Here is a 72,089-nt window from a genome sequence, read left to right as displayed (position 1 = left end):
ATACACACACACATATATATATATATATATATATATATATATATATATATATACAAATCTCTTTCTGTAAAAAAATTATATTTACTTCCATTTTATTATGTTTCTTTTATATTATTTTGTTTCCCTGTCATTCTATTAATTAATGAATTTATTAATTAATTTTTATTTTCTATTTTTACTTTTATTTAATTTTACTACTATTATGTTTCTTACCTATATACAAAGAAATCCCCCTTAGCCCCTGTACACACGGTCGGAGATTCTGCCAACCAAATCCGTCGGATTTTGTCCGTCAGATTTAGTCTGACGGATTGTGTCCAAAACTGTTGCACACACACGGTCGGACTAAGTTGTCGAAAAATCCGATCTTTCAGAACGTGATGACGTAATTTCGTTACGATGGGACTACATTCAGGCTAGTAACCAATAGCTTTGATGTAGGAATTTGATCTGAGCATGCGTGGCACTTGGTCCGATCAAAATTCGCTACACATGATCGGAGTATGTCCGATCGAACCAGTTGGTCGGGAAATATTTCCAACATGTTGGAAAATTGGGTCCGACGGATATTCGGACGGAATCAGTCCGATGCATACTACACACAATCGGATTATCCGACGACACAGTCTGATAGGACACATTCCGATGGATTCTCCGACCATGTGTACAAGGCTTTAGTCTCCCACTTACTCTATTTAGTAATACAATCCTTATCCTGATTGCTTTGTTTATTGTTTTTATTTATGCTTGTTTTCTGTGTGGCCATTTCCTTAACAATCCATAACCCAGTGTCTAGCACATGCCATAGTAATTTTTGCTTAACAGAAGCATAATATTGCACCTTTTAAATACAGTATTGGTCTGCTGAACTTTGTAGTCCAAGGCGTCGCCCCTTCCCCTCCCATCTCTCCATATGAATCTTGCCGAGGATGGCCGAATCCCCTGCCTGATGAAGGAGTACGTATGCTCCAAATGTGAGCCCATAAGCCATGCCCACTGTTCTCCAGCATCTGACATATCCTGCTGATGTGCCCAGCTGACGTGCCTGCCTGTGGTACCTTCAGCCTCGGAGCTATGGACGCCACTGCAGCGGCCGGGGACTGTTCCATCACTGCTGCCCAGCCAGGAAACTGAATTAATACCCAGTACAGTTAAAGAAGAACAAAACCTTTTACCTAAATGCCTGACTAACACTGCCTGAATGTGAGTGTATTTTAAGCTTAATGAAGCTCTCTCGCCCCCCCCCCCCCCTCTTTTCCTGCGGCCTGCCAGGTTGCATGCTCAGATAAGGGCCTGGTATGGATTTTTGGGGGACCCCCACGCCATTTTTTTTTAAATTTTGGCACAGGGTTCCCCTTAAAATCCATACCAGACCTGTAGGGTCCGGTATGGATTTTGAGGGTGACCCCTACACCAAAAAATATGGTGCAGGGTTCCCCTTAATATTCATACCAGACCCAGGGACATTTTTTTTTCAATGACTTGTATCTGTATTGCCAGGACCAACAATTCAGTATAGCCGCGAGTAGCTTTAAATTACTTTTTATCCTTTAGAAATGTCATTTTGTGCAGGAACTGTTCTAAACATGGGAAAATGTGCCAATTTACAGGCATATTATAGACACCCCCCAGGTATGAAATTTAAAGGAATATTTTACTTTTATTGATTCACTTTAAGCATTATTAACTGCACTGCTCCCGAAAAAAAAGGGCGGTTTTTAAAACTTTTTTTTGCATTGATCCCTTGGGGAAGGACCCAGGTCCCCAAACACTTTTTATGAATATAACTTGCATATTATCCCTTAAAATTAGCACGTTTGACTTTTCACGTTCGTGTTCCATAGGCTTTAACAGTGTTCGTGTGTTTGAATTCATTTTTTGCTCTTTGGCATGTTCTGCTGCAAACCGAACTAGGGGGTTGTTCGGCTCATCCCTACTGGCTACAGTTCACACCAGTCTCACTTTTCCTTTGGTGACATAATTCTTGTGCTCAGGTCCATGCTCATCCTGAGAAACCTTGTGACCACTGCTTTGTCCCAGAGAGTCTACCATGCTCCAGACTTATTATTCTCTCAAGGCTCCTGGACACCCTGGGAAGAATCAACTCTTTTGGGCCATTTCCCAACAATTCTGATGGCCTAGTCTATGTGCTGATGTAACCGTCGTTGTAGCTGCCTGTTCCGTGTGTGCTCAGAGTAAGAATCCACAACACCTTCCAGTGGGTCTTGAGAGAGGCCTTGGACCCACTTGTCTATGAATTTCATTATGAAGTTACCCAACTCCCAGGGCAACACAGTAATCCTTATGGTAGTTGACTGGTTCTCGAAAAGGTCTCATTGTATTCCACTTGAGAAGTTGCCCACTTCTAAGAAACTGGTTTCCATTTTTGTTCGGGAGATCTTTCGCTTACATGGATTACCCAAGGTGATTATCTAGGATAGGGGTAGTCAGTTTTTGTCCTGGTTCTGGCGAGCCTTTTGTGCACAGTTGGGGATTCAGCTTTCTTTCTCCTCTGCGCATCACCTGCAGTCTAATGGGGCCGTAAAATGAGCCAATAAGTCCTTGGAGCAATACCTACATTACTACATTTCTGACCATCATAGCAACTGGTCAGACCTCTTACCGTGGATAGAGTTTGCTCACAATAGTGTCTTGAATTCTGCTTCCCAATTGTCCCTATTTATTGCAAACTATGGTTTCCAACCTTCCATGTTGCCTTACTCTTTTGATCCACAGAGTATTCCTGCATCAGAGGAGCATCTCCGTGGTCTTTGTTCCACTTGGGCACAAGTCCAGAGGCTTTGCAACATGCTAATGATAAGTACAGACTCCATGCTGACCGCAGACTCCTGCCTGCACCTTCCTACCAGGTTAGGAACAAGGTCTGGCTGTCATCTCGCAACCTCCGACTTCATGTTCCTGCTCTAAAGTTTGCACCTCGGTTTATTGAGCCTTTCCGTATTTTTAGCAGGATTAACCCAGTGGCTTACACATTAGACCTTCCTTCTAATATGCTTATCTCAAATGTATTTCATATCTCTTTATTAAAACCTTTGGTCTGCAACCGCTTTACCCACCTCGATGCCACATCCTCACCCTGTTCAGGTTTAAAACTATGAGGAGTATGAAGTACAGTCCATTGTTGACTCCCATAGGTTCCATGGGTGCATACAGTGCCTAGTGCATTGGAAAGGTTACGGTCCAGAGAAACGCTCTTGGGTCCCATCCTCGGACGTACATGCCCCTGTCCTCCTTCATGATTTCCATAGATATTTTCCGCTCAAGCCTGGTGGTCCTCTGAGGGGGAGGGGTCATTGAGGAGGGGGTACTGTCAGGGCTGGGCCCAGCCCTTACTTCTCTGAGCTGGCCGCTCAGCTGTCGGCTAATTGCCAGCTCCTATCCCTCCACAGTGACTCATGCATTGATGATCCTTTTCGTTACTACACTGACTTCATTATTCACTCTCAACTGTATTATATATTCTACACCGACTGACTGCACACTACACTATCTGCCTAATCTCCATTCATTCACTATATACGGCCTCAGTGTAAGCAGCAGCCTTATAATGTGGGACATGATTTTAGCCCCTGAGTTGGCCAATCATGGCTCTCACAGCACAAAACATGGCCAAAGAATACAGGTCAGGTGCATGCTTTTGCCAATCAGCAGGTGTCAATTCACTGTGATCTCGCAGTACATTATAGGGCGTTCCGCGGTGGGCAAAGTCCCGCTGGTGCCCCATATGTTTGTTTGTTCTTGGAACAAAGGAACACCCAATATTTAAGTCGAACTCACATTCGACTCCCACATCGGGACCATCCCTAGTCATGATAAGCCCAAATACGATGGAGAAAACCAGGTCACCTGACACAGTAAGCCGCCTGGGGGCTCTTTCCTTCCCTCTGAGGAGTTCAGGGAAGGCACACTCCTCTCCTGTACATACTGCCCAACTGGCATACCCTCCACACTCCTCTCCTGTACATACTGCCCACTGGCATACCCTCCACACTCTTCCCCTATACATAGTGTCCACTGTCATACCCTCCACACTTCTCTCCTATACATAGTGCCCACTGTCATACCCTCCACACTGCTCTCCTGTACATACTGCTCACTGTCATACCCTCCACACTCCTCTCCTGTACATACTGCTCACTGTCATACCCTCCACATTCCTCTCCTGTACTTACTGCTTACTGTCATACCCTTCACACCCCTCTCCTGTATATACTGCCCACAGTCATACCATCCACACTCCTCTCCTGTACATACTGCCCACTGTCATACCCTCTACACTGCTCTCCTGTACATACTGCTCACTGTCATACCCTCTACACTCCTCTCCTGTGCATACTGCTCACTGTCATACCCTCCACATTCCTCTCCTGTACTTACTGCTTACTGCCATACCCTTCACACTCCTCTCCTGTACATACTGCCCACAGTCATACCCTCCACACTCCTCTCCTGTACATACTGCTCACTGTCATACCCTCCACATTCCTCTCCTGTACTTACTGCTTACTGTCATACCCTTCACACTCCTCTCCTGTACCTAGTGCCCACAGTTATACCCTTCACACTCCTCTCCTATATATACTGCCCACTGGCATACCCTTCACACTCCTCTTCTGTACATACTTCCCACTTTTATATGATCCATACTCCTCCCCTATGTCTCTTACACACAAAAACAGTTCTTAAAAAATATATTGAATAGCCTCAATGTTACCAGCTCTAAAATGGCCACACTTTTGTTTCATCTTCACCCTGTCTTCCTTCTGGGTTCTGTGCCTTCAGTCACTTGCCTTGGCTGTGTTGCTGTCACTTTGCTCGTTCGCATCCTCGCTCTCTCTAATCCCCCTCTCTCTCTCTCATCCTCCCTCCCTTACCCCTCATCCCTCTCTCATCCCCTTTCTCTCTCTCTCTCTCTATTTAATTTCATATAACAAAAACATGTTTGCTATTTGAATTTTTATTTATTTATATTTTTTATAAAAAGCCCCACCATAACCCTCAGCAACAGGCCTACAATGTTCTTAATCGGCCCTGCTCTTCATGACCAGTCTATTTTAGAACTGCTCTACTTTAACTGGTAATTGTGTGGTCATGGAACGCTGTACACAAACAAAATTTATATACATTTTTTTCTCACAAATAGAGCTTCTTTTTAGTGGTATTTACACACCACTGCATTTTTTCATTTTTAATTATATAAATGAAAAAATACCAACATTTTTGAAAAAAAAAAACAATAGTTTTTACTTTCTGCTACAAAACATATTCAATAAAAAGATTTAAAAAATGTATTCTGCCACATGTCTTTGCTAAAAAAAAAAGTGCATATTAAGTGGTTTGTGTGAAAGCTATAGAATCTACTAAACAATGGAATATATACTGAGTTTTTTGTTTAAATAATAGCAATGGAGCGATCAGCAACTTAAAGTGGGACTGTGATAGTGACACTAATGGACACTTTTTTTGGAACTGAATAACTACCACTGACATCACCAGTGACACCAATACAGTGATCAGTGCTAATAATATGCACTGTCACTGTACTAATGACTATGGCTGGGAAGTGGGTAACATCAGAGGCGTTAAAAGGGGTTAATTGTGTGCCTAACTATTTGTAATGTGTGTACAGTGTGCTGATTTTTAACAAAGATTGATTTATTTGCCCTGCTTTGTAGGGAGAAGAAACAAAGCAATCATGTCCTCTTTACAGAGCCCTCTGTGGGCTGTGATTGGACACAGCTGATCAGCAGGTCCTGGCCATGAATCATTGGCTGGGACCCGCTGACAGATTCTCATTGTGTACAATCACAGGGGAGTTGGTAGAGGACATGCGCCTGAAACAGGTAGCGATGTATAGGTACACTGCAGTTACTGTAGCTGCCCCGTCGCAGTATATGTATGCAAACTCATGTACTTGACCCCTCCAGGAAGCTGACACTGCAAAGCGCTAATCACAGGCAATGAGACATTTCCCAATCTGTGCAGCCGTATATTGGGAAATGTCTCACTGCCTGAGATTAGCGCTGCACAGTGTCAGCGTCCTGGCGGGATCAGACATGTAGGGTTTTGAACACGCCCATGCTCATCTCTAGGGGTTAATTACCAATGGTATCAGTAATATGCAGAATGAAGGGGGTTAATGTGTTGCCACTGGTTACTAATGCATTAATGATCAGTGTCAGTTAATTAACCCCTTTGTGCTGCATTCATGGCACAAGTATCAGTGCTTTGTTGCAGCATAAAGGGGTTAATGAACAGTGATACTTGTGCCACTAATGTAGCACAAAGGGGTTAACTTAGAGTGGTACGTATTGCATTCATGGCAACACATTAACCCCCTTCATGCTGCACATTACTGATGCCATTGGTAATTAATCTCACCTCCCCTCTCCCCCCAAAGTTAGCCAGTTCATATGTACATGTTTATCTGCTTACTATTGATGCCCTGTCTGGTTGGTTCCACCTCTGGGCAGGGCCGTCTTTAATATTGATTGGACCCTGGGCAAAACATTTCTTGGGGCCCCCCCCCATGCAATTTTGCTCTCCCCCTGCTCTGAGACATACAATAGATAGCAGCTAAACTTAAAATCAGTTTACTGTATCAGATCAGGCAGCAATTGCGATTGGTTGACAGTGGTTACAGCATATCATTACTGCTTAATGACTGGTTGCTAGAGGTTACAGCACACATTACGGCTCACTAATTAGTTGCTAGAGGTTACAGCAAATGATTTCTGCTTGTTAATTGGTTGCTAGAGATTACAGTAAAGTAATACTGCTCACTGATTGGTTGCTAGAGGTTACAGTACATCATCTCCTAACTGCAGGGGAGCATGATATACATATAATTGCCCCCTTTATTTGCATATCAATGCTGCCAGCCGCATCTATTTACTTAGTAATGCCGCTACTATTTACATATGAATGCCGGTTATTTACATGTAAACACAGGGCCTGCAGCTGAGTCATCTCTACACAGCATTAGTACCATCACTTCACACTGAGATAACGGGACACAGAACAGGACTAAAACTTCAAGGGACAAGGGAATTTACACTGGGATAGTTGGCAAATATGAGGCAGCTGCTTTGGGCCCCACAACTATGACAGGGCCCAGGGCAGCTTCCCCTTTTGCCCTGCCTTAAAGACGACCCTGCCTCTGGGTCACACTCACTGGGGTGTCGGTTGCTCTGTATGGTCCTCTCTCTCCCTTTCTGCCTCCCAGTGACATCATGTCGGGACACGGAAGCGCCTGTTGGGTAGAGATCACTCCGTCTGACAGGGAAGGGAAGACCGGGTCGTATTCTTGTGCCGGGTGCAGGAGCACACTCGACACATCCTTGCAGGCAACAAGTATACTTGTTGCCCAAAACATTTTTAATAGCACACTGCCAGCACTGCGTCCCCCTTCCCATGGTAGATTTTTCTGCTGAGGGCACACGACCCTTCTGCCCCCCCCACCCCCCCCCCCAAGGGATTGGAGCTGGGCAGCAGAGGTAAGTATAGCATGTTTGTTATTTTAATAGGAAAAAAACAAGACTTTACAATCACTTTAAGAGGAATGAGATGTTCTATTTATTTGACCTATGTATTTAGATTTTTTTCATTTAGTAAGTCATTTTTTATAACAATTGATATAATATTTGTTTTATCATGTAGATAGATATTTGGTCTTTATGTATTCAAATACTTTCTTGTGATTACATATTCTCATGTGAGTGTATATAGGTGATCTTCATATACAGTTTACATACTGATTCACATAGACCTAAAGAATATTTTGCAATAGTTCATGCCTTTTTCAGAATAAGAGGACACCCAGCTGTGCTTTTGGGTCGTTTCTGGTTCTTTGAGTGCTGGGCTCAGTGAAGGAGAGTTACTCAAACTACTGCATACAGAATCTGGTGCAGCCTTGCATAGAAACTAGGAATGAGTCAAACACCCCCCGGTTCAGTTTGCACTATAACATCCAACCAGGCAAAAAGTTTGAGCGAACATGTGTGGTGGAGATTTTGAAATCCATATTTATATCTTCAAGGGAACCATTGTGAGGACTTTCTAATTAGATTACTATTCCCCTATATTATATGTTTTATAGGAACACCTGTATTCGAATGTGGGCCTAGTTACTGTTTTTGGTATCTCAAACATCCCAACATGTTGGTCTGCTGTCTGCATAGTAACTAAGGTACCCTATTGTTTGTAGAGAGGGCCATTTCAGACATAGTGGCTCTGATCCTGATCACAAGGGGGGGGGGGTGTAGAATCTGGATTGGTAGGAATAGGGGCATATGGGGTCTCTTCCTCTCGGTGTGCCCCCCCCCATCTTGCAAACATGGTAACATAAGGGCTGTTTAGGTAACGTATCTGTAATATCTCTATGTCTCTTTTCTTCTCTTAACTATTTCTATCCTAGGAGTTGCCTTACCTTGATAGCATGTGTATGTCAATTATAACCATATCTCCTTTTTGCATTAACTATCTAACTATCTATGTAGACTGGCATCACTGGATGTATAACATCACTAGAGATATTTGGTAATTTCTAACCATTCTAACGTTTATTTTCTATATAAATAAATGCTTGAGGTGATTGTAGCTGTATTAGTGCAATTGTGACAGAGAAAAATGAGTACTGTCCGTGATACTTTTTTTTATTTGCACTAACATACAATTTTTCAGAAAAAGGTTTCGGGGTATGTGCCTGTCTTCAAGGTCCAAGCAGTACTGATTCACAAATTTTTAAGCAAACACATACAAATCAATGGTAATAAAGATAGTAGCAGGGTTAGTGATATAAGACAGAGGGAGAGCTATAGAATGGAGGGGGGATGCTAGTCACAGAGGGGGCACCAAATACACTTCTAGTCACTATGGATGTAGAATGTCTGTACAGTAACATCCCTCATGAGGATGGATTGGCGGCATGTCACAGATTCTTATCATCCTCACCAAACCACAAATATACTGCTGAGGATGGAAACAGCTCATCAAATTCATTCTTACACACAACTACTTCACTTTCAATAATGACATCTATCTCCTGTGTATGGGTGCTACTATTGGAAGCAAAATGACACCCCAGTATGCAAACTTATTTATGGCTGACCCAGAGGACAAATTCCTGAACAGCATACAACAAAAGCCATACAGATATTATCACTATATTGATGATATCTTCATGATAAGGACTGAAGGTGAAGAAAATCTAAACCAATTCTTCTTATTGATCAACACTTTACACCCATCTATCAAACTAAAAATGGATTATTCAAAACACACATGTCAACTTCCTAGACACTACAGTATACATTAGTGATGACAAGCTTCACCCGTCGATATACAGAAAACTGACTGACCGATTCAGCTATCTTCCAAGTTCCAGTTTTCACCCCCAATACACTAAACGAGCCATCATACACAGCCAGGCCATCAGATACCATAGAATTTGTTCAGACCCAGAAGACAGAGATAAACATCTCAGAACACTGACAGACTCCTTCCATAAGAAAGGTTACAAAGACAAAACCATCAACAACAGCATAATTATAGCCTTGAAATCCCGAAGAGAAAATCCCCTCCAATACACAGAGAAAAAAAAACAAATAACTCGGTACCTCTGGTCATCACATACAACCCAGCACTTGAAAGGATCAAAAAGATAATCAAAGATTTACAACCCATTATAACAGAGGATGAAACTCTGAAAGGAATATTCCAACAACCCCCCATTATTGGCTTTCAGACAACCACCCAACCTCAGACACAACCTAATCAGCAGGAAAATTCACTCTAATTATAAAGTCACAAATAATGGAAGCAAACCCTGCAATAAAAAACGCTGCAAACTGTGCAACCACATCAATCTATCCAAAAGTGTTGCACACACAAATAGGACCTTCAATATCATGGGATCTTACAACTGTACCTCCAGTAATGTGGTGTACCTCATCCAATGCAAAAGGTGCAGCAAAGGATCTTATGTTGGTGAAACAGGACAGAAGTTACAAGCGAAGATGAATTTGCACAGACATACCATCAAGGAAAATAAGAAGACAGTTTATGCACACCTGTGGGACATCACATCTCACAACCGGACCACACTATAGAAGACCTTTAGTTCTTAACCACTTGCCGCCACACCAAATAACGGTGGGGCGGTGTAGCGCTTGTTCTGGGCCGCCGTCATAGGACAGCGGCACAGAATGGCCGATCGTGCGTGTGTGGGGAGTGTGCCATCGCAGCTGCACCGTGTTGCTAGGACATGATGTGACCCTGATCTGTGTAAAGAGCCGCATCCACGGCTCTTTAATCATGTAATCGGCTGTGTCGAATCACAGCCGGTCACACGTGTCACGTACCTTACAGCGGAGTCTGAAATGCTGAGGATGGCCTCTTCCACGGTTCTGGTCCCAACACCCCTGGTAGTGAGGACAGGCAGTGCAGGGGCAACACAAGGGTGCAGGTGCCTGCAGGCTGAAGGCTGGAGCTCGGAGATACAGGATCCTTTCAGAGGAAGGTGTGAAGACTGATCACCAGAACTGTTCAGCGGAAGCAAGGCAGGTAAGTATGGATTCAGGAACAATTGCAACATCAGGAACAGGCAACAAGGTACATAAACGGAAGGCAAGTTCATAGTCAAGGACAGGCAGAGGTTGGCAACGGGCTGGCAGCGAGTTCTCTGACACATGTAAACACAGAGGTGCCGGTAATCGGCTCTCCTCGCTTCACACTGACAGAGTGTGAGGAGAGGAGAGCCGATCAGCGGCATCTTCTCACAGGGGGACAGCTAGGGAAGTAATCAGGGCACTGATCATCAGTGCCCTGATTACAATATATGAAGTGTAAATATACCATGCCCACCAATGCCAGCATACAGTGCCCACCAATGCCAGTGATCAGAGCCCACCAGTGGCAGCAATCAGTGCCAACACTGCCCACAAGTGCCACAAATCAGTGCCCATTAGCCATGCCAGTCAGTGCTGACAATTAGTGCCACCTATCAGGGCTGCCCATCACTGCTGTTCATCAATGCTCAATGTCGCCCATCAGTGCCAGTCACCCATCAATGCCCATCAGTGCCCATCTGTATCGCCTATCCATGCCGCCTATGCATGCCCACCAGTGCCGCCTATCAGTGCCCGCCACTGCCGCTTATCAGTGCTCATCAGTGCCACAAATCAGTGCCACCTGTCAGTGTCCATAAGTGCGGCATATTAGTGCCTCCTCATCAGTGACACCTCATCAGTGCCCATACGTTCCACCTCATCAGTCCCCATAAGTGCCGCCTCATCAATGTCCATTAGTTCAGCCTAATAGTGCCCATCAGTGCCGCCTCATCAGCGCACATCAGTGAAGGCGAAAAATTACTTACAAAAAGTTACAAAATTTACTGACAGAAAAAAATAAAACAACTTTATTTTTATTTTTTTATGTTTGGTCTCTTTTTTTTGGGGGAAAAAAAAAACAGTAGTGATTACATACCAGCAAAATAAAGCTCTATTTGTGTGAAGAAAATAATAAAAAAAATGTTTGGATACAGTGTCGTATGACCACGCAATTGTTATTCAAAGTGTGACAGTGCTGAATGCTGAAAAATGGCTTGGGCAGGAAGGGGGTGTTTGTGCCTGGTAGGCAAGTGGTTAAAGGGAATTTCAGAACTATCTAGTAAAGGAAAATGTTTGAACTAAGAATGATAATTCTTTTTGACACAAAAAAGAATGTCCTAAATTTAGATATTGGTTTCCTCAGGCCGCGTACACACGCGGGGACTGTTCGCTCAACTTTGTCCGCTGAACAGTGTTTCAGCGGACAGTCCGCCCGTGTGTGGGCTTTCAGCGGACAGTTTCAGCGAACAGTCTGCTGAACAAGGTTTTTCGGAATTTCCGAAAAACTGTCCGCTGAAACCTTGTTTCAGCGAACAGTCCCCTCGTGTGTAGGCTTGTTCGTCAAACTAAGTTCCGCGCATACTCAGAAAGAATTTACAGGGCGGAAGCGCTCGGTCTTGTAAAACTAGTGTTCGTATTGAAGCTAGCATATTCGTCATGCTGCTAATTTTGTGGTTTTTTAATATAGCCCGTTCTTTTCTTCTTCGTAATGCAAGAAAAGTGAAGTAGCTTTGCTGCTTATATTCACACAGAGTTATACTACATGTTTTTATTCATCCTCATCCTATGATTAATCTTCCAATTATAGAAAAAATATATTCCAAATGAAAAAAAAAAAAATAAAAAATATATATATATATTATATATATATATATATATATATATATATATATATATATATATATATATATATATTTATTTATTTCAGAAAAAAAAAAAAAGAATTTATCTATTACTATATATTTTTGGAACTACTATTGTCATTTTTTTTTTTTGGTGGGGGTTTTGAAACAAGATGGACTTGCATTTTTTTGGGCCAAGCAGGACTATGCAAGTAGAGATAGATAGATAGATAGATAGATAGATAGATAGATACCCAAACCAGCATTTTAGCCTACACATGATTGCATGTTCAAAATCAGCAGAGCTTCCCCTCATTTCAAATGTTAAGCCTCAAATTTACAGCGACTGCACTTCCAAGTGCACTTGCAGTGCTTTAAAAATTGCACTTGAAGTTAGCATATTTATATTAACATGAACGTGTGTTTTGTAAATAACCCCCAGAGTCTTTTGACATGTATCTGCCTACTCACAAATAAAGTTTGTTTTTTAACCCAAAATTATACAAAAATATTGATAAAAAAAAAACATACAAGATTTTTTGGAGATAATAAATTTTTATTTTTCCTCAGAACCAAAATAAATCAAGAGGGAGGCAACACTGGAGACAATTTTGACGTTTGTGAAGCCTTTTGTCCCCCAGGCACACATCAAGTGAGTGGACACCAAAATTCCGAACCTGCGTAGCATGTACATAGGGAGCACAACCAGGTCCTAGAATCCCAAAGACCAGGAACAGCAGCAGATGAGATCTATGTCCCCAGACTGTGGTACTACAACAGCCTGCGTCTTCTTTCAGAGCAGACTAAAGCCAGGCAGTCACTTGCGACTCTTCTGTCTAGCCTTCCCTCCACGCGCCGCTGGAGGCTGTGCCTCTGGTGGGGGAGTTGTGGTAGGAGGAGGAGGAGGAGGAGGAGGAGCAGTAGGGTCTGTGTTGTAAAGCCTAGTGGTGGGTGTGAGCTCACCCTTCAGACCCCGTTGTATGGCATCAAAAAAGATTGCCTCACACAAGTTTCTTTGTGGTTTGTCCATTTCTTGGAGCTTGCTAGCCAGATAAGTGGCATAGGCCTCCTCCGGATTGGGGGGTTTGGACAAAATCTGTGTGGCTTGCTGGATCAGCACCAAGGACTCCTCCTCTGTACGGCCCATCCTCCTGGGCCTTTTGCTGGCTAGGCGGAGGGGAGGGACCTGGCTCTCAGTCTGACTCCTGCTGGGCCCAGCTAGCTCTTGTGTGTGGCTGGTCCCGGCCTCCTCCTCCATACCACTGGTCCCGGCCTCCTCCTGGGTGAGCTCATCCTGTGTAAAAAAACAAAGCAATCAATAACTAAAATATGTCTATATTTAGAAATCATCAATCACTAACAATTTTACAGTTCTCACTTGCAAATACATTTGTCTTGAAATACAAAAGGCTATCATTTTGACACCATCATTTTTCCATCAGTTCACCAAGATTTGAGCCACATTTGTGTAAACTACTGTATCCTTCTATCTAATTTAATTTGTGATGAAATCCTAGATTTGGAAGCAATTCAAACATTGAACTTGACATCATTAATATTTGAGCAATCCAAACGTTAGAAACTAAAATATACCTGGCTCCAGCTGGGCGCATCAACTTCGTCCAGCAAGGAAGGGTCTGGATCTTCCAGGGATGGCTCACCTGAGGCGGAGGGAAGGGTGGAGGGACGGGTAGACGGAAGAGTCGAAAGTGACGGCCTGGCTTCTGACGTGTCATCCAGAAAACGCTGCCTGTCATAATACCACAGCTTAGGTACATAGACCTGACCTGCTGCTGCTCCTGATGTTTGGGACTGTAGGATCTTTCTTTGCTCCCGCCTATACACACTACGCAGGTTCTTAATTTTGGCGTTCACAAACTCAGTGTCTGCCTGGGGGACTCGGGTTTTCACAAACGCCAAAACTGTCTCCAGTGTCTTCTTCCGGGCAGCATGGCTTGGATATTGGGGGTGTTTTGTATCCCACAGATTGCTGTGCGACTCCACTAAATCTAGAAAGGTTGAGAGGAAGGCCTCCTCCTTAAAGGGGTCTGCAGTATACCTTTTCATTTTCTGAAAAAAAAAAAAAAAAAAGTCAGACCAAATGCACACTATATTGTGACAATGTAGGCGAGACACACACTACTACACACGCTACCCCACACACACACACACACTACCCCCCCCCCCCCCACACACACACACACACACACACACACACACACACACAGTACCCCCCCCCACACACACACTACCCCTCCCACACACACACTACCCCTCCCACACACACAAACACTCCCCCCCCACACACACACACACTCTACACACACTACTGCCCCATACACACACACACACACACACACACACACACACATACACACACACACTACCCCCTCACACACACACACACACACACACACACACACTACCCCTCCCACACACACACACTACCCCTCCCACACACACACACACACACACACACACACACACACACACACACTAGCCCCACCCCCCTATACACCCACCCCCACACTACCACACAAAACACCAAGCCCACTCAACCACCAACCCACATAGAAATCAAGTAAACATCAATAAGAATAAAATTCAATATGCACATCCCTAACGCAGGCTTTAAATTAACCGAAAATAAAATGATAACTATCTTACCGTCGCGTGTAGCACTCGCTGCTTCCGTTCGGACAAGCGTACGGCCTCGTGGTAACGCTTTATATACAGCGCATGCGCTCAGGCTCTGCCTGCGTCGCCCGCCCCTGACGTTCCTTGCGACCGTGTTTCCCCGCCCCTTTTACCCTCCTTCCGCTGTGGGTGTATGAGAGTAGAAAATGGCGGACGCAAATTCGAGGAGCAGCGTGAGCAGCGCGGAGGAAAGCCATGGGCCCCATGCTTCAGGAGCAAGGAGGAGATATAAGGCCACCAATATGGCCTTCGAAGAGATGGTGGAGATGGTGGCTATCTTAAAAAGGGAGGATTATGATGGGGAACATGGCCCTTACCCAAAACCTAATGTCCGGAAAAGCGCCATCTTGGACGAGGTAGTCACAGCCTTGGAGACAAAATTTGGGGTACGAAGAGGAAAGGACCAGCTGCGGAAACGATGGTCGGACATCAAGTCCAGGGAGCCGGACCAATATTACCGCATCAAAAAGGTCCTGAAAAAAAGTGAGTAAACTCCGCGTTTCTCATGACTGTCGGACATAATCGTTTGATGTGATCGTAATCGTTCGTGTAGATAGTGTATGTAAATCTGGCGGATTTGATCGTAATTGTTTGTGTAGATAGTGTATGTAAAACTGGCGGATTTGATCGTAATCGTTCGTGTAGATAGTGTATGTAAATCTGGCGGATTTGATCGTAATTGTTCGTGTAGATAGTGTATGTAAAACTGGTGGATTTGATCGTAATCGTTCGTGTAGATAGTGTATGTAAATCTGGCGGATTTGATCGTAATTGTTCGTGTAGATAGTGTATGTAAAACTGGCGGATTTGATCGTAATCGTTCGTGTAGATAGTGTATGTAAATCTGGCGGATTTGATCGTAATTGTTCGTGTAGATAGTGTATGTAAAACTGGCGGATTTGATCGTAATCGTTCGTGTAGATAGTGTATGTAAATCTGGCGGATTTGATCGTAATTGTTCGTGTAGATAGTGTATGTAAAACTGGCGGATTTGATCGTAATAGTTCGTGTAGATAGTGTATGTAAATCTGGCGGATTTGATCGTAATTGTTCGTGTAGATAGTGTATGTAAAACTGGCGGATTTGATCGTAATCGTTCGTGTAGATAGTGAATGTAAATCTGGCGGATTTTATATTAATCGTTCGTGTAGGCGGTGTATGTAAATCTGGCGGATTAGATCGTAATCGTTCGTGTAGGTAGTTTATGAAAATATGGCGCATATGGTTGTTCGTATATGTGGGCGTAAATAGCATGAATTTGTGTATGGTGTAAATTTATCTGGTGTTGGATTAGATTTTAATTAGTTATTATTTTTTTTGTATTGTTCATGATAAACTGAATTGTCACGCTCAGTTTATAGGATATAAATTTTTACTAAAGTTTCATAAATTTATTCAGTGCAATGTAGACTCAATTAAAAAAATGAGATAGATAGATAAAATGCTGGTTCAACATCTGGACTAGGAAACTTTTATAAGTGTAGTTTGGGCCTTCATAGAACATTTTTGACATAATCACACACAGGTACTCCTGGCATTGATTCGAGTGTGTCCGTTTGTGAAACTTGGACAAAAGATATACAGTATCACAGTTTGGTTAAAGGCTAGGTTCACATTGCTGCAATGTACGAGATCAAATGTGATTTGCACCGCACTGCAGTGCAAATCACATGTGATCTCTGTGTGATGCGATTTCAGCCATGCATATAGTATGGCTGAATTTGCATCACATCCGGACCAAACTTGTACATGGCCCTTTTTTTAGTCCACAGCCGAATCGGATCACATGGGTGTTCACACCATGTGGTCCGATTCCTGTCCGAGTTTAAAGATTGCGATGTGAAATGAGAACTAATTTGGAGGTGTCAATCAAACTTTACACTGATACTCCCAGCAGGTCACATAGGGCAGTGCGAACGGCGCATGCGATGCGTGAAACCACAGTAGATTTGCAGCGTTCGCACATCGCAGCAGTCTGAACACAGCCTAACAAAAAAAAAGTCATTTTAAGGATGTATTAAACTAGGAGCTTGTAATAACCAGCTAATAATTGTACACCACTTCAAACCAATGTTTCATATTCAAATTTCGGAACTCAAATATCACCATGCTTACAAGTATTATTTTTTTTTTTTTTTTTTCATTTTCATAGGGGAACAACAACTCAGACAAGAGGCGGAGCAGCCCAGGACCCACCGACCTCGCCAGCCTGATTGGGCAATTAGCCCCAGCCCCAGCCCCGCGTCGCTATTGGAGCTGCCCAGCCCAGTGTCGGAGAGGGAGCAGCCAAGCTCGGTATCCTCCGCTGGACCAAGCTCCGTAGCTCCACTGGATGAGCCCAGCCCAGGGCTAGATGTGGAGGAGGAAGAACAGGTGGAGTTACACACCCCACAAAGTGAAAGTGAGTGTCTGACAACCCAGCTTAAGGTAAACAATTAATGGCTGTATATTTTAACCAATTTTTTATCTACACATGTTTTTAGGTGATGATCTGGTGGTGGTAGGAGAAGCTGCGGAGCCATTTTCAGCGGACAGTGCCCACAGGCTGATAGGGCAGATCATGGCCTGGAATGCCAGGATCGACTTAATGGAGAGCAACATCCAGGCCATGCAACAACAAATCCTGGCCACGCAACAACAAATCCTGGCCATTCAACAACAGCTGGTCCCTATGAGGCAAGAAATGAAGGACATGATCGATGTTTTAGGGAGAATATAAGCCCCTTTTCCCCTAAAACACAATCGATCATGTTCTTCATTTCCTTGCCAAAAAGTTTTTTAATGTTTTTACTTGATTTTTAGAGGCCAAATTTTGAAGATGCACACGGTGTGTCAACATGTGCTATGTGCCATCAGAGGATCGCAATGGACGCATTTGGTGTTTGAAAACTCTTCCTCTAACTAGTATGTGAGAGGAAGGGATTGCACACACCAAACACGTCCATTGATCACTCATGATGGTACATAGCACATGTTGACATTACCAATTTTTGGTGTGCATCTTCAAAATTTGGCTTTACCCCTTGTTTTATGTAAATAGTTCAAAATCGGATTTTATTTTTTTATTGTTGTGATAATTGCATTTTTTATCTATCTATATATTTCTATGTTTACCAAAAAAGAAAAAAAAAGAAAAAAAAACAAAAAAAAGAATTTATAAAAAAAATATATATATATAAATTTTTTTTTTTTAAAAACCCAATTTCCCCAAAAAAAAAAAAAAAAAAAGGAATTTATATAAAAAAAAAAAAAAAAAGACACAAAAAACAAAAAAAATCTAAATAAGAGGCACTGGTTTGAATGTGCACTATTAAAAAATCATTAAAAAAAAGCTGTGTGTGTGTGTGTCTACTTCTTTCAATGCACAATACCAGTTTGTGAAGTCATTTTGTGTTTTCTGTCACAAAGGGCCTTATTTCCTATTGTCAAAAAACACTTTGCTATACAAATGCACTAGCACAGGAATATGCAATTAGTGGAAATCCAGCTGTTGCAGAACTACAAGTCCCATGAAGCATAGCAAGACTGACAGCCACAAGCATGAGACCCAGAGGCATGATTGACTTGTAGTTTTGCACCAGCCGGAGGTTGGCCAATTGCATATCCCTGAATTAGGAGAATGTAGGATACAAGCAACGTGAAAAGCAAACAAGAACCAAACTTCAAAATTTGAACAGACAAGACATATTTCAAGAAAAAGATTTTTTTATTGGTCAGCTGGCATTGGAATAGCCCCCCTACCATTAAAATAGCTGACATAGCGGTCACGCACCTCACGTGCTGTTTGGGGGGCTAAGCCAGGAAGGGCATGATCCAGCCCTGTCAGTTCTGGAAGCCTGAGTCCGGCCTCAGGCCCAATAGGCTGCAGGTACTGGTTACCGGAAAATTTCCTTAGAAAATTGTGAAGAATGCAGCAGCACAGAATAACATAGTTGAGTTTATATTCTGCCAGGTTGATGGCTGTCAGTAACAGACGGAACCGGCTGGCCATAATCCAAAGGCACTCTCCACAACCCTTCTTGCTCTGGCCAGCCGGTAATTAAAAATCCTCCTCTCCGGGGTGAGGGTCCTTTGGGGGAAGGGTCTCATGAGATGTTCACTCAGACCGAACGCTTCATCAGCCAGAAAAACAAACGGGAGCCCCTCCACATTTTCGGCATCTGGTGGCAAGTCCAGGCCACCAGTGGTAAGACGGTGGCAGAACTCGGTCTGCCTAAAGACTCCTCCGTCAGACATCCGGCCGTTCTTCCCCACATCCACATAAAGAAAGTCACATTGTGCCGACACCACCGCCATTAGCACCACACTATGGAACCCCTTATAATTCCAATAGTAGGACCCCGAATGGGGTGGGGGCACAATCCTCACATGTTTCCCGTCGATGGCCCCTCCGCAGTTGGGGAAGTCCCAACGGGCAGCGAACTGGGAAGCCACAGTCTGCCATTCCTGTGGCTTTGAAGGAAGCTGGGGAGTCAAACACATGAAACAAAAAAAAAAATTAGTCATTAAATAAAAACAATTCATAACAAATAAAATTCAAAAACATTTTGGAACAACAGTTAAACAGAAATCTTGCAAATTTGTTTTCTGCCAAAAAAAAAAAAGTAGGCGGACCAATTCACAGATTAATCAGCCCTCTGATGGACCAGGGGACATAAATTAGGTGGGTAAGTGGGGTGGGGGGGGGACTAATTACTAAGTATACAACCAATTTGATTGGGGTGGGGGGGGGACTAATTACTAAGTATACAACACATGAAACAAATTTGAGTGGGGTGGGGAACTAATTACTAAGTATACAACACATGAAACAAATTTGAGTGGGGTGGGGGACTAATTACTAAGTATACAACACATGAAACAAATTTGAGAGGGGTGGGGGACTAATTACTAAGTATACAACACATGAAACAAATTTGAGTGGGGGGAATAATTAATGAGTTGACAATCCATATCTCTATCTATATATCTATATATCTCTCTCTATATCTCTCTCTATATATCTCTCTCTATATATCTCTATCTATATATCTCTCTCTATATATCTCTATCTATATATCTATATCTATATATCTCTCTCTATATATCTATCTCTATATATCTCTCTCTATATATCTATCTCTATATATCTCTATCTCTATATATCTCTATCTCTATATATCTCTATCTCTATATATCTCTATCTCTATATATCTCTCTCTATATATCTCTCTCTATATATCTCTCTCTATATATCTCTCTCTATATATCTATCTCTCTATATCTCTCTCTATATATCTCTCTCTATATCTCTCTCTCTCTCTCTCTCTCTCTCTCTCCACACACACAGGGTGTATACACAAAAAAGGTAAAAAGCTAAAAAAAATTACACAAAAAAAAAAAAAACATTTAAAGAAAAAAAAATGACACAAAAAAAAAAAAAATTGCATGCATTCATATAAAGGGGACATTCACATCATATTCCTGTCATGGATATTAAAAGTCATGATGAAATTAATACAAACATACAATGCAATATTAAAAGAACAAACTTACCTTCATATATTCCTTCTGCAGGACCCGAATAATGGCGGGACATACCCCGAAAGCTTGTTCTGAAAAATTGTATGTTAGTGCAAATAAAAAAAGTATCACGTACAATAAATAAATTCAATTTACTCTGTCACAATTGCAATAATACGGCTACAATCACATCAGTTATATCCACTAAAGAGAGAATACTCATGCTGTTTGAGTACATACAGATCTCTGCCAAGAATAGACTTGACTTTGGGGAATTATAACTTTCTCCCATGGCTAGAGTCAAACCAATATGGCCCTAGGCGGCTTTCTGATCACTCCCAATGTATACTGACCATACAGACTGAGGGACAGTTATTTTCTCCACCCTGGAAAATTAATCCACGTTGGCTGTTATTAATGACAGAGGAGGACATAATAGAATTACATGTTATAGAATAAAAAAAAAAAAAAAACACAACCTCTTTATTAGTAGTTTGGGACACTATGAAGGCATATATGCATGGGGTAATGATTAGAGAGGGCCTTGCGGTTTGCCCCGCAGTCGGTTCGCGGGGGAACTTTGCGCGTTCGCTATTTACCGAACCTGCGAACATATTGTGCTATTCGTGGCCACCATATACTTTTACATTGTGAAGAACTTTGACCCATGACACATCCATCATTTGGTACAAGACAGCCAATTGAGACATTTCAGCACATGGACATACCCCCTACCTTATAAATATACCTGATCTGGCAGCCATTTCACATTCTGTCTTTTGTCAGTGTAGGGAGAGGTGGCTGTGTGGAGCAGGGACTGACTGTAGTGACACAAATCCCTAGATATTAGGTCTACTATTGTTTGGTGTGCAGTATATAGGGGTGTAATACACTTATAATATATTTTCTACTATAGAAAGCATATTATAATGGATTTGTATTGTGCATCATTGTGACTACTGAGCGGTTCTGCATCTGCAGCTGTCTTTTGTCAGTGTAGGGAGAGGTTGCTGTGTGGAGCAGGGACAAACTGTACTGACACAAATCGCTAACTAATAGGTCCACAAAAGTCCTTTTAAAGACTGGTATGATGTACTATTGTTTGGTGTGCAGAATATAGGGGTGTAATACACTTATAAATACTTTCAAATATAGAAGGCGTATTATAGTGCATTTGTATTGTGCAGCATTGTGCCTGCTGAGCGGTTCTGCAGCTACGGACCCATTTTACAGATGTGTGAATGGACCCTGTATGTATTTGACATGTATTTACCAGCTGCTGTCAGTTTCATGCTGATTTTGGCCGAGCTATTACACTAAAACCGAGCAATATTACAAAAAACAAAATATACGTTATAACTGTATAAACGATTTATATAACTTATAAAAAAAATAATTCATGGCAACTTTTCCATTAGCAGAATCATCTCCTGCACCCCCTTCATAGCCTGGCCTTGCCACTCCTCCATGGCCTTCATGAGCTTCTGAATTGACGAAATTTCTCAGATAAAAAAAGAATGCTTGTCGATCGCAGATTCGCTTAATACTTCTGGTATGCCAGTGTCCATGTTGTGGGACTATGTGTGCACACTAGTAAGTATTTTGTGGCTGCAAATATGACATGGAGGTTTTTCATGTTCGCCTGCCATTCAAATTAATGGGACCCGCCGCAAACCGCAGGTTCGCAAACATTTGCACGCGTTTGTGCAATCGCATCCGCACAATCACGTCCACGAACTGTCCCTTCAGATGTTTTTCCATCATTAGTAATGAGTAAAGAAATATTGAAAATTAAGGGTTCATCTAGAAGACGCGAGGAGGAAGTAAGGCAAATGGTGTCTCACACAGAGCAAGACTATATTACAGATCCCAAAGAAGAAAAGCGCCTAGCTTGGCAGGAAGTCCAAAAAAATTGTAAAATTCTATTTAAAAAAAAATAATCAGAAAACAGCTGATTTTTGGGGATGTATGTTGGCTGTAATGCAGAAGGGGTGGTGTGGTATGATACAAATAGAATCCAGAATATTTTTGTAGACTTCTTCACCCTTGATTCACAAAGTAATGTGTAGAAGTCAACAACTCAAGTAAAACATTTCTTGGACAAATGAGTTCACCCAAAACTTAAATTAGAAGAAAGAGTTTCTCGATAACCCCATATTCCTGGAGGAGTTAAGACAAGCAGTTGCTTGTACAGACGGAAATCTATAAAAAATTGGTAAGATCTTGTTGCCAGAATTATCAGAAGTACTAAATTACACTTTTCGGAAACAAAGACTTCCATAGTGAATGCAGGAAATGATAATTATAGTAATTCCAAAACAGGGTAAGGACTCAATGCTGCCTGTATCTTATCGCCCTATTTCCCTCCTCACCTCAGACGTTAAGATATTAGCCCAGGTTCTTGCAAATAGATTATCAAACCATATTAACATTTTGATTCATGAGGACCAAACAAGTTTCTAGAGGTACAAGGCAGGGTTGCCTCCTGTCCCCACTACTGTTTGCTATGGGAGTGGAACCTCTTGCCTTTGCTATTAGACAGTCAGCGGAAATAGTCGGGCTCTGACGAGCAGGAAGAGAGGATAAAGTGGCCCTTTATGCAGATGATGCTCTTATTTTTCTGGGGGATACCTCAAATCATTAGCAGAACTTATGAGCCCCATTTCCATATTTGTGAGTTAAAAGTCCCTTTATTAAACCAAGAGTCCCAAATTCAAATCAAGCACACAGTGAGATATTTGTGGATAGAGATATTTCAAAATGTAAAAGATTATATTAACCCAAACCTTAAACCTGTATTAGAGAAATTTAAGGATAAATGCCAAAGCTGGTGTAAGCTACCACTGACAGTGATAGGTAGAGCAAATTTTGTTAAAATGATTTGGACCCCACAGTTACTTTATGTGTTTAATAATTCACTGATATGGATCACAGTATTCTGGTTTAGAAAAATAGAATCTCTTTTTTAGAGAACTTATCTGGAAGAAAAAACAACCACACATAAAGTTAACCACATTAATGTTAAATAAAGCTGTCGGATTGGCGATTCCCCACCCAAAAAATGTATTTATTAGCCTCACAAATCCCCAAAATTTTGGGATGGACAGTAATATCAAGCTCTGATCCTATACAGAGTTTGCTATTATCAGTATACCCCAATTACCCATTGATTCCTTTATTAAGGGTTTGAGATATGGGGGCTTAAGGGACTAGGGTACATGATACAGCTATTCCAGGAAGATGTGATAAAAACCTTTACTGAATTAAGAAATGTATATTGGATGAAGGGAAGATTCTGGACAGCCACACTCAAAATCAAAATCAAATGCAAATTAATATAATATCCCAAATCAAAGATTCTTTACATTTTTACAGCTTAGGCATGCATTACAAGCATAATATTGATTGCATGAATTGAAATTGAATAAATCAGAGGTAATATCCTTGCTAGAAAAGACAGAAAAGAAAAAGGGTTTGATATCACAAATATATGATATAGTATATGATAAATTTAAAGGAACTGTGAACATACCAGCAAGGTCAGCCTGGTCTTGCAATATAGGGCCAATCTTAGATGAACAATGGGCATTGGCACTGTCGGTAACACCCCTGGCACCCCTATCCCCAACACAACATACCAGAGAAACTATTTACATGGAAATGTAGAGACATAGTGCAATGTCCCAGATGTAAAGGGAGCCCTGCTAATTTATTCCATATGCTATGGAGGTGTCCTAAACTCCATCGTTACTGGTATGAAGTGATATTAATGATCAATAGCGTTTTTGGGACCTGGTTGTCTCCAGAACCGGAGGGATGTCTTTTGGGTATCCTGGATGAATGGGGAATCCTGGGGAATACAGGATATCAATAAACAGGAGCCTAGTTCAGGCTCGTAAGCTTATAGCGCGAAGTGAACATCATCATGTCCACCTACAGTGGCAGAATGCAAGATACAAATAAGGGAAACTTTATTTAAGGAAATATATATTTTTCTACACAGAGGATGCCCAGGGAATTTTAAAAAGATATGGTCTGACATTTTATATGTATAATTAGATGGGAGAGGGGGTGTTATGGGCACCAAGGTTTTTTCTTCCGCCACCTCATTACGTGCTGCTGTTGTATGTTGTTTGTTATTCTTGTTGTTGTTTGTATGAAAAAGTAATAATAAAAAACAGTGATTTCAAAAAATAAAAACATGCCACTAGATGGCGTCAATGTATTAGTAATCAAAAACATATAGACTGAATAATTACAGAACTGTCTAAGCTGTAAACAGTGCATTCTAAGGCACTGAAAGGCCTAAGGGGGGGGGGGGTGTTGTCGTGGAGGGTGCAGGAAACAGCCCCCAGCCACAACACCCGCGTAACATCATTAATTTAAAAAAAAGAACAAACCTCCGAAAAGTGTAGTATTGGCATAATTAAAATATCATATGTCACATGTCTTTTCAAGATAGTACTCATAGTAGATATAGCTGTGGGTAAGTATATTTTCCAAAAGTGTATCCCCACCCTACAGCCATGGCTGTATAGTAGGAAACGAAAAACATGTATTGACCATGACTTTATAAAGTACCAAGGAATAAAACCTGAGTAAACAATAAGGGGAAGAAGTAGGTAAGTAATAAAAAGAAAGAAAAACCCAAACAAGTAAAAAGAAACCTCCAGGGTAGGCAACCAAGTGGGCCCAAGATGCAGACATGGCTGGCTCACGGCTGTGGAGAATAAGCTCAGCTCATTGACAAAGAAAGTTCCAAACATGGAAAATGCATCAGGTTAAATGAAAAAGACCATGTGGGGTCAAGAGCGGCAATCATCAGGGGATCTCTGTGAGGAATATCTTGAGCGCTTCTTCTTGCTGTATTTTTGCCATTGTGGAAGAAAAGGAAGACCTGGGGGAGCAGGGGAGAATGGAAAATCCAGCAAAGAAACCTGGGGCAGTTCCAAAGTGCTGAGGAAGTTAGATAGATCACCCAGCATGCAGAACAGGGCCGTCTTACCTCATGGTGCACGTGGAGTTGGAAGGGAAACTGTCATTGATATTTCATATGGCACACCTGGGGTAGTTGAGTGAGCGGTTTTAGAGCTTGCGGCATGGCCAAAGTCTGACAAAATAGGTCAGGTAGAAGCATTATTGGTGTCTCATTAAAGTAGATGGTGTCTCATGTGCTGGCGATTTGCATAATTTCTTCTTCAACTTTATAGAAGTGCACCCTACACAGGGTATCACGTACAAAGGAGGAGTCAGGGTTTCTCATGCCCGAGGTCCTGTGAACTCTGTCTAGCTCCAAGGGTGCATCTTTGGGTTTTTGTAGGAACTGATTAAATATGATGGTCACAGCAGCAGTGAGGTATTTATGATCAACAGTCTCAGGAATACCTCTGATCCTAATATTATTACGATGATTTCTATCTTCAATATCATCTTGCTGATATACGAGCTGTTGAATTTGAGCAGTGTGGGAGTTAAGGATCTCTTCCTGTGAATGCAAAGCAATACAGAGTCCATCTGTGGTATTCTCAGTATCTTCCATGAGCACACCTTGCTCTTTTTTGAGGTCATTCATCTCCGGCTTGTAGGTGTTTTTTATATGCTGCACACAGTGCTCAAAGTCATATTTTATGGGCAGAGATTTGATATAGGAATGGAGGGAGTGCATCTTGGAAGTCTGGCTGCTCTGAGATGCGGCCGAAGAGGGAATGAGAAACTGCTTCAGGTTTCCATGGGGGGGTCCCCTCCGGTCTTTTTATGGTCCTTGGGCTTTTGGTTGCCCATTGGTGTGGGGTGGAGAGGTTTGAGCCGTGGAGAAGTCCCATGAGAGTCACTGTGACTGGGAGCTGCACTGGGACACATCTCACAGCTCTGTGTCAAGCCACGCCCCCTCTAGATCACAGTTTTAGACCTCTGCATGACTTGCTTTTAGTGAATGTGTCATTTATTTAGAACATATAGAGAATGTCCTGGGTTTGCTCTGCAGCACTAGTGCAATCCTAGAACCATTAACACTACATGTTTTTTCATGTGCTTTACTTATGAGCGCTGGGGGTATATATCTTGTACCACAGTGGTCCCCTCTTTATAGCTTCCTTGCACATGGATAGAAACTTGGTGGCTACCTCAAAGGTGTTTTGGCTTGCCTTCCTACACACAGTGCAATCTGCAGTTTATTAACATACATGTCTATTGTATTTCACCCCTGCTTCTTACCACCCAGAGCCTCTAGAGGTACTCTAAAGCTGCGTACACACGATCGGACTTTCCGGCAGACTTGGTCCGGCAGACTGGAATCCATCGGACAATTCGATCGTGTGTGGGCTCCAGCGGACTTTTTCTCCCCAAAAGTCTGACGGACCTAGAAATCAAACATGTTTCAAATCTGTCCGACGGACTTGGCTTTCTAGTGTGCAAATCGTTCATCTGTGTGCTAGTCCGGCGGATGATGCATGCTCTGAAGCAAGTACAAGATGAAAGCGCTCGGTCTGGTAAAACTATCATTCATATTGAAGCTAGCGCATTCCTCACGCTGCTAATTCTGTGATCTTTTAATATTGGCATCCTTTTCTTCTTTATAATGCTTGAAGAATGAAGTTGTTTTTCTGCTGATATTAACACAGAGTTCTCACAAACTTCTTTCTTCATTATAATATCCTCATCTCATGACTAATATTCTAGTTTTTAAAATCCAGATCTCCATAAATAATGTTTACAATTCCTTTTTAGACTCATCTTTTATAATTTTAGATTTCAACAATATATTTTCCAATTTAAAAAAAAAAAATATAAACAATTCTAGTGCTTTCCATTTTTATTTTTTTTGGAGTTTCAAGTTACCACAATAACATTATTATCTTGTATTTTTATGAACCTTAATGAGGTTGGTGTCCCTTGTTAATATGACATAAAGGGGTTACTTACAAAAGGCAAAATCATTTAGCACTACAAGTGCAAAGGGCACTTAAAATTGCACTGAAAGAGCACTTGGAAGTGCATTTGCTGTGGATCCGAGGGGCACATGCAAGGAAACTAAAAACAAAAAAGCATTTTAACTTTTACATGATTGGATGATAAAATCAGCAGAGCTTCCCCTCATTTCAGATCTTCCCCTCAGATTTACATTGACTTCACTTCCAAGTGCACTTGCAGTGCAATTTCAAGTGCACTTTGCACTTGTAGTTTTCACTTGTAGTGTGAAATGAATTTGCCTTTTGTAAATAACCCCCATAGTCTTTTTGACATGTACCTGCCTACTCACAAACAAACTGTGCTTTTTTAATAAAAATGCATAGTACATTATTTTTTGAAAATAAAATAGCCATTTACTCTGGTTAACAAAATAAAGAGGAAGGCAACATTGGAGACACTTTTCACAATTTGTGAAGCCTTTTGTCCCCCAGAACACACATCAAATCAGTGGAAAACAAAATTGGGATCTTGCGGAGTACATATAATAGAGAGCACAATCTGATCCAGGATTCCTGGATCAGAAGCAGATGACATCTATGTCCCCAGCCTGTGGTACTACAACAGCCTGCGTCTTCTGTCAGAACAGACTGAAGCGAGGCAATCACTTTTGACTCTTCCATGCAGCCTTCCCTCCATGCTGCCCTGCAGCCTTCCCTCCACGCTTCTCTGCAGCCTTCATTGGAGGCTGTGCCTCTGGTGGTGTACTTGTGGCAGGAGGAGGAGGAGGAGTAGGGGCTTCATTATAAAGATGAGTGTTTTCTGTAAGCTCGCCCCTCAAACCCTTCTGAAGGGCCTCAGAAAAAAGTCCCTCACATAGGAGGCGTTGGCCCTTCTCCAGCTTCATCAACCTGGTGGTCAAATATGTGCCATAGGCCTCTTCAGCATTGGGGAGGGGGGTAGTGAGGAACTGGCTGGCTTCCCAAATGAGGGCAAGTGATTCCTTCTCAGTTCTTGTCATCTTCCTGGGCCTTCTGGTGGGAAGGCGGAGGGGAGGCACCTGGCATTCTGTGAGGCTCCTACTGGGCCCAGCCACCTCCTGCCTGCCACTGATCCCGACCTCCTCCTCTCTACCACTGGGCACGGCCTCCTCCTGACTGAGCTCATGCTGTGTAGAAAGAAAGGGACATAGTTGTATTTTTTGCTTTATTGATCACACACAATTTTCAGCTGATGACTTGCAAATTGAATTTTAAACAAATAGAAAAGGCTATCATTTTGACCCCAGCATTTTTCAAGATGTTCACCAATATTTTAACATTCTTGGCTGCTACAGTCTAGTGATATGTAAATATAATAATTTTTGGGGAGTGCGCATGCGCGAGGCTTCCAAGATGGCCGCGATCATCTAAAGCTCCGCTGCCTCGCGGAACAACGGAACCCCTACCGCACGGCACGGCTACCCTTCCGCTTCCCGAGTTATAGGGGCGGAATCCCGAAGTGTTGGGGCACATTTCTGAATGACCGGTGGACTGGCTAAACGCAATCTCGGCCCGCTGTTCGCTTCATTGGACGTGAGGGAGAAATCCAAGATGGCCACCGCAGCACAGCTCCTGTCTCAGGATCACAGATCCGCAGGCACCGTGGATTTCAGGTCAGATACAGACTTTCCTCCTCTCCACGCCACCCCAGGCAACCCCAGGGGTCTCCCCAAGGAAGCCACACCGTCCCCGGCCTCCACGGTCTCTCTGCTGGAACGCACCATCCAGGAGTTCTCTCCCTCCCCAGCGGGGACCTACAGAGTTACCCAGACCGCCATGGCCCCCCACGAGGCTGCTCATTCTGACCCAGTCTCCCACATGGATGCCTTGTTTGGCAAATTCTCTGAATTATTAGAGAGGGGCCTCTCCCAAACTGCCTTGCAAATCACGGGGGAATTGAAAGCTGATTTTATTAACCTAGGCTCCCGGATCGAAACGATCGAACATAAAATGGAGGATACCATAGCCAGATCCATCCAAAACTCCAGACACATATACTCAGTACAGGAGCAATTGGACATAGCCATGGCCCGTATAGATGACCTCGAAAATAGGTCACGCAGATATAACGTCAGAATTCGCGGGCTCCCAGAATCAATAACTGATGTGTCCAGGGCGGTGCAAGACCTCATTCAACAGCTAGTCCCAGACATCCCAGCTACCAAGCTTGAACTTGACCGGGTACATAGAACCCTCGGCCCCCCTAGGAAGGATGGCACCCCGCGAGATGTTCTGGCCAAGCCACATCACTTCTCGGTGAAAGAAGAATTCATGAAGAGAGCCAGATCCCTGCAACACGTCAATTACCAGGGACACCAGGTTCAGATCTTTGCGGACCTCTCCCCCTCCACGATACAGAGACGAAGAGCTCTAAAACCCCTCTTGCTTGCAATGTCCCACAAAGACATAAAATACAAATGGGCATTCCCTTTTGCGGTCAGGTTCACGGACAAAGGGAAGTCTTTTGCCTTCTCCACTTTTCCCGAGGGGGAAAAGCTCCTCACCAAGCTGAAAATCATCTCTCAAGAAGCTGACATGGACACTTCTAACCCTAGCCAGGGATCTAACAAACGACCCACTCCTAACAGCCCACAATCCCCGTTATGGACCTCCGGAAGAGCCAAGAAGGTCAAGGATAATGCACCCACCTGAGCAACTTCCAGTCCCTTTACCAATCTCTCCATTTTGTGACTGACCGTCCGAGGTCCTGGAGAGGGCCGGAGGACTGCTCCCCAAACTTGGAAAGTTTGGCCCTCCAACCCTTTTTGCCCTCCCCTTGCCTAGGACTTGTGCTACCCTTGTTCTACCCTTATCCCCATTGCCTCCAATAATCCGGGACGCTATGCAGTACTCTGTCCATCTACTGGACTGCCCGTAACCCCGCATATATTTGTTTTTGTTTACATACCCTCGAAATGGGCCCCAAGGTCGCTTTGGGGATTTCCCAGGGGGCTGCATTCCTCAGCACCCCCCCTGGATGTACCATCCTTCCTTATGCCTTAAGCTCAGCGTTCATTTCTTAGCCCCAGTGTCTTCTAGGCATTATGTTTAGCCGTGCCTCAAAAGAAAAGTTCCTTTTTATGTATATTGCAGCTTTTATGTTATTGCTATTTAAAGTTGATTTCACAGTTCGGGTAGTTACCCGACTAGGGGTCCCCAGTTCCGCGAGGGACCACATGTGTAACTCTCCCTCCCTCGGCCTTTCCCAGGCGTCTGAGGGTCGGGACTCCTGACCTTATGGGTCGGTTGTCTTCATTGTGTTTGCTTGGGATTTCGGGGGGTGTCTCCTGCCCTGATCTCCTCTTTCTCTTCTCAGGAACCCTTTCTTTCCTTGCCCTTTCTCCCCTTCTCTTCCCCCTTGATGGTAAGCTTCCCCCGTTGAATGTTTGCATGACACTATTTTTTTTCTCCTCAGGTTGGGCTGAGCCATCCCAGTCGACATGGTATCCTGGGAGACATCCTCGGGCCACCGATCTCAATGCCCTTACCAAGATCCCAGCTATAGATTGGGTAAGTGAGGTCGTTTTCAGATGCTGGGCTCCCCCTCTGCTCCATGGCTGATCCACAGGCTGCTAGGCTTAAGATAGCCTCCCACAACATTCAGGGTCTTAATTCCCCCATCAAACGGAGAAAAGCCCTCGATTACTACAAATCCCTGAAACTAGATATAATTCTGCTTCAGGAAACCCACTTTCCTATCCGGTATAGTCCCAAGTACCTACATGCCCACTTCCCTCAGTTCTTCTTAGCCAACGCGGAATCCAAGACCAAGGGGGTGGCCATTTTGATGGCCAAAACATGCAAATTCAATAAGAGTTTTGAAAAAGCGGATCCGGAGGGCAGATTTTTACTTGTAAAGGGCACTGTGGGGGACCAACTGTACTCCTTGGTCTCCTACTATGCCCCAAACACGGGTCAGGCCAAATTTTTCGAATCCATGCTACGTATTTTAGCACCTCTTTTAGAGGGGACGGTTATTGTCGGCGGAGACTCTAACGTCGCCTTTGATCAAGGACTTGATAAATCCTCCCCCTCACGTCCCCGCTTAACCAGGCCCACAAAGGCAAGCTTACGGATTGCCAAATTGCTACACGCTCATGGGCTATCCGATGTCTGGCGGGAATTAAACCCCACAAAGAGAGACTACACTCACTTCTCAGCGCCTCACCAATCATATGCACGCATAGACCACATACTTGTCCCCTCCTCGCTCCTTCCCAGGATGCTCAAAGCCTCCATCACTGACACAGTGATCTCAGATCACTCTCTTGTAATTGTGACGGCCCTGGGGGGCTCGAGTGGGAGACATCCTAGGCATTGGAGGTTAAATGAATCCCTCCTCTCGGAGCCATCACGAGTTATAGATCTCGACAAAGCATTGAAGGAATATTTTTCTATTAATGCGACTCCTGATGTCTCCCCCGAGACCCTGTGGGCGGCGCACAAAGCTTACATTAGGGGAAAATTCATGCAACTGGGTTCTCAAATAAAACGGGAAAGGCAATCAACCATCCTGAAGCTAGAAGAGGAATACTCTAAACTCAGAGCTCTTCACAAAAAGGACCCCCTCCGTACCCCCACGGCCATACTAGACAGGACTCGCTTAGAACTAAATCTCGCCCTCACCACGAAAGCTGAAAAATCAGTTAGGTGGGCTGGCCACAAATTTTACTCACAGGCGGATAAAATAGGCACTCTCCTGGCCAATAGACTCTCCCCTAGAACTAAGCTGAGCACCCTCCCTCGGATCAGAAGCGCGGGACTCCCGCCCACGTCTAATCCGGTCACAGTTCTGAATGCCTTTCAGAAATTCTACACCTCTCTCTACAGTAGCTCCCCACCCCCCAAAGATAACCTCCTCCCAAAGTTTTTGGAGGGTCTGCCCATCCCGGTCTTATCGGACGTTCACAAACAAGTTATGGAAGCCCCCTTCCAGACAGAGGAGATACTGGAAGTCATTAAGACTCTTAAAAAAAGCTCCGCCCCTGGTCCCGACGGCCTTTCGATCCCTTACTATAAAGCCTTTGCCAACACGCTAGCTCCCCACCTGGCCAATCTCGGTAACCATAAAGCTAATGGAGACCCCCTGGATCCCCACCTTAACACGGCGTATATCACGGTCATCCCCAAACCTGGCAAGAACTTGGAAGATGTCAGCAACTACAGACCGATTTCCCTTATTAATAATGATCTCAAAATTCTTACGAAAGTTATGGCCAATAGGCTAGCCTCCTTTATTGGACGCTATGTCCACAAGGATCAAGTTGGTTTTATTCCTGGCAGACAGGGACCTGACCAGATTCGGAGGGCGATCGACATTATCTCCATTTTGCAGTCTAATTGGGAAGGGGGATCCGGACAATCTGGCTTCCTCCTTTCCTTAGATATTCAAAAGGCTTTCGACTCGGTCTCATGGCAGTACATCTTCCAGCTCTTTGACAGGTGGGGATTTGGGGCTCGCTTTCTTGGCTTATTACAGGCCTTATACTCCCAGCCGAGGGCCCAAATTCGAATGCAGGGATACCTTTCTGAGCCAATTCCCATCACCAGGGGGACCAGACAGGGGTGCCCCCTATCCCCCCTCATATTTGCAATAGCCATTGAAACACTGGCGATCGCAGTCCGCCACAATATGGACATTAGAGGTGTCCAATGCGGTAGTCAAACGCACAAATGTGGACTCTTCGCGGACGACATACTGCTGTTCCTCACTTCCCCCCTCACAACCCTACCCAACTTATCCCGGGTATTGGACGACTTTGCCAAGGTCTCAGGCTTGAGGGTTAATTACTCCAAGTCTGTGGCGTTGAATGTTTCTCTCCCCACTCACCAAGTCCTCTCTCTCAAACAATCCTTTCCGTTCCAATGGAGTGACACTGCCATCCAATACTTGGGTATCTCCCTCACATCTAAAATAGAGATGCTATATGCCCACAATTACCCCAAATTATACAGACAGCTGGAAACCGACCTCTCCTCATGGTCTAAACATGAATTATCCTGGCTTGGCCGGATTAACTCCATAAAAATGACCTTGCTCCCCAAAATCCTTTACTACTTTCGAGCCCTGCCAATACCAGTTCGGAAGGACCACCTTTGCTCTCTGCAAAGCAAAATACTGAAATATATTTGGGGTAATAAGGGATACCGTCTACCGCAAAACACGCTCTTCCTACATAGACGCAGAGGGGGGCTGGGTCTGCCTAACCTCCACAAATACTACCTTGCAGCTCGCCTAGCCCAACTCTCCTCGATCTACTCCAAATATGAGAAACCGGACTGGCAGTCCATAGAACGCTGTGCGGTACCCTCCTATACACTAGATTTTTTATTATGGTGCCCGCCCAAAGCCAGGCCGCCCATCATGTCCCCATCCCTTTCTCACTCCTGTGCCCTATGGGACGGCCTTCGCAAAGAGCCTTCCCTAGTCTCCACTATAAGACCCCTTGCTCACATGTTCCGTAATCATGACTTCCCCCCCGGTCTGAACATTGAGGCCTTCAGATGGTGGTTGGACAAGGGACTATACCGGATAGGTCACTTTTTTAATTCCAGGGGTCCGATTTCCCTAGCTTATTGTATCGAACACTTGGAGCTACCAAACACAGAGAGGTTTCGCTTCCACCAAATATCTCACTACCTGAACTCACTTTGGAAAAACAAACCCCTTCCTCCTCCCTTTACTGAATATGAAGCCTGGTGTGGTGGAGTCGGGGAGCAGAGGGGTGGTATTTCAGTGATCTACACGGCTCTCACTTCCCCAACGGGTAAATCCCCCTATATGACGGCTTGGGAATCTGATCTCCAGACCTCTGGGAGTCTCGAATCCTGGCAGCTGGCCTTAGCCAGATCCTTTCGTGGGATCCAGAACACCTCACTAATGGAGGCTAGCATCAAATTGATAACCAGGTGGTACCTCACTCCAGTAAGGCTAGCCAGAATATATCCCACGGCTAATCCCTTATGTTTCAGGGGGTGCCAACTTCGTGGCTCCATGATCCACATCTGGTGGGAATGCCCTAGACTCCGTTCGTTCTGGACTAAAATATTCAACTTGATTTACATAGTCACAGGCTGCCGGGTTTCGAGAACTCCAGAGGTTGCGTTACTCAATACCCCGATTCCTTTGATGTCTGGTAACATTCAGAAACTAACTTATTTTATTCTATTAGGAGCCAAAATTGCGATTGCCTCCGCATGGAAGCAACCCAAACCCTCCTTCCTCGCAGTTAAGAGGAAGATATCGTGGATAATGTCCCAAGAAAAACTATCAGGTATTCTGTCAGACACCACACCTAAATTCCGAAAGGTGTGGGACCCTTGGGCCCGTTACATGGGAATCTCTCTGCTGCCGGGGGTACCCCCAGGCCCTCCCCTAGGAACCAGACCTCACCCCTAAAGCACCCATCCTTACATTGATTGTGAAACATTCCCTCGCTATATCCTTTCACCCTTTCAGGACATAGCTTACCTCCCCCGACCCCTCTGTTCTCCTCTTCTTCTCCTTTCTTCTCTTCTCTGTCCTTCTAGTCGTTCTAAGATTTTGGTTTGCTCAACAGAGCTGTAATTGACAAGTTTACCATACAGTCCAATTTAATGTTGCGGTACCCACGGCAGACGATCCCCCGACTATTTTTCCCCTCTGCGAGGGAGGGGCCTGGGAGGACACTCCCTCATCCTGGCACAGCAAGTTCCCTATTAGGGGTGTCGGGATGGGGGCTCCTGGGAGTTACCCTAATAGTTCTACCTGGGGGGCTCTCCCGGGGGGGACTCCCTCCGTTTACCTCTTATTGATGTAGCCCCTCGATAAGGAAGGGCTTGCAGACTGTACACACTTGATATTGTCTGTTTTTCACTAATGTCTCATGTTTTTTTACTTACATTGTGACAGCAGGCCCTCCCTGCTACTGCTAGTTTGTGTACTGTTTTACGTATGTAAGTGCCTTTAATATAAAATAAAATATTTTGAAAGTAAATAATTTTTGGGATTAAATCATTGATTTGTAAGCAATTCAAACATTTTAGTTTACATCATTAATATTAGGACAATCAATATTTCCCCTCAAAAATATACCTGCCTTCAGCTGGGCGCATCCACTTCTTCAAGGATGGAAGGACCCGGTTCTTCCTGGGACGCCTCAGCTGGGGTGGAGGGAAGGGTTGAAAGTGATTGCCTTGCTTCTGTCAGGTCACCGCGAAAACAGAGTAGTAGTTTGTTGCAGTACCACAGCTTGGGGACATAAACCTTATCTGCTGCTGCTCCTCATTTGAGGGAATTCTGTATCTTGTTGTGCTTCCGCCTATACATATTACACAAGATCCCAATTTTAGCATCCACAAACTCAATGTCTGCCTGGGGGAGTCAAATCTTCACAAACTCCAGAAGTGTCCCCAGTGTTGCTTGCTTGTTTATTGAAATACAAGGGGTGCTTGACCTCTCACAGGTTTCTGTTAGCCTCATATAGGTCAATAAAATGACTCATAAATTCCTCCTCCTTAAAGCGATTCATTTTTTTCTGAAAGACAATACACAAGACAAAAACACTAATGTCAGTCCAAACTCACAGTATTATCTTTATCCCAATATAGGGCATACACAAACAACACACACACAACACACAGACACACACAGATAAAAAACAAAAACACCTATGTCAGTCCAAACTCTCAGTATCTTATATCAATATAGGCTGCGATGGGCCAAGTTTAAATCTTACCTTCGTTTTTTTGCTACTTCCGTTCGGACATACGTACATCAGTGTACTAGCTTTATATACATGTGCATGTGTCAAGCTCTGCCTGTGTCACCCACCTCGCCCGCCCCAACGTTCCTTGTGACAAATTTTCCCTGCCTGTTCTTTCTTTCTTGCGCAGTGGGAGTATATACATAAAGATGGCGGAGACATTATCAGGAACTAGCGCGGAGGAAAGCGCGGAACCCCAAATATCCAAATCCAGGATGGAGATTTAAGGCCACAAACATGGCCTTTGAAGAAATGGTGGAGATGGTGGACATCTGGAGGAGGGAGGACTGTGATGGCAAAAATGGGCCGTACCCCCGTCCCAATTTGCGGAAGGACCAAATAATGTCCTCAGTTGTGACCCATCTGGAGCAGCAATTTGGGGTACGGCGGGCTAAAGACCAGTTAAGAAAGCGCTGGTCCGACCTTAAAATGAGCCGAGTAGCCGAATCAGTTTCGAAGAATCAAAAAGTTGCTTAACAAAAGTAAATACTAATAATGTTCTTATTCTGGTACTTAAATTGCATGCTGATCCATGTGCTTTTCGGTTAAGACTGTTCTGTTTATTTGATCGTTCGTAAATATTGTTTGTTTGCCAATACATTCGATGTCTGTAAATATTACATCCATATAATAATAATAAACAAATACATACAATGTATTTAGCTGGTACAAGGTAATACTTGCCTTTTGGTCTGGATAATTTCTCTCATTAAAAGAAGTTTAGGATATTGTTGTGTATAGATGTATTTGAAACTAGAATGATTTTAAAACTTGATTCAGTTCAATGTAAGGAGAGGACACAGCAGCTGTTTCAACATCTGGACTCAGGAGCACTAGTGTAGTGTGTGATACCATTTTTTAGGCTAACCCACACAGGGGCACCAGGGGATACTTGAGGTGTCTCCATCAGTGAAACTTGGCCAAAAAAGGTAAGTATTGCAGTTTGGTTAAAAGAGAATTTCAATCATGTCTTCAACTTGGATCTTTTCACAAACAGACAATTGTACACCGCTTCAAAGCAATGTTTCATATTCCTATTTCTGGACTCAAATATCAGTGTGCTAAGTATACCTTTGGTTTCATTCTCATAGGGGATAAAAGAGGATCCCAGGACCCCTCAACCTCCCCAGCCTGATTGGGTACTTAGCCCGAGCCCACCCAAGGATCTGGAGGAAGGAGAGGGGGAGGAAGTGTGGGAGATGTGAACCCCACCAGGTGAGTATCTGTCACCACAGATTAAGGTAATCTATTTATGCCTGCATATTTCTAAATACATCTTTTTTCTTAAATTTTAGGTGATGTTCTGGTTGTAGAAGGGCAAGCGGCGGACCCATTTTCCACCGACAACGCCCAAAGATTAATTGGGCAGATCATGGCCTGGAATGGGCACATTGATGAGATGCGCAATCAGATAGACAGCATGAGAACTCGGCTGGACAACATGCAGCAGGAAATGAAGAACATGATCAATGTTTTGGGGAGAATCTAATCCCTTTTTTCCTAAAACCCAATCAATAATTTTCTTCATTTCCTTGGTAAATGAGAACATTGATATTTTTACGATTTTAAACGCCAAATTTTGAAGATGCACATGGTGTGTCAATATGTGCTCTTTGACATTAGGGGATCTCAGTGTACACGTTTTGTGTTTGCAACCCCTTCTTCATAATGCTAGTAGGTGACAGGAAGGGATTGCACCCACAAAAGATGTGCATTGATCCCCCATGATGGGAGGTAGCACATGTTGGCATTACCCATTTGGACTCCCAATTTGTGTGCATCTTCAAAATTTGACTTTTACATGTTGAACTTTGTAAGTTCCAGAGTTGGGTATGTTATAGTTTTATAAAAAAACAAAAACCTGTTTTAAAATACAAACTTAAAAAATAAATAAAATAAAAAATCATGCAGAAAATACAAATAAAAAATATTGTTTACCAAAAAAAAAAAAACATTTAAAAAAAATGCACATGTTTGAATGTGCACACAGTAATAAAAATTTTAAATGACAATAATGTGTGTGGATTCTTTCAATATTCAATGTCAGTTTTGTAATACATTTTGTGCTTTCAGTGACAAAGGGGCTTATTTACTAAAGGGAAATCCACTTGGAACTACAAGTGCACTAGGAGAACCTAGGAGACAGCCAAAAAGAAAAGCAAACAAGAAGAAAAACCCAAGATTTTATCATAAAAAAAGATTTGTTTTATTAATCGAAATTTTAAATATGTTCTGGCATTGCAATGGCCCCCCTACCATTAAAATAATTGACATATCTGTCCCGCACTTGATGGGCGGTTTGGGGGGCCAAGCCAGTATGGCCAGTATCCTGGCCTGTGAGTACAGATTCTGAAAGTCCGGGCTCAGGCCCAACTGAAGTAAGATATGTTGAGAATGTTTGTGTAAAAAATTATGGCGTATGCAACAGCATAGGATTATGTGATTTATTTTATAGTCCGCCATATTGATGGCTGAGAGAAACAAACGGAACCGGCTGGCCATTATCCCGAAGGTATTCTCCACAACTCTTCTCCCTCTGGCCAGTTGGTAATTAAAAACCCTCCTCTCCTGGGTGAGGGTCCTTTGGGGGAATGCCCTCATCAGGTGCTCGCCCAGACCGAAGGCTTCATCTGTGATGAAAACAAAGGGGAGTCCCTCAACATTCTCGGCATCAGGTGGCAATCTCAGGCCACCAGTCTGGAGATGTTGGCAGAACTCCGTCTGGATGAAGACTTCATCTGACATCTGGCCATTCTTCCCCACGTCCACGTACATATACTCATATTGTGCCGACACCACCGCCATCAACACTACACTATGGAACCCCTTGTAATTGAAGTATGGGGAGGTGGCACAATGCGAACATGCTTCCCGTTGATCGCCCCTCCACAGTTGGGAAAGTCCTAACGGTAAGCGAGCTGGGAGGCCACAGTCTTCCATTACTGTGCTGTGGAAGGAAACTGTGGAGTCAAACAAGAATAAAAAAATATAAGTACTTTTAAACCTAACTTTGCAAACAGATTACACAAAAACATTTTTGCACAACAGCAGTATAACATTTTTGGAAGTAGTATTTAAAAAAAAAAAAAAAAAAAGATAAGGCCCACTTATCAGATTCCTCACCCCCTCTGATGGCCCATTGAAAAAATTGTATGGGGGGGGGGGGGGGTGGAGGAGGGTTCTAAATGATTTTAAGACCACACATTACACTTAGAGACATTTGAGGGGGTGGTTTGGGGAAAGCAGTACAATGGAGCTGACAATATACATTGTTAAAGGGACTAGGCTATAGGTGTATATGGGCCCAGGATTGCATGCTGGGGAGGTTAGTGAAAGCAAATATTCATGTAGGTCACACAAGGAGTAAAAAAAACAAAAATGCATGCTCTGGTGGGGGCGTTATGCCGGTGTGACGTGATCGTGCTGGGGGAGGAGCCTGATGGTGGTGCCGGTGAGGACGCATGGTGAGGCAACTGGCCATGGCGGAGGTTTCGTTAGCTAGGCATGAGTGAGAGGAACGCCGGGCTGCCCTGAACACCACAAGCGGAGGCTCCTACGGCCATCTACAATGGCCGGACCCCCGCCCGCCCATCGCCATTGGAGACCACCAGAGACAAGCAAAGGTGATGGACTGTAAGCAGCAGAGAAGGAGGTGAGAGTGGCTCTGTAAGCCTGCCCGGCAGGTTGGCTGGAGCAGTAACCGGAGCCTCCCTTTTCCCTCCTCCCCCTTGAGCTATCGCTGGGAGCTAAAAGAAACCCTTAGGGTAATGGAGGAAAACCATCGGGAGCATCATAAAATAGAGAGGTACCAAGGAGAAACAGAGGAAATAGAGAACAGGAGTAGAAATTGCATAGCAAATTGTTTTACATTCCTTATATTCCACATCCCCATAGCCCTGTGAGATCCTCTTTTAGGTAAAACTGTGTCTCCCTCACTATGAACTGCACTATGAACTGCGCAATGACTGGGAGCTGTGTTTTGAACCTTGCTTGGTCAGAAGGGCCCTGGTGTCATAAGGACTTAATTTGGGGGCGGTGGATTGTTGGCGGTGGTTTCAAATGAATCAATGAATCCAGTAACCAATTTATAACCAATTTATATTCTGATTAAATCAGCCGGAAAAACTCTCTCCCCCTCTCAGTTGAAAAAGCTTGGTTATTAAAGTCTCAAGAATACCGGCTGTCATTGGCTAAAGAGGAAAAGGATATATTGGCCTTTTTTGTTCCTTATGTGTATGTTAATCGAACGTAAAAGAAAGACTGTGACTGTTTAAAGGTAACATGATATAAAATTCCCCTCTTTGAATAGAAAGCTATTTGTTCTTCTGGTAACATACTTGGTGGCAAGGTACAATGTGATATGAGCTCACTTACTTTGAGAGGCAAGGGGTAAGGGAAACATTGCTCTTAACCCCCTCTTTTCTTCTTCTTTTTTTTCTTAGTAAAGCTCTGAAAATAGCGTAAAAAATTAGTGTGCGCTCCCAAAGAACAGCTGAACCAAAAACTCCAAGGGAGAGCTTAAGTACAAGTGCAAACGCAAGTACAATCCAGAAGTATTTAACAACTAAGGAGGGGAACCCCAAAAGCCCCGGAGTGGGAAAAAAAATCTCAAGGGATAAAAATCTCTAAGAAAGAGTCGGCCAAACAAAAGGGGGTTCAGGGGGATAAAGAGAGAGAGGAGCCGGAAATGGAGAGAGAAATAGCTATAAGTGAAGGAGAAGAACAGAGAAGCTTATCTCAAATGCCAACTAAAATGGAGTTATTTGAAATGTTTGAGACGTTGGAAAATTCGATTAAAACTGAGATAACAAATGTTAGAATGGATTTGAGCCACCTCCTAAGGAGGGTAGAGGAAGCAGAGGAGAACAAGCGCAAGAGATAGTGGAATTAAAAACACAAGTAAAGAGATTGCAATTAAACCAGAGAAACTTTTCATATAAGCTGGAGGAGCAGGAAAACTAAAACAGATGCCAAAATTTAAGAGTAACAGCTTTACCAGAACAAAAAAGAGAAAATCTAGAGGAAATAATGCAAACAATATTTAACCCCCTGCTGGGTCGAGGTGAAGGGGAGGGGTTAAAGATTGATAGAGTACACAGGACCAGGAAACACCCCAGGCCTGAGGGAAGAAACCCTGAGATATTATTATAAAATGTCACCAGTATGAAGATAAAACAAAAATTAGTTGTGCATAGAGAAGGAAGAACAGTAAGATTAAAATTTACAGATGAGTTACTGAGTTACAGGACTTCTTTAAAAAATTAGAGATCCCGGTTCCAATCCTCCCTGGACGACAAGATGGAGAAGGAATGATCAGCGATGAAGGAGAATGGCAGAGAGCCTAATAGACTGTGTATTGGACTGAGAATAAGAGGAGGGAGAGAGGGTTGAAAAAAAGGAAGTGAAAAAAAAGAAGGGGGGGTGGGTGTGAGTAGTGTATAAACTGTTATTTATCAATGAAGAAGAAAGGTGATGGGTGGGTCGGGGGGTTGAGCGGGAGCTGGGGCCTCTCCGGGGACCCGCTCGGACTTCCCCTACTTCTAAATTTGAGGGGGGCCCAACACGGGGGACTACGATCAGAGTAACACCCCAGGGGGTAAGGTACATGGGTAGGATGGGGATTTATTCGAGTCCACGGGACTGTGGCCGAGAGGCGGCCGTGGGGTGGGGGGGAGGCGGAGGGGAAAATAGGAACTTACAACCTAGAACCTCAAAAATAGAGACTCCCAATATGGAATTGATTAAAAGGAGAAGGAAACAGAGGGTACCACCCATTACGTATGACTACAGTTAATCTTTTGACATATAACATCAGAGGCCTAAATTCACCTGTAAAAAGACATAAAGTGAATGAGGTTCAACAGTATGGTGCAGGGATTGTCTTCCTACAGGGAACGCATTTATGCCATGAGTCTAGGATCAGATTGTACTCTCCATGGTATCCTTGTTGGTATTATGCTGATTCAATGTCAAATAAAACAAAGGGTGTAGCCATAGGCATGGGGAGGGAGGTACGCTTCACTCTAGAGGAAAGATTATGTAATCCTGAGGGAAGATTCCTCTTTCTGAAGGGAAAGCTTTGGGGAGTAGAATATACCCTATCTAATATATATAGTCCTAATAGAGGGCCCACAATTTTCCTGAGGGAAATTCTTAGTAAACTATGGGAGTTTAAGAGTGGGTTTTTGATCATAGCCAGAGATTTAAATTTTTGTATGGACCCCGAACAGGATAGTACATCCCATGTACAGGGGATAAGGAATATATAGCTAAAAGCAATAAAACATCAGATGTATCAGCTTCAATTAGTGGATGTATGGAGAATTCAACACCCAAGAACACAGGATTACATATTTTATTCCCCTGTGCATGGGATGTACACCAGGATAGATTATTGGTTAGTGGAACATAGGCTACTAGACTGGGTGATATTTACAAATATAGAAATAAGATATCTATCCGATCATGCCCCGTCGCTAATGAAAATTAAAATTCCCGGCGTACAGAAGCAGCCATTTTCTTGGTAGCTCATCAAGGAATTACTAGATGAAAGGGGGGAGAAAATAATAAAAAAAAGAGTTAGAGACTTTCTTCCTGATAAATGATACAGGGGAGATGGCAGAGAACATCATCTGGGAGTCTCACAAGACCTATATCAGAGGAATCTATATTTCAATGGGAGCCAAGAGAAAGAAAGAAAGTTTTAGCCCTGAAACTCTGTGCATAATTTAATGGGTTGAGAAAGGGATACGGGCTGAGCAAAGAAGCTTTCCGACAATTACCACCGTGCTAAAAGAAGGTAAATAACACATAATCTGTTCCAACTACAGACCGATATCGTTAATGAATATAGATACCAAGCTGTTCTCTAAGGTAGTGGCAACTAGGATAAACTAGGATAAAAAAGCGAATGCAGAGTTTGGTGCACCTGGATCAGACCGGTTTTGTGGTAGGGAGGGAGGGTAAGGACAATGGGGTATGAACATTAATCCTCTTCCAGAGGATAAAGGAGAGTGGAATTCCCAGTCTACTCTTTTCGATTGACGCATAAAAAGCATTTGATCGCGTAGACTGGTACTCTGGAGGTAATGGGTTTTGGTCCTAGAGTGCTGAAGTGGAATGAAGTACTCTATAGAAATCCAACTACAGAGATGAGGGTCAATGGAATACTATCTGCCCCTTTTAATATGTTTAATGGAACCAGGCAGGGGTGCTCACTATCTCCACTTCTATTTGTCTTAGCATTAGAACCTTTTTTTGATGATGGCAAGGAGTAACCCCGACATAGGAGGGGTCAGAGTAGGAAAAGAGATACACAAGCTGGCTGCATTTGCAGACGATGTATTATTCTATATCTCAGACTTTAAGATTAACACAGGAAAATCAAAAATAGTAAATATTAATATATCCCCAAAAGAAGAGCAGAGCCTTCGCGTGGAATGTCCTTTCCTGTAGAAGAGGACAAGAATAAAATACTTAGGAATTAAGCTTACACCATCCCTTGAAGAGATATACCAGGCAAATTATATTCCATTGTTAGATGACCTTAAAGAAAAAAATAAGGAGAATAACAACGAAACCCCTGTCCTGGTTTGGCAGAATAAACACCTTAAAAATGTTAATATTACCTACAATATTGTATACATTCCAGAATCTCCTGGTTTATATCCCCTTGGTGTATTTTAGAAATGAATTTGGAAAAATAAGAAACCTAGAAAATTCCGAAAGATGCTGCAAAAAGATAAAGATCAGGGAGGAGCAAGTGTACCAGATTTTAAAAAATACTATGAAGCTGTGATATTAACAAGGGTTGTGGAATGGACTAGGCAAGGGAGCAAAAAAACGTGGGAGGGATTATTTAACACTATATGGCAGACACAAATTTGGGGAAGGACATCTGGTTACCACCACAATACAGAGCACCAGGGAGAACTACACCCATTTTGACTACCGATGCGATTAGGGTTTGGGATGAAATGCACAAACACAATAAATGGAAGTATAACTCCCCACTAATATATTTAAAAAGAGAATGATTTTTTTCCCACCAGTGCATGGGGAGGGAATTGGATAAAAGATAAAAATGTTCAACATAGACACATAATACACGGAGGGAAAATAATAACACAGGAAAATTTAAAGAGGGAAAAATAAATGTTTGAATTAAATGATTGGCGATACCTCCAGCTCAGACATTTTGTCTCTGCCTTACCGTGTCCGCTGAGAGGCGGAGAAGAACTCACCGCCTTTGAGCGTATATGTGAGGGAAAAACAGCACGGACAGGGACCTCACAGATATATAAGATCTTGGTGCGAGAAGAAGAGCTGGAGGTACCGACATATATAAAGAAAATAGGATAGGGAAATAGGTCCACGAGGTGAGAAACAAGAAATAGGGAAAATACTGAAATTGGTCCATAGCTCCTCGGTTAATATAGGGATGATGGAAACAAATTACAAGTGTTTAGTGAGATGGTATAGGACACCAGATATTGTGAAAAAATATCAAAATGGGCAATCTGGGGAATGCTGGAGGGGATGTGGGCAAATAGGATCTATGGCTCATGTGTGGTGGAACTGCCCAAAGATCAAAAGATATTGGGGGGACATATTAAGTTATGTAAAAGAGATAACTAATGCCCAGGTTCCCGAAAATCCTTGGGTGTGTCTGTTCCACGGGACAGATATACCCTTAAAAGAATATAAAAAAGTCTCTGATATCTCAATTACTAAATGCAGCTAAGAGTATGATCCTGAAAAAATGGAAGGAAGTGGAAGGGCCTACGATAAAAGAATGGCTTGAGAAAATAGACAATATATTTAGGATGGAATATTTTAATATTGATGAAGAAGGAGGTAGAGAACCCCAGAGAAGATGGGAGAGATGGAAAATCTTTAAGTCAACAAAGAAATATAGTGACGTATATAGGTTGTAGGGAGGAGAGGGGAAGGAGGTCCCCTTTCCCAATGGTGCTATATATATATAAAAGGGACGGGTGGGGGAGGGAGAGGGGCGAGATAAGGGGAAAGGAGGGACTGAAGTTATTAAGAAATAGGGGAATAGATAACAGGAAATAAGTAAACTAAGAACGTGCATAAGTGATTGAGATGTTAGAGGTAATGGGTGAGGAATAAACTAGTACTGCCCCCCTATTTTTTAAACATGTTCTATATGTGATGTGTTGTCTCCTTTTTAGCTTTGTAATGATGAAAATTGGATGTAAATAAAGAATTAAAAAGAAAACAAAACAAAAAAAAACATGCATGCATGGAGGTAAAGGGGACATTCACAGCAAATTCCAATCATGGTAATTAGGTAATGATGAAATGAATACAAGACATTAGCAAACATTAAATACATATAATGCAATGTTAAAGGATAAAACTTTCCTTAATATAGTCCTTCTGCAGGATCTGAATAATGGCAGAAAAGGTCTCTGGGATTACGGATGTGCCGAACACCCCCTGGTTTGGAACCCCATACAATCAGAACAGCAGTATACAGGCGGTGCAAACAAGACAGGGACTGTGTAGGTTTGTTGTGTTAAGTAGAATCTGTTTGTAATTTTGAACTGGTACGTTTTTAAAGTGTAGCTCCAGTCAAAAAATCTATTTTAAGCTTTTTGGAAAACATAGGTGAAAGGGTTAATCCTGTGTCTAGGGTGGTCCCTTTAACCTCTCAGACCTTAGATGCAATGTATTGTATAAATGCAGCTATATCTGGAATCAATTCTCGAAGGACAAATAAAACCACACACACACCATGGCGTCCTTCAAGAACTAATTGTATTGAGTTTTTACAAAGCGATTGATATAGTAAATTTCGCGTCACACAGAATAAGACATGCGCAGTAGACATCAAGACGATTACAGCTGGTCAAGACAAAACGCTATTGTTCTTTGTTCTAAGCTAGCTAAATTAATATGAGAAAAAGAAAAGAGACAGTACATAATTTCTTCTGTAGCTAAAGGAATGCTGAGAAAATGTGTGAAAGTTATAGATAAGTGTGTGAGAACAAATGAGTTAGAAGAATCTCATGTTGAGACAGTTATCTGAGAAGTTAAAGGGGTGTTCAAACTATACATATTCTAAAATGGAAGTTTGTGAATATTAAGATGGCTGACAGAAACAAGATGGATGCTTAACATAACCTTTCAACCCCCTCTTAAGTCATGGAATGACTTTCTACAGATTCGCAGCCTCCTGAAATCTACAGTTCTTGTTACGTTTGTTATATTCATTTACATAAAGCTGCAGATATTGTGTATATGCATGAGAAGGTTGGTCTGGTGTAGTACACTTGCTAATACAAAGTAGAATAAGCTTGAAAATATTGTAGCCTATCAATCCTAACAATAGTACTATGATAATCATAATCACTATGTCCTTTAACCATGAAAACATTCCACATAAACCCAAACTAGAAAAGGGGTTCCATCCATAATTACCTATATCCCTTGCTTGTTTCATTAATTCATTTACCTGTGTTCGGTGTTGATTAATAACATCATAGTAGTCTGGGATTTCCAGGCTGGTATTGTGAAACCATGTACAACATTCATAATCTTGGGTCATTTCGCATAAACCTGTCAGAGCTGCACTCATGCTTTCAATAGCCAATTCGTGTAACTCTAGTTGTCTTCTAATTGCTTTGAGCTCGACATTGAGTAGTCCTATATCTTGGGAGTTTTTTCCATAACATCATTTATTAAACTAGTGTAGTTATTTAATTTGTCCATCATGGTTATGCCCCATCCTGTCCAGGATGGAAACCATGTCCATGACTTATCTGAAGTAGAAAACATAGGTGGGGTTTCTCTCTTGTATTTATAAGTTAACCTATGTACTGGACTTGAAGTAACTTGTATGTGATGTTCCTGATTCTGGCCTAGGGCTGACATGACTGGTACCAACTGTGCTAAATAACACCATCCTTTCACTCCTGCGGGGATCCATGGGTAAAATTTTTTAGCACAGCATACGTATGTATTGATTCCCAATGAAAAACTTCTTAGAGAACTACGTTGGGGCTCAGTTCCAGCCTCAAATGCAGCACTAACAAGTTTACTCACAAGTATCCCAGAGGTTGTGTTCCTGTATGTAGTAAGTTCACCAATGGTGTTGTTAAGGGATTGATTTTTGTAACTACACATATGACCTATGATAATGTTACTGGTGTGGAAGGGAATACCCTTTGAAATGTTAAATACAGACTTGCAACACATACCTATTCCGTTGGATGTATTGCCTAACTGAACACACCACTCGGGTTCATGTGTCCGACCTAAAGTGTAAAACATAATACTCTGATTGCGGTACCCTTCCGAGACATTCTTAATACTTAAGACTAGAGTATTTTCCAATAATGACTTGAGGTTTAGAGGGACAGCTAAAAGTGGGATTTTAGCAGTTTCTGGGTGCAACTTACTACAAATCCAGCATTTTTCATATCCTGACTTAATAGCATAAGCATATTTAAATTTTAACAGTAACATTTTTCCAGAAAAACTTGTTTCTTTGATCAATTCATTAGAGACATCTCGTTTACTGCGATTTCTGAGGTGAAAGTCAGTATGGTTGGTGTGTATTTCGCTTTTACCACATATGAGTTTCAAGGCACCTAAGTCATCAGGATGAAAGCTACAGTTAGTTATTATCCACACTGGGACAAAGATCAGAAGTAGAAACATCACCAGAAGGCAAAAGGCCTTCCCAGAAGTCTGTGGTGAAATGAGTGACATCACTGTCCTTTATGTCTGTGCTTGTCTTTTGAGGACTTAAAACACCTGCTTCACCTCTTTTCAGCCTTTCTTGAATTCCTGGGCTTAGATCAACCTTCTTTACTCTGCTGGCATGGATCCAAGTAGGACTTTCCTCTGTAAGGATGGCGGTCCTGGTGACGGCTACCACTTTGGTCACTGGTCCGAATGGAACCTCTTGCGGCTTTTTCGACCTTTCTGAAGCCTCTGGACCACAACTTGATCACCGACCTGGAACGGGTGGGTTGGTACCTGTGAAGAAGAAGGAGAGGTGCGAGCAACTCTTCTTTCAACAATATCAAGAGTTTCAATCAGTTTTTTTTACATATTCCTCCTATATTTGTTCCAAATCACCTTTCTCTACCATCAAGGGATGATTAGCCCACGGTGTGGGGAATGGCCTACCCATGAGTACCTCAAAGGGGGAATAACCCGTCACACTGTGAGGGGTCATTCTGATTTCAGCTAATACAGCTGGGAGAACTTTTTTCCACTTGCCAAAATTCCCACCCGTAGCTTTCCTTATCCTGTCTTTAATTGTTCTATTCATTCTCTCTACAATTCCTGAACTCTGTGGATGGTAAGGGAGGTGAAATTTCCAGTCTATTTTTAGTACTTTTACAAGATCTTGGCAGATTTTAGCTGTGAAAGCTGGGCCATTGTCTGAATTTATTTGCAATGGACATCCCCATCTAGGAATAATTTCCTGTGTGAGGATCTTCACTACAGTTTGTGCGTTTTCATTGTTGGTGACAAAAATTTCTGGCCAGCGTGACATCATGTCCACTATAACCAAAAGGTATTGTTGTTTCTTTCCTTCTTTGGGCATATGTGTAAAGTCTATCTGTAAATGGGTAAACGGTGTTGTTGGGTACTCAAGATGTTCATGCTTTGATTTCTTTGGGTTTGTTGGATTGTTCCTAATGCAAGTGACACATCTCCTTACAAAAGCTTTGACTAGATTAGGTAATCCTGCAATGAAAAAATCTGCATCTAGAAGTTCACATGTGGCCTGCCATCCCTTGTGACCCGATCCATGGTATTGTGCAATGAACAGGGGGGTGCTAGCAACAGGAATACACGGCTTCCCCTCTTTGCAGATTAATCCTGTTTTAGGATCCTTTTGTACCATCCCATCACAGTTCCACTGCGCAATATCATCAGGGGTGGCAAAAGCCTGTAGTTCCGTGAGCCAATGTGTCTCTTTCAGGGAATATGGCTGAGGTGTTAGCATGGGTATTTGAATGTTTGCCTTTTGTGTAGATGCAGCTTCTTTAGCTATTCTGTCAGCTAGTGCATTACCTTTGGCTATATCAGTCATTTGGCCTGTGTGTGCCTTACAGTGCATGATAGCTAGTTTTGAAGGCAACTGAATTGCATCTAGTAATGCTGTGACTAGGTCAGAGTGTGAGATGCTCTTTCCATCTGCTGCCACATATCCTCTGCGAAGCCATATTACACCATGGTCCCAAACCACACCATGAGCATACCTGGAATCGGTGTAAATGTTTACCTCTTTTCCTGCAAACAGCTGGCATGCACGGGTTAATGCTATAAATTCAGCAGCTTGTGCAGACTGATAGGGTATTGGATTGGCCTCGAGGACAGTATCCGGCAACAGGACAACAGCATATCCTGCATGATAGACATTATCACTTGGTCTGCTGCAAGAGCCATCAACAAAAACTGTTTGTGCAGTAGGAATTGGTACTGAAAGCATATCTGCTCTAGGTGAAGTGTCCTGATGTATTGATTGTGTACAGTCATGAGGTGGTGGTAAGTCATCCTGTTCTCCTTTAAGACCTAATAAGGCATTCAAAATTGGAGCTGGGCCAGAGTTTATGTTTGAACTTTTTATTTTCAGGTTTGGATTGGACTGGAGGATGACTTCATACCCACTCAATCTTTGTGCTGACAAATGCTGAGTATGTAAAGTTTTGAGGAGTGTGGTAACGTTGTGTGAGGTGTGTAAAGTAGTGTTATGGCCCAAGGTAAATGGTGCTGCCAACTCTACAACCATAGAACAAGAAGCCAACGCTCTGAGACAAGCAGGCATGCCTTGCACCTGTACTGGAACCACCTTTGAGAAAAAAGATACAGGGCACAGTCTCCCATCATGCTCCTGGGCCAGTACTTCTGCCATGGTTCTGCAATTTTCCCTAGCAAACAAGTGAAACATTTTGCTAAAATCAGGGAGGCCGAGGCTCGGGCTGGTAACCATTGCACTTTTCAACATGGTAAAAGCATTTAACATTTCATCAGACCATTTTACAATGTCAGACATTTCAGAGAGGGTTGCTTGTCTCAATATATCGTCATAGAAAGAACAGTCAGGTATCCATTGGCGGCAGTAACCAATCATTCCAAGAAAGGTTAGCAGGTCTTTCTTGGTAAGTGGGCGGGGCAGACCCATTACAGCAACAGTTCTTCTGTGACTGACTTTCCTAACTCCCGGAGACAGCACAAACCCTAGGTACTCAACCTCCTGTTTACACCATTGTAATTTTTTCTTAGACACTTTGTGACCACACGTATGTAACTATTTCAATAAGGATAGGCTATCAGCTCGGCAGTCCTCCTCTGAAGAACTACAAATCAAAAGATCATCAACATATTGCAACAGTACAGAACCATGAGGGGCAGTCCAAGGCCTGAGGGTGGCTTGGAGTACTATAGAATAGACCACAGGTGAGTCTATATATCCCTGGGGCATTCTACACCAGGTAAACTGGCGATTGTGTTGGTCAATCGACACAGTAAAAGCAAAGAGTGGCCTTGTCTCCTTGTCTACAAGGACAGAGAAAAAAGCATTCTTTAAATCAATTACAGTAAAAGTTTTGGCTGTTGCTGGAATGGAGGACAGTAGTGATGGAACATCAGGTACAATGGGTGCTATTGGGACTATGAGGTCATGTCAGGAAAGGTTCCCTCCGCTGGTAATATCAATCATTTGGCATGCAGTACTGCGATCCACCAGCAGGTGTCTCCTGCTGGAATTATGTCATCTTTGGTCCGCAGTACTGGTGTCCACCAGCGGAGGGATCCTGGCAGTATGGAGCAGGTATTGCCCTCTGCAGTCAGGCGTCACATGACTGACAGCAGCCATTATAAATACCCGGCAAGTTCATATACACTTTGCCTTGATATTGTCCTTGAGCCCTGACCTGCAGCCTGTTTGATACCTGTCACCTGTTACCTGATCCCTGTTACCTGATCCCTGCATTCCTGATCCCTGCATCCTGCCTCCTGTACCTGTTCCCTTCTCCTTGTCCCCCCATCTGCTGACCTCCTATTTATGACCCCGGCCTGGCTTGACTACGATTCCGGTACTCCCTTTTGTTACATATGCTGGTTTATTTACTGTTTGGTTGTTTGGTTGTTCACTTGGTTCATATTGGTGGTGTGTTCACATTTATATGCGTTTGCTTAATAAATTTACCTTCACTTATTTGTGTCTGGTTCACTTGTCGCAGTCACACAGTTCTGGTCACATCTGGTTCATGACAGAATACCAAGGCCATTCCTGACCAGAAGTGGCTGCACAGGGGAACCATTTGCTTCAGTTTGGTTGCAAACATGAATGCTGATGAGATCATTTATCTTTCTCTGCTGGCATCTGAGAGTGGTGATTATTGCCGCCAGGCTTTGAAAGGATGGTCTAGTGACCAGTTGTTTGCAGCTATGTGTTTGGCTCACTCCCTGGTTGATCAGGGTTATATATTGTTTGGGGAGGTGCAGCCTTTGATAAAGATCTGTACTGAGCTAGCCCTGCCCTGTATCCCAGATGGCCGTGATGATTTCACTCCTCCTTTTGATATGAATCAGGTTGTATCTTTAGTATGGCTTTTTGAAGATGATCCTTCTGATTTTCGTGAACACTACTCAGCCTGTTCCCCACAGGTGATTGCTGAGTGCATTGTATCTGCTCAGTCTTTTGTTAGACAGGGAGGCTTAAAACTTCAGTTTGTACAACCCTTACTTTCAGCATGGTCTGACATGGTGCAATCAGCCCCAGCCAAACAATCCACCTCTGCCATCAGATATGAGCCTACCCAAAAGTATGTTTCCCCATCAGCCATGTCAACCTCAGTTGCACCCCAGTACACGCTGCTCCCAACCAAATACTCCTATCCAGTCTCTGCTCCCTGTACTTACCCTGCATTCAAATCACCTGCCTCCTCTCCGCTGTCTACTAACCCACAAGTTCTTTCCCCAGTTACTGGTACCTCTTCTCTGCCATATCACAATCCTCCTTTCCAGTCTGCTGCACCCCTTATTTACAGTCCTGCAGTCACCTACAGAGCTTCAGTAGCTAAGCCAAAGAAAAAGCGAAAGTTTTTCCCAACCAAAATGATCTTACCATTAACCCAACCTGCCTCCACACCTACCAATCTGTCCCAGCCCGGAGTGCCAGAGCCGGCCTTCCAGCCTGATGTCCCGGCCTTCCAGCCAGACGCCTTCCAGCCTGATGTCCCGGCCTTCCAGCCAGACGCCTTCCAGCCTGATGTCCCGGCCTTCCAGCCAGACGCCTTCCAGCCTGATGTCCCGGCCTTCCAGCCAGACGCCTTCCAGCCTGATGTCCCGGCCTTCCAGCCAGATGCCTTCCAGCCTGATGTCCCGGCCTTCCAGCCAGACGCCTTCCAGCCTGATGTCCCGGCCTTCCAGCCAGACGCCCTCCAGCCTGATGTCCCGGCCTTCCAGCCAGACGCCTTCCAGCCTGATGTCCCGGCCTTCCAGCCAGACGCCTTCCAGCCTGATGTCCCGGCCTTCCATTCTGATGTCTTGCGGTCTGATGTCCCGGCCTTTCAGTCTGATGTCTTGCAGTCTGATGTTCCGACCTAGCAGTCTGATTCCTTCCAGTCTGATGTCCCGGCCTCGCAGTCTGACGCCTTCCAGTCTGATGTCCCGGCCTTGCAGTCCGATGGCTTCCAGTCTGATGTGCCTGCTGTCCAGCCTGATGTGCCCGCCTTCCAGCCTGACGTGCCGCTGCCCGCCTTCCAGCCTGACGTGCCGCTGCCCGCCTTCCAGCCTGACGTGCCGCTGCCCGCCTTCCAGCCCGATGTGCCAGCTTCCCGGTCCGATGTGGTTCTGTCTGCTGCCCTGCTTGAAGTGTCCATTACCCAACCTAATGTGACTTTGCCCATAGCCCAGCTTGACGCAGTGGACTTTCCCCAGCAACTGCTAGTTGGAGCGTCCGGAGGTCGCTCCTTTGAGGGGGGGTACTGTCAGGAAAGGTTCCCTCCGCTGGTAATATCAATCATTTGGCATGCAGTACTGCGATCCACCAGCAGGTGTCTCCTGCTGGAATTATGTCATCTTTGGTCCGCAGTACTGGTGTCCACCAGCGGAGGGATCCTGGCAGTATGGAGTAGGTATTGCCCTCTGCAGTCAGGCGTCACATGACTGACAGCAGCCATTATAAATACCCGGCAAGTTCATATACACTTCGCCTTGGTATTGTCCTTGAGCCCTGACCTGCAGCCTGTTTGATACCTGTTACCTGTCACCTGTTACCTGTCACCTGTTACCTGATCCCTGTTACCTGATCCCTGTTATCTGATCCCTGCATCCCTGATCCCTGCATCCTGCCTCCTGTACCTGTTCCCTTCTCCTTGTCCCCCCATCTGCTGACCTCCTATTTATGACCCCGGCCTGGCTTGACTACGATTCCGGTACTCCCTTTTGTTACATATGCTGGTTTATTTACTGTTTGGTTGTTTGGTTGTTCACTTGGTTCGTATTGGTGGTGTGTTCACATTTATATGCGTTTGCTTAATAAATTTACCTTCACTTATTTGTGTCTGGTTCACTTGTCGCAGTCACACAGTTCTGGTCACATCTGGTTCATGACAGGTCATTTATGGCCCTCAAGTCCTGTACAAATCTGAAGGAGCCATCCGGCTTCTTTACAGGGTTAACAGGTGTGTTGTATGGAGAAGTAATTTCTTCCACGATTCTATCCTGCAGAAACTTTTTCACCATTGGCATTATGCCATCCATCTTTTCTTTAGAGAGTGGATACTGTTTGTGATAGATAAGAAATGCACCTTCTTTGAGAGTGGCCTTGTATGGTGTGCATGAAACAAGTCCTACATCCAGATCTGATGTAGACCAGACCTGGGGGTCTATATCCTCAAAATCTTCTTCACTATCTTGTTGTGACAGCATCAATAAACCTGGTTTGCATGCTACTATAGTGATTTTATCTGAGGAAATGTCTAGACCTCCTTCTGAGTTGGTTCTAATTGTGATTCCTAGTGGCCCAAACAAGTCTCTTCCCAACAAATTTACAGGACACCTTGGTATTATTCTAAAAGAATGTGTGCATATGGTGTACCCTCCATCATCTTCTATTGGTAGGGGTGGAGTCCTATATGTTTTTGTCAGTATCCCATTAATTCCCAAAGAGGGTTCCGCTGGTTTCCACTTGCCTCTGAAATGATCTTCACAAATAGTACTCCTAGTGGCCCCACTATCAACGAGACGGGGGGAGGAGTCTCCCATTTATTGAAATAGCAACCATTGGACTGTCAGTGAAATCATCTGAGACAAAAGAAAAAGCTGGGACACTACCCTCCGGGCCCCATCATTGTTGTTGATTTCCCCATTTGATTGGAAATGTTGGACCTTGTTGGATGGATGCCTGTGGTTGTTGTGTCTGGTTAGGGACAGAGCTGGAATCGGGAGTCTGAGGAAGGGTGGGGTGAGGACACTGACTCACCCAGTGATCCTCAGCACCGCAATTGAAACATCCATTGTTTCTAGAGCGACTCATCCCTCTTCCATTTCTGCCTTTAAAATTTCCTCAAAAATTTCCTCTGCCTCTAAAATTTCCTCTGCCTCTAAAATTTCCTTTCGTATTCCCTTGGAAATGTTGTGTGGAGACAGGCGACGGCTTTGGTATATCAAAACAACCTGCTGCATCTTTCTGTGAAAGAGCTTTGCCAAAGTCAGTTCTAGAAAGTGTTGACCATTCAGTAATCATTTGTTTGACTGTGACCACTAAATGGGATTTGAGATTACTCAGGAAAGTCTGGATCAATAATGGATCCAAAGTTGTCAGAATACCCAAACTGGCTTTCTGTCCATCCTGCCATATGATCCACCCAAGGGTTAACTAGGTATTGCTCCATTTCATTTAATTTTCCTATGAAAACAAAACAATTTACCATGCTTGACTGCCACCTAGCGGTGCAGACAATCAGACAACGGTGTGAATCAGACAATTAGACAATACCTCAACTTAGAGTCCTTTAACAAAAAAAATCAGTACTGTCCGTGATACTTTTTTATACTAATACAGCTACTATCACTTCAAGTCTGTAACAGAATAAATTTGGAACAAGTTCAAGAGTATTTCAGATACAATAAACACACAATTTTGCTCATGGAGCTGCTGTTTTGTTTCAGACAAATTTAAACCACAGATGAATTTAACTTTGCAATGTACATTAATCTGTTTACCTTTCACAAAATAGCTTTACCCAAATTGTAACTTTATAACCTCCGGGAATACCACTCACCAAGTATGCCTTTTGGTTCTGGAAACAAAATAGCAGTCCACATATACACACTCAGCGCAATTCATTCAGCGTGATACTTTTAAAGCAAAGCAGTTATACAATCATACACAAAGTTTACACAATACATTGATCATCAGTCACCAGTTCTGTCCCGAACAGAACTAAAACTCTAGAGTACTCTGTAAATTTTTCTAAGGTCACCAAGACCTTTTCTTCTAAGGTCACCAAGACCTTTTCTTCTAAGGTCACCAAGACCTTTTCTTCTAAGGTCACCAAGACCTTTTCTTCTAAGGTCACCAAAACCTTTTCTTCTAAGGTCACCAAGACCTTTTCTTCTAAGGTCACCAAGACCTTTTCAAGTGTCCCCAAAACACTATATGACCCCTAAGGTCATGACTGGTCAACTTATCTATACTTATGAGAGGTTCTATAACCCAACAGCAATTTCTGTGGGATGGAAGCCAAGTCACACACTTGACACCTGGACTCCGGCAAGTCAATTTCACTCAATAAGAATAGAATTCACTTACCGAGTTGTTAAAAGTAGCTTTCCAAGTCCGTTAAGGGTAAATAAACATCCATCCCGGGACAAGCCCCCAGTGCTGAAAGGGTTAATCCTGTGTCCCTTTAACCTCTCAGACCTTAGATCCAATGTATTGTATAAATTCAGACATATCTGGAATCAATTCTCGAAGGACAAATAAAACCACACACACACCATGGCGTCCTTCAAGAACTAATTGTATTGAGTTTTTACAAAGCGATTGATATAGTAAATTTCGCGTCACACAGAATAAGACATGCGCAGTAGACATCAAGACGATTACAGCTGGTCAAGACAAAACGCTATTGTTCTTTGTTCTAAGCTAGCTAAATTAATATGAGAAAAAGATAAGAGACAGTACATGATTTCTTCTGTAGCTAAAGGAATGCTGAGAAAATGTGTGAAAGTTATAGATAAGTGTGTGAGAACAAATGAGTTAGAAGAATCTCATGTTGAGACAGTTATCTGAGAAGTTAAAGGGGTGTTCAAACTATACATATTCTAAAATGGAAGTTTGTGAATATTAAGATGGCTGACAGAAACAAGATGGATGCTTAACATAACCTTTCAATAGGGAAGGGTTATCATCCCTATATAATTTTTTGGCCGTCCATATTTTTTCATCTCACTTCCTGTTGTCTCCTTCCGTTTGCAAGTAGGAGGCATTTGTAAGTTGGATGTTTGAAAGTAGGGCCTGCCCTATATGATCTGCAGAAATTTGTGCCTAAGGTGTTGGTGTTGCCACAACACTGTAAGCCCTCAAAGTGACCCTTGGTGGGTGTTGGAGTGCCCTGCTGTGAACTATTATATCAAGAATTGTAATTACATGCTATTATTGAACAGTGGTAGAAAAATTGGGCCTTTGGTGGTGGTGGTGGTGCTAGTGCCACAACACTGTTGGTCCTCACAGTTACTCTCGGTGGGAGCAGGAATGGGCCCTGCTGTGGATTATTATATCAAGAATTGTAATTACATGCCCCTGTTAAACAGGGGCTGAAAAATTGGGTCATAGGCACTGGTGCTGGTGCCACAACACTGCAACCTCTCCCAAATACTCTAGTTGGAGTGCAGGAATGAGCCCTGCTGCAAAGCATTGCTTCAAAAATTTTTATTACATGCTCCTGTTAAACAGGGGCTGAAAAATTGGGCCTTAGGCACTGGTGCTGTGCCACGACACTGCAACCTCTCCCAGATACTCTAGTTGGAGTGCAGGAATGAGCCCTGCTGCAAAGCATTGCCTCAAAAATTGTAATTGCACGCCCCTGTTAAACATGGGCTGAAAAATTGGGCCTTAGCCACTGGTGGTGTCACCCAGAACCAAAAATGTTCTTCCAAGCTATCAGCAGGATCATTGAGGAGGAAGAGGATAGTCAGTCAACATAACAAGACAGTCACTCAGCATCAGCATAGGCAGAAAAATTATTCAGTTAGATCAGCTTCAGGTGCTTGGTAGCTCAGTCGATCAACCGAGTCGGTGGACAGGCGCACCCTGTGATCAGTTACAAAGCCCCCAGCAGCACTGAAGGCAGGACAGGCTAGTAGCTCAATTGCATACTGTGCAAGCTCTGGCCAGTGATCCATCCTCAAGACCCAGTAAGCCAGAGCATTTTCGGTGGGAAAGGTGTTCAAGTCTGACCTTGCCCCTAAGTATTCCTGTACTATATAAATCAGATGCTGGCGATGGTTGCTGGAACTGATTATACCTTGGAGCTGCGGACTAAAAAAAATTCTGAATGCATCGGTCAGATGGCCACCTTCTCCACCGCTCCTTCTGTGACTGACCGAAGGCTCAGCAACACGTTGTCCATAACCAGGAGTTTGTAACCTCCCAGTCTCTGGGAATGCATTGCACAGACCTTTCTGCAAGGCCTCCCGGAGATGTCTCATCCTCTGCTCCCTCTGCGACTGCAAAATAAGGTCCGCAACCTTACCCTTGTACTGTGGATCAAGGAGAGTGGCCAGCCAGTAATGGTCTCTCTCCTTGATCCGAAGAATACGAGAATCCTTCCGCAGGCTTTACAGGATCAGGGAGGCCATGCAGCGTAGGCTAGCTGAGGAATTCAGTTCGGAGTCCTCTGGGTCACTAAGGACAACATGATCCGCAGCCACCTCTTCCCAGCCATGTACAAGTCCACGGGTTTCTTGGTTCTGTAAATCATCCCTGAAAGACTGCTGCTGCTGATGCTGAGTGCTAGGCTCCTCCTCCATGCTGACACAATCCTCCTCCTCCTCCTCCTCTTTCTGTGTGATGGGTGGGACAGCAGGAACACTGTCTGGATAAAGGGCGCCTTGAGAGACAAGGAAGTCCTCCTCTTGCTGCCTCTGTTCTGCCTCAAGTGCCCTGTCCATTATTACACACAGCGTATGCTCCAACAGGAGGACAAGAGGTACAGTGTCACTGATGGATGCACTGTCACTGCTCACCATCCTCGTGGCCTCCTCAAATGGTGACAGGACAGTGCATGCATCCCTGATCATGCCCCACTGGCGTGGTTAAAAAAAAAACGAGCTCCCCTGACCCTGTGCTGGTGCCGTAGTCGCACAGGTACTCATTGATGGCCCTCTGCTGCATGTGCAGCTGCTGCAGCATGGCCAACGTTGAGTTCCACCTGGTGGGCATGTCACATATAAGGCGGTTCTTGGGCAGGTTCAACTCCTTTTGGAGCTCATCCAGCCGAGTACTGGCATTAAATGATTGGTGGAAATGCACACAGACTTTCTTGGCCTGCCTTAGGACATCCTGTAAGCAAAGGTACCTGCCCAAGAACCGTTGCACTACCAGGTTAAGGACGTGAGCCCCACAGGGCACATGGGTCAGTTGTCCCTGTTGGAGGAAGAAGAGGGGGTTGGTGCCATTATGGCAAATCACCATTCCTGGCTTAAGCTGGCATGGCGTCAACCACCTCTCGGCCTGCCCTGCAGAGCTGACAAAATATCTGCCCCAGTGTGGCTCCTGTCCCCAAACAAATCAGCGCAAGCACGGCATGGCATATTTTTGCCTATGTACTTGTAAAGCCCCTTGAATGCCTACGGAGCACCGCTGGTTCCGAGGACAAAGCAATGGAAGAGGCCATGGAGGAAGAAGAAGAGGAGGGGGTGGAGGAGAGAGGTGTGTCACAACCAGTAGTAGCATTTTGGAGGCGTGGTGGTGGAACAACCTCCAACACTACTGAACCTTGTCCTGCATCCTTCTCAGCTGCCAGAAGAGTCACCCAATGGGCCGTGAAAGATGGGTAACTTCCCTGTCCATGCCTGCTGGACCATGAGTCAGTGGTAATATGCACCTTACCGCTGACCGCCCTGTCCAATGAGGCATGGACATTGCCTTCCACATGCTGGTAGAGAGCCGGAATCGCTTTCCGTGAGAAAAAGTGGCGTTTAGGGACCTGCCACTGAGGAACCGCACATTGCACAAACTCATGGAAGGGGGCCGATTCTACCAACTGAAAAGGCAGCAGTTGAAGTGCTAGCAATTTAGCCAAGCTAGCATTCAACCGCTGGGCATGTGGATGGCTGGGAGTGAACTTCTTTTGACGGCCCAGCAGCTGGGGCAGGGAAATTTAGCTGGTACAATCGGACGTCGGTGTACTACTAGCAAGTCTGCAAGTACTTGGCTGTGACACACCTAATTCTACACCTTCATTCCTCTCAGTGCAGGTTTCAGAGAGGACTAAAGGTCTAGTGGAGTTCTCCTTAACCTCCTCCTCTCTCCTATCAGGCACCCATGTGGAGTCAGTGACCTCATCATCCCCTCCCTCTTCATCACTGGAGCAAACCTGGCAGTATGCTGCAGCTGATGGAACATGACTGCCAGATTGCTGTCCTTCTTGAGCATCCCCTCTCTCTACTACTGCCTTCTTCTAGTTGGGTATCATCATCAGAGCCTTCAAAACGCTGGGCATCCTCCTGGAGCATGTACCCAACACTGTGGTCAAACAGTTCGGGGGACTCTTCAGGAGGACATGATGGGTCTAGGGAAGGAGTGACTGATGACATTGAGACAAGGGAAGAGGACGCATTGGCAGCTGCTTTGCTATAGTGATGGACGAATTTACGACAGGACGTTTCGCAAACGTGAAACGTATACGTGACCAAAAGTTTGCGAACCTCCAGGTCATATTTTCAGCCACAAAATACTTACTATCTGTGCACACATAGTCCCACAACATGGACACTGACATAACAAAAGTATTAAGTGAATCTGGGATCGACACGACAAGCATTCTTTTTTTATCTGTGAAATTTTGACAATTCAAGTGCGCATGAAGGCCATGGAGAAGAGGCAAGGTTAGGGCAGGCTATGAAGGGAATGCAGGAGATGATCAGTGCCCCAATCAGGGCAGCGCAGTCCTATACCAGTGTCCCAGTGTGCCAACCTGTGCTTTAGCCCCTCCCTCTGCCCGGCCCTTACCCCCACCTCTGCTCCACTGTGTTGGTCCGGATGTGCCAGTCCAGTGCTGATCCTCAGCCATGGTGCTGACACTGCCTGCTGATTGGCTTCTCTGCTGCTATCTCCCTCACTGTCCGAAACCAGCACTGCGATAGAGACTGAGCACTGACACTAGCACCATGATAGAGACTAAGCACTGACACCAGCACCGAGATAGAGAACACTGACACCAGCACCGGAATAGAGAGCACTGACACCAGCACCGAGATAGAGAGCACTGACACCAGCACCAATATAGAGAGCACTGACACCAGCACCGTGATAGCACCGACACCAGCACCCTGATAGAGAGCACTGACACCAGCTCCGTGATAGAGAGCCCAGACACCAGCACTGAGAGAGCACTGACACCAGCACCGTGATAGAGAGCACTGAGACCACACCAGCACCGAGATAGAGAGCAATGACACCAGCACCGAGATAGAGAGAACTGACACCAGCACCGTGATAGAGAGCACTGACACCAGCACCCCAATAGAGACTGAGAGCACTGACACCAGCACCGTGAGAGAACAGACGCCAGCACCGTGATAGAGAGCACTGACACCAGCACCGTGAGAGCACTGACACCAGCACCATAATAGAGAGCACTGACACCAGCACCGAGATAGAGAGCACTGACACTACACCAGCACCGAGATAGAGAGAGAGAGCACTGACACCACACCAGCACCGAGATGGAGAGAGAGAGCACTGACACCAGCACCGTGATAGAGAGCACTGACACCAGCACCGAGATAGAGAGCACTGACACCAGCACCGTGATAGAAAGCACTGACACCAGCACCGAGATAGAGAGAGAGCACTGACACCACACCAGCACCATGATAGAGAGAGCACTGACACCACACCAGCACCGAGATAGAGAGCACTGACACCAGCACTGATACAAGCAACTCGTTGCGGGACCCAAAAATATGACACCGTTCAACCTCTTCAAACAGGAGGGTACGGGCATATAGTACGGTGTGCTTTCTTTGTACAAGGAAGTGAGCCAAATGTAGAAAAAAGGTCAGTGTGCTAGATTAAATAAATCGTTTATAGAGTTATGCATATACATGGTCTACTGGTCACATGTGTTGAATTCCTCCGAGATCCATGCCTCATTAATTTTTATAATTGTGAGGTAGTCCACACTGTCGTGAGCTAGGCGAGTGCACTTATCGGTCACGATCCCCCCTGCAGCGCTGAACGTCCTTTCGGACAGGACACTGAACGAGGGGCAAGCCAACAGTTCGATTGGAAATTGGAAAAGCTCTGGCCAGAAGTCAAGCCTGCCCACCCAGTAGTCCAGGGGTTTATCACTTCTCAGAGCGCCACATCGGCCGTTAACCAGATGTAGTCGGACACCTGTCGGTCTAGGCGTTCCCTGATGCTAGATCCGGATGAGACCTGTCGATGGGTCGGCTGAAAGAATGATCTCATATCAGAAGTGACCAACACATCTTCAAACCACCCTCTTCTTGCAGACGCTGTTGGATTGGTACCCGCAACTCTTTCTCTGGGAGTGGGAATTCCTCTGCCAGAGCACGCAAAAGCAGAATGCAGCATTTCTTGAAGCAAGGCCTGGAAGTGCTCCATTCTGGCAGTCCTCTGTGACGTTGGTAACATTTCCACCATTTTGTGTTTGTACCAGGGGTCTAAGTAAGTTGCCACCCAGTACTGGTCCTTGACCTTTATGCTTTTTATACGGGGGTCCCTGTTAAAACACTGGTGCATGAAGGCCCCCATTTGCACTAAACTGGAAGTGGTGTGGTGGCCTGGCTCCTGCTCATCATCCAGGATAATGTTGTCCTCCTCGTTCTACTCTCCCAATCCACGGACAACAACAGGGATCCCAGAAAGGTTTAAAGCATGCTCTTCTTGCTCCTCCTCATCCGCCCCGGCACCATCCTCCTCTGACTCCTCTTCAGACTCCTGTTGTTGACTTATCTCAGATAGAGTAGCCCCCCCGGGAATTCATCCAGCATTGCGACTTCCTCATCTTCCTGCTCCTGCTCCTCCATGGCTTGATCAATGACACGACGCAATGCACGTTCCATAAAGAAGGCTTAAGGTACGATGTCACTGATGGCGCCATGGCTGCGACTGACCAGTTTGGTGATCTTATCAAATGGCCACAGAAGTCGAGCATGAGCAGCCACTGGCGCGGTGAAAAAAACCAAGCTCCCCAGAACCTGTTCTGCCGCAGAGTTCGTACAGGTAGTCGTTAACTGCACGTTTCTGCTGGAGCAGCCTATCAAGCATATAGAAGGTTGAGTTCCATCGCATCGGGCAATCGCAAATAAGATGTCTGATCGGTACCCCATCTCAATGCCTTCTCCACCTCTCACCTCTACCGAGGAAAGTTTACCATGGCTCATTGGCAATGCACATGCTCAATGCAGCTAAGCAATGTATCCCCATTCACTGGGGCTCCCCCAGAACGCCATTAATTAAAGAATGGTTCACCAGAATAAATAAAATAGCTGAAATGGAGGAGCGGATCCACATTTCCAGGGACACACCTTCGAAATTCACCATGAAATGGGCCTGCTGGAAACACTTCCAGACAACCAATGCATTCACAGAGGTAAACAAATAATGACCCATAAATATACTTACCTATTGGTCATAACCAACACGTACCTGTATAAACCCGAGGTGGGATAAAGAATTAGAAGGAAGCTTGCGATGCGTTCAGTAACTTACCAACTGGAAAGCTCCGAGAGGAGGTCTGCCGAGAAGGAGCCCTGACATCTCTTACACCCTCATGACACCTGACGATTGTGCCAGATGTCCCGAGCAACCCTCCCTCTATTCTCAGCCTGCTCCCACCCCACCCCCCCTTTTTTTCTTCTTTCTCCTCCTTCTCCCCCCCTTCTCTTTCCCCCTTTCTCTCTCACTCCTCCTCCCCTTGCCCCCCTCCCCCTTCTAATCACTCCCCATCCTGATCCCACCCCCCCACTCTGTAGACTCACTGTATGCAATTAAATATCAGCAGTACAGAATCCCGGAAGTACAATCCACTGTTGCGGTCCACTGACTTTCACCACGGGCCCCCCCAAAACGGCCTGGTACGCAAGATTCCAAGAACAAGCCTCCATGGGCTGCAGGCTCTCACCCAGGCTCAATTAGCCTTATCCTCAAATGAACCCCGCACGTCCGCACCCCCAGACTGAATTGGCTTTAGGTTTGAGGATAGAGATCCTTTTACAGCCCCACAACATACCAACACATTTTGACCTTTTTTTCTTTTCTATTTTTGACTCCCTCGTATTCTACCTTGTGAGAGCTAACCTGAATTAATTTATCTCTGATAAGTTGTAACCCAAGGTAGCTAAGCTGCCCTACGAAAGTTTGTATGTTCAAATGCTCAATGTTTGATTTCATTCCTGCCAAGAACTCTGAGGCCGCGTACACACGCGCGGACTGTTTGCCCAACCTTGTTCGTCAAACAGTTTCGGCAAACAGTCCGCTCAAAATTTGCATGAGCGGACTTGCCCACACACGAGCGGACTGTTTGACGAACAAGGTTGGGCAAACAGTTCGCTCAACTTTTGAAATGAACGGACTCGCCCACGTAAGGAGGAGGCAAATCCGCCCATTTCGAGCGCGTGTACAGGTAGGCGGGGCCCGCGAAGGAGACGTCGCGGGCTCCGCCGCCTGGAATGGGCTTAAAGGGGAACCCCCACGCCGAAAAAAATCGGCGTGGGGGTTCCCCCCAAGTCCACACCAAACCCTTGTCCGAGCACGCTACCCGGCCGGCCAGGAAAGGGGGGCGAGCGAGCGCGGCCCCCCTCCTGAGCCGTACCAGGCCGCGTGCCCTCCACATGGGGGGTGCCTTGGGGAAGGGGGGGCCGCGCGGCCCCCCCACCCCAAAGCACCTTGTCCCCATGTTGATGAGGACAAGGGCCTCTTCCCGACAACCCTGGCCGTTGGTTGTCGGGGTCTGCGGGCGGGGGGCTTATCGGAATCCGGGAGCCCCCTTTAAGAAGGGGGCCCCCGGATACCGGCCCCCCACCCTATGTGAATGAGTATGGGGTACAATGTACCCCTACCCATTCACCTGTGAAATAAAGTACAAAAAAAAAACACAACACATGGAAAAAGTATTTTATTGCACAGCTCCGGGGGTCTTCCGTCTTCGGGGGTCTTCTCGCCGGACTCCTCCGCTATGTGTGTGTAGCTCTTTTACTAGCGGAGGAGTCCGGCTTTCTTCCTCCCCGCCGCCGGCCTCTTCTCCCGACTTCGGGGGTCTTGTCCCCCTCTTCGGTTCTTCTGCCGGGCCACCGCGCCTGGTCCGGTGGCCCGGTCTTCTGTCGCCGTCTTCCGTTCTTCTGTCGCCGCCTTCGGTTCTTCTGCCGGGCCACCGCGCCTTCTTGTAGCTCTTTTACAGGCGGTGGCACGGTCTTCTGTCGCCGCTGTCGTCGTCGCCGCCGCCGCCGCCGCCTTCCGTTCTTGTTCTTCTTCTTCTTCTCCTGGAGATGTTGACTCGACGAGCTCTCCGGCCGGAATGCCAGGGACACGCTTTCCTGGCCGGCCGGGTAGCGTGCTCGGACAAGGGTCTGGTGTGGACTTGGGGGGAACCCCCACGTCGATTTTTTTCGGCGTTGGGGTTCCCCTTTAAGCCCATTCCAGGCGGCGGAGCCCGCGACATCTCCTTCGCGGGCCCCGCCTACCTGTACACGCGCTCGAAATGGGCGGACTTTCCGAGCGGGAACAGTCCGCTCATTTCGAAAGTACAGCGGACAGGCCCACACACGGGCGGACTGTTCGCTCAAACACAGTTTCAGCGGACAGTTTTTCGGAATTTCCGAAAGACTTTGTCCGTCCAACTGTCCGCTGAAACTGTCCGCTGAAAGCCCACACACGAGCGGACTGTCCGCCCAAACACTGTTCAGCGGACAAGGTTGGGCGAACAGTCCGCCCGTGTGTACGCGGCCTGATTGTGTTTACATAAGTTTTTCCAGCATATTGTAATTTTCTGTACATCTATGCATTTTCCTCAATAAAAACTCTCTTAAAAAAAAAAAAAAGATGTCTGACCGGAAGATTGTGTCACCACTGAATGGCAAAGCGAGCCATGGCCGTGTAAGATCTTCTGAAATGGGCCGAGATTTTCCTTGCCTGCCGCAAGATGTCCTGGACCCCAGGGTATTTGACAATGAATCGCTGCACGACCAGTTTAAGATGTGTGCCATGCATGGCACGTGTATAATTTTGCCCTGTTTCAATGCGCTAAGCAGATTGGCACCGTTGTCACACACCACTTTACCAATTGTCAAATTGAGCGGTGTTAGCCACTGATCTGCCTGTGAACGCAAAGCTGAAAGGAGTGCAGGGCCAGTGTGGCTCTTGGCTTCCAGGCACAACAGACGCAGCACAGCATGGCAGTGTCTCACCTGGCATGTCAAATAGGTTCAGGGGATCTTGGGCGACGCAGCGGAAGAGACGCTAGCAGCGGAAAAGGAGGAGTCAGCCGAGGAGGAGAGGGAGGATGGAGTAGGAGGAGGAGAAGAAGAGGCAGGCTTGCATGCAATCCGTGGCGGTAAAACCAAAACTACACGGGTGCCACGGGTTACATGCTTGACGGCCGTTAGAAGGTTCACCCAGTGGGCAGTAAAAGTTATAAACCTTCCCTGCCCGTGTTCGCTAGACCACATGTCTGTGGTCAGATGTGTCTTAGCACCGACACTGTATGCCAGAGATACATTCACTTGCCGCTGAACATGGCCATATAGCTCTGGGATGCCCTTCTGTGAGAAATACTTACTTCCTGGGACCTTCCATTGTGGTGTTCCAATGGCCACACATTTTCGAAAGGCCTCCGAGTCCACCAGTTTATATGGCAGTAGTTGGCGGGCTATCAGTTCTGACAAGCCAGCCGTCAACCGTTGGGCAAGAGGGTTATCTGATGGCATCATTTTTTTACGCTCAAACATTGGGCCCACAGAAGCCTGACTTTTTCCAGAAAAACTTGAGGACGGCATGATGGAAGGTGGAGTGGAGGACAATTGTGTGGAGAGAGGAGAAGGAGAAGTAGAAGACGAAGCTGGATGGTGAGAGCCTGGAGTGTGGCTTTGTGGGTTCCGTTGCTCCCACTGGGCTCGGTGATGGCAGCTCATGTGCCTTCTTAAGGCGGTCATCCCTAGGTGAGTGTTGGGCTTACCGCGACTTATGCGTTGACTGCAAAGGCTGCAGATGGCAACACTATTGTCAGCAGCGGACACGTTAAAAAAAAGCCCACACTGCGGAGCCATGTGCCGGCATCCTGGGAGTGCCAGATGTGTCCGTACATGGTTGATGCCTCCCTCCTGATACATTAGCAGTCTGCTTTTTCCCTCCTGCGCAATCTAAGTTCCGCCTGCTTCTCCTCCCTATCTGCTGGTCCATATCTCCCTCTGAACTCCCCTCCTCTTCCTCTCTTGTGGGCACCCACGTGACATCACTAGACACGTCATCATCGACGTCACCTTCCCCACCGCTATAATTAGAGATCTTGGAGTAGGCAGCAACACCAGGGACCAACCTCCTCGGGCTGTTCTGGGTACTGTGCTGAGTGGCGGTTGTTGCTACCTTCTTTTCCTGATCCAATGCCAAGAGTGGCTGCGCATCGGCAATGTCTTGTGATGGATCGGAAAATAATTCCTGTGACTCAAGCGGAGGGTATATGGTGGTGGTGGTGGTGGTGTTGGGGGTGCACAGAGAGTGAAGAAGAGGGTGTAGATTGAGAGGATGAGGTGGGTGCAGAAGAGTAAGGCTGAGTGAGCCACTCAACCAAGTCTGGTGTGTCCTTTGACGTAATCACATGCACCTTCTGCAATTTGCCACTTTGGCTCAAGCCTGTTGCTCCTGCTCTACCCCTACCACCCTACACTAAGAAACGACAGCTGCAGAATCGGTCAGCACTCATACTGTACTGTATACTGTACACCTATACCAGTCCTTAAAAGGACCTTTGTGGAGCTAGTAGCTAGTGAATTGCAGACTGTCTCTGCTCCAAACACCAAACTGTCCCTCAGTCCCTACACTGATAAAAGACAGTTGCAGAATCGGTCAGCACTCAGCAGCACAGCAGTGAATTATAATATGCTTTCTATATTTGAAAGAAAGTATATTATACATGTACAACCCTATATACTGTACACCTATACCAGTCCTTAAAAGGACCTTTATGGATCTAGTACTAGCTAGCTAGCAGCTAGTGAATTGCAGACTGACCCTGCTCTAAAAACCAAACTGTCCTTCCCTACACTGAGAAATGACAGCTGCAGAATTGGTCAGCGCTCAGCTCGGCAGCACAGCAGTGAAGTATAATATGCTTTCCATATTTGAAAAAAGTATATTATATGTGTACAGCCCTATATACTGTACACCTATACCAGTCCTTAAAAGGACTTTTGTGGACCTAGTATCTAGTGATTTGCAGACTGCCCCTGTACCAAACACCAAACTGTCCCTCCCTACACTGATAAAAGACAGCTGCAGAATCGGTCAGCACTCAGCAGCACAGCAGTGCACCATAATATACTTTCTATATTTGAAAGAAAGTATATTATAAGTGTATTACAACCCTATATACTGTACACCTATACCAGTCCTTAAAAAGGACATTTTTGGACCTAATAGTAATAGCTAGTGATTAAACTGACTGTCCCTGCTCCACACAGCGTCCTTTCCCTACACTGACAAAAGACAGAATGTAAAATGGCCGCCAGATCATGTCTATTTATAAGGTAGGGGGTATGTCCAATTGTCCATGTGCTGAAATGTCTCAATTGGCTGTCCTGTACCCCATAATAGATGGGTAAAATTTCTTTACAATGTAAACACATATTTTTGCCGCGCGAACAGCGCCAGAAGTCCGCTGGTTTGGCAAATCGCGAACGAGCAAAATTCGCCGCAAACCGACCACCGGTGAACCGCAAGGCCATCTCTATTTGCTAGTACCCTGAGCCTGGGTGAGAGAGCATGAGGAGGATGAGGAGGGCTTGGTCATCCACTCTACCAAGTCTTCGGCATGATGCGGCTCAACGCGTCCAGCTGCCGAAAATAAGGACAAGCATGTCCCATGGCCACGTGCTGATGACAATGCACCACATCCACGACCAGCACTGTTGTTTCTAGACACAGTGCCTGCTTGCCCTCTTTTATTGGCTCGTCTGCCTCTCCTTGTTGGCCTTCCAGACATAGTAATGGCCTGCAGGGAGATGGAAAAATCAGCAATTGGGTAGCTTTAGGTGCACACTGAGCAGATGACAGAGTACACTGTAATTACTGCAGCTGCCTGCCTGTGTTACAGAAACAGAACCTCACCCACAATAAGGGGTATCTTCAGGTGTATACTGTGCTGGAGGCACACAACACCCACTTTAACTGCTGCTGATGCCTGTGTTACAGAACACCAGTAATAAAGGGTAGCTTCAGGTGTATACTGTGCTGGAGGCACACAACACCCACTTTAACTGTTGCAGATGCCTGTATTACAGAACACCAGTAATAAAGGGTAGCTTCAGTTGTATACTGTGCTGGAGGCACACAACACCCACTTTAACTTCTGCAGATGCCTGTATTACAGAACACCAGCAATAAGGGGTATCTTCAGGTGTATACTGTGCTGGAGGCACATGACACCCACTTTAACTGCTGCAGATGCCTGTATTACAGAATACCAGCAATAAGGGGTATCTTCAGGTGTATATTGTGCTGGAGGCACACAACACCATTTTTAACTGCTGCAGATGCCTGTATTACAGAACACCAGCAATAAGGGGTATCTTCAGGTGTATACACAACACTATCTTTAACTGCTGCACATGCCTGTATTACAGAACACCAGCAATAAGGGGTATCTTCAGGTGTATACTGTGCTGGAGGCACACAACACTCACTTTAACTTCTGCAGATGCCTGTATTACAGAACACCAGCAATAAGGGGTATCTTCAGGTGTATACTGTGCTGGAGGCACACAACACCCACTTTAACTGCTGCAGATGCCTGTATTACAGAACACCAGCAATAAGGGCTAGCTTCAGGTGTGTACTGTGCTGGAGGCACACAACATCCACTTTAACAGCGCTAGATTTTAAAGCCACAAAGACACTGTCCCTGCCTATCCTGCTCTTTCCCTTACCACTGCAACACACTACACAAGGCCGCCACGCCTTATATAGTGTGGGGCGTGTACTTAACCCTCCTGGGCTATAATTGGCTCTCCTTGCTGCCGGCGCTGTGATTGGCCAAGCATGCGGGCTCACAGTGCATGCTTGGCCAATCATGAGCCAGCAATGCACTGCGATTGAGCAGTGCATTGTGGGCCATGAGTGCCACACGAATATGCGCAAATGGCCCAGAGAGTTCTGGCTTTGCCGAATGGGCAAACAGCCAGTGTTCGAGACAAAAAATGCGTTCGACTCGAACACCGAGCTCATCCCTATCTGGGATAATGATCCCAAGAGCCTGGGGGATGCCTGTCGTGAACTTGTAGTCCTGAAGGCTTCTCCCTGTCACCAAGTACCGCAACGTGGCAACTAGTCTCTGCTCTGGAGTGATGGCTTGCCGCATCCAGGTATCCTGCCTGCTGATATAAGGGGTCAGCAAAGCCAGCAGATGGTGAAAATCCTGAGATAATTCCTGAAATCCTCAGGATTATTCCCACGGATCTCACGAAGCAAAGACATATTTGAGAATTGGTCACGCTGACGCAGCCAATTCTTTGTCCATGAACTCCTACTCACCCCAGTTCATGGACTGGACTTGGGTTAAATTATTAACCCCAACACCAAGCGCCCACACAGCACAAACTGAGGAACGAGCACGTTCATTCACCATGGATTCAAAGAGGCCGGCTGATTAAACAAACAAACTTAACCGAATGCATTGAAGAATTGCAAGGCCTGTGAAGAGCGACCTGAAGAACAGGAACGAGCGGACCAGAATGCCCTGATATACAGATACGATCTGACCAACATGCACTGAAAACCAGATACAAACCTCACTGAAACTGAACCGCAGAAAATGATCAAATTAAGCTGAAGTCTGAAAAGCGCCAATTGACTCTAACCAAACTTTTACTAACACACGATAAACACAAGATTAGCAGAAGGAGCCCAAAGGGTTGCGTACTGGGGCTTGAACTTCCTTTTTCTAGTCCCGTCGTACGTGCTGTACGTCACTGCGTTCGAAACCGGTGGACTTTTGGAGCAATCGTGTGTAGTCCGTTTGTTTGAATGTCTGGCAGACCTCCGCTGCAAAGTCCGTCAGAAAGACTGTCGGACCTAGTCAAAAAGTCTGATCGTGTGTACGCGGCATAAAGGTTGGGTGTTTTTCTGGATAATCTGTTGTAGCTAAGGCAGAAGAAGAGGCTTTTGTCTTCAATGGGGCTGCAGGAGAGGTCTCCTGCATGGCTTTTCAGTGTCAGCAGTAGATATTTAACTCTTTTCACCACAATGTTACCATTTGTCTATGTATATTGGTGTGTACTGATATATTGCATAGATATATTACATTTATGCAATGTCTCCTACTGCAGGTCAGCACTTGGTTTGGTCTGGTGTTGCAGCCAGTTACACTATAGCACAGTGGTATGGTGGTAGGCGCTTCTGCCTGGTGGCACTGATGTCATCGGTTCAGCTCCAACAATGCCATCAGAGTCCTGCATGTTTTTCAAGTATGCAAGCTGTGCTAAAAGCCGTTGACTGGCAAAGTTGGAACATGAGGGCAGCAACTTGGTGGCACAAATAAATATGAGCATTTGCAATTAGTCGTGTATGTGCTCCAGTTAGCAGAAAGAAGGGTGCATTTGCAGGCTTGTTCTAGTGGATTTTTAGCATCCCATAATAGTCCATAAGTACAGTAGTCATGTTGGCATTATAGATCAACCCCTACCGCTTAGACTTTTCAGTTGGAAGAGGGTGAACCGCAGCTTGGAGTATCAGAATTGCTTGAAATATCAGCACTGTCTCCCTATAACAAAGATGTTATATATAACATTATTCTTACACAGTGGAGATTAACACGGGTCCCTGAAGAGATAATGTATGTTTCAAGGCACAGGGTTTGTCACATTCATATAAAATAATGTAGAGGGGGGGGGGGGGGGGAGTCACTAGACTTATGCCTTTTTAGCAGATCTTTATGTTTATATTCTATATAGGATGGTGATTTTTATATCTCCACTATGGTTCAGCCCTAGTCATTCCATGTAGTGTCTGATGGGGCTTATGTTTGTGTATGCTTTAAGGTTTTGTCCTTCGGGTTCTTGTTTAAAACTGACCAGTTCAGCAGAGGGACTGCCCTTTTAAAGTGTATTGGTGATGTATTTCCTGTTTCTGTTGAAGGAAGTGCTTCTCTCATGGGCTGTCCTGGAAGACTCTGGGAAACAGGGTTATTGGTAAGTCAAGCTCCGTTTTTTTCATCAGCAGTATATAGCAGTCTTGTGACTTCTAGTAGTGTCTGGTTAAAGTTTGTAGGAGGAGTTTTCATTTTTCCTCGATTGCCTTATGCAATCTACTGCAGGACCCCAGACCCTCTGTTTGGACAGTGCTGATTGGCCCTGTGCTGATCACATGCTCTATCCCAAGAAAAAAAAAACTCTGAAGCAATACAGACCAACCTGAGGATGTGCAGCGTACCCTCAAGTCTCTGTTCTATCAGGAGATGGTTTGAAGACTGTGGAAAAGGGGGAGGA

Source organism: Lithobates pipiens, unplaced genomic scaffold, assembly GCF_037356315.1.
Source record: "Lithobates pipiens isolate NorthernLeopardFrog02 unplaced genomic scaffold, aLitPip1_a1.2 Scaffold_19, whole genome shotgun sequence".
Taxonomy (NCBI): domain Eukaryota; kingdom Metazoa; phylum Chordata; class Amphibia; order Anura; family Ranidae; genus Lithobates; species Lithobates pipiens.
Note: the sequence above shows the minus strand (reverse complement) of the source record.